The 60,691-nt window shown below is 45.8% G+C and overlaps 5 protein-coding genes and 1 non-coding gene across 10 annotated transcripts; 4 read left to right on the top strand and 2 right to left on the bottom strand.

Moving 5' to 3' along the window:
* Window positions 1-27,328: 27,328 nt before the first annotated feature.
* Window positions 27,329-31,191, bottom strand: creld2 (CRELD disulfide isomerase 2). The gene is made up of 10 exons (XM_076011662.1): window positions 30,874-31,191; window positions 30,280-30,362; window positions 29,809-29,919; window positions 29,482-29,573; window positions 29,210-29,386; window positions 28,868-28,966; window positions 28,392-28,475; window positions 28,118-28,213; window positions 27,892-28,035; window positions 27,329-27,700 (listed from the first exon to the last, which is right to left on the bottom strand). The coding sequence occupies exons 1-10, from the start codon at window positions 31,015-31,017 to the stop codon at window positions 27,645-27,647; spliced, it is 1,086 nt and encodes a 361-aa protein (XP_075867777.1). The 5' UTR covers window positions 31,018-31,191; the 3' UTR covers window positions 27,329-27,644.
* A 329-nt stretch (window positions 31,192-31,520) lies between these two features.
* On the top strand, window positions 31,521-33,091 carry LOC142877215 (dol-P-Man:Man(7)GlcNAc(2)-PP-Dol alpha-1,6-mannosyltransferase-like). The gene is made up of 5 exons (XM_076011663.1): window positions 31,521-31,694; window positions 32,134-32,266; window positions 32,369-32,542; window positions 32,648-32,842; window positions 32,955-33,091. Exons 1-5 carry the CDS (start codon window positions 31,536-31,538, stop codon window positions 33,089-33,091), a joined length of 798 nt encoding a protein of 265 aa, XP_075867778.1. The 5' UTR covers window positions 31,521-31,535.
* A 137-nt stretch (window positions 33,092-33,228) lies between these two features.
* LOC142877216 (dol-P-Man:Man(7)GlcNAc(2)-PP-Dol alpha-1,6-mannosyltransferase-like) lies at window positions 33,229-34,404 on the top strand. The gene is made up of 4 exons (XM_076011664.1): window positions 33,229-33,363; window positions 33,531-33,700; window positions 33,975-34,050; window positions 34,136-34,404. The coding sequence occupies exons 1-4, from the start codon at window positions 33,233-33,235 to the stop codon at window positions 34,380-34,382; spliced, it is 624 nt and encodes a 207-aa protein (XP_075867779.1). The 5' UTR covers window positions 33,229-33,232; the 3' UTR covers window positions 34,383-34,404.
* Window positions 34,405-34,766: 362 nt separating this feature from the next.
* On the bottom strand, window positions 34,767-41,603 carry zbed4 (zinc finger, BED-type containing 4). Of its 2 annotated transcripts, none has more exons than XM_076011644.1 (2): window positions 41,439-41,603; window positions 34,767-39,567 (listed from the first exon to the last, which is right to left on the bottom strand). In XM_076011644.1, exon 2 carries the CDS (start codon window positions 39,377-39,379, stop codon window positions 35,609-35,611), a length of 3,771 nt encoding a protein of 1,256 aa, XP_075867759.1. In that variant the 5' UTR covers window positions 39,380-39,567; window positions 41,439-41,603; the 3' UTR covers window positions 34,767-35,608. The 2 variants fall into 2 exon arrangements, with proteins under 2 accessions (XP_075867759.1, XP_075867760.1); XM_076011645.1 differs by lacking the exon at window positions 41,439-41,603 and adding an exon at window positions 40,885-41,369.
* A 631-nt stretch (window positions 41,604-42,234) lies between these two features.
* Window positions 42,235-56,495, top strand: LOC142877205 (bromodomain-containing protein 1-like). Of its 4 annotated transcripts, none has more exons than XM_076011640.1 (13): window positions 42,242-42,906; window positions 43,671-45,096; window positions 45,596-45,764; window positions 46,314-46,445; window positions 46,551-46,679; window positions 49,231-49,543; window positions 49,631-50,017; window positions 51,939-52,508; window positions 53,505-53,649; window positions 53,747-53,880; window positions 54,723-54,832; window positions 55,270-55,424; window positions 56,295-56,495. In XM_076011640.1, the coding sequence occupies exons 2-13, from the start codon at window positions 43,688-43,690 to the stop codon at window positions 56,476-56,478; spliced, it is 3,837 nt and encodes a 1,278-aa protein (XP_075867755.1). In that variant the 5' UTR covers window positions 42,242-42,906; window positions 43,671-43,687; the 3' UTR covers window positions 56,479-56,495. The 4 variants fall into 4 exon arrangements, with proteins under 4 accessions (XP_075867758.1, XP_075867757.1, XP_075867755.1 ...); XM_076011641.1 differs by having other exon boundaries at window positions 42,243-42,906; window positions 45,596-45,752; XM_076011643.1 differs by lacking the exon at window positions 54,723-54,832 and having other exon boundaries at window positions 42,235-42,906; window positions 45,596-45,752; window positions 56,295-56,461.
* trnak-cuu (transfer RNA lysine (anticodon CUU)) lies at window positions 47,258-47,330 on the top strand. Its single transcript has one exon. It is a non-coding gene; the product is annotated as a tRNA-Lys (tRNA).
* Window positions 56,496-60,691: the final 4,196 nt, after the last annotated feature.

The following is a 60,691-nucleotide window of genomic DNA, read 5'->3' as shown; positions in this document are numbered from 1 at the left end:
TCCGCTCCCCTCGTCAATATAAAAGGTTATGAGTATCGAGTATCCCATCTGCTTTGGTGCCGTCGGAGCTATTTTCGGAGTGTTCCGACGTGCATAAACAATGTAGTCAAACCAGGCTCGCATTTAATCCGTGTTGACAGAGACCTGATCCAGGTGAAATTCAAAGAGGCCGCGTCACTGCCACGCCAATCCCAGAGGGGCTGCGAGCGCGTAACAGAACGCGAAGCCAAGAGTCTAATTTACAGCGAAAAGGTCGCTAAGTAGCTGGGCGTCCTTTTAGAGCGCTGCTCGCGTCAAGTTTTTTTCTGAGCCAGTTGCCCCTGCGCACCTGCATTTTGCATCATTTGGGATCACGATTGCATCAAACATTCCGCATAACCTGCAACCATAGCCGTCGGGATTTGCGAGTGAGAATGGTGTACGCCTCCCTCAAATCCTGTGACGTTGGAAAATCAAGGTTTCCAACACGTATCGCCTTTGTTTTTAAAGGCGAATGCCTTTTTTTTTTTTTTTTTATCAAGAGTGAGTTTTAAAGGACTTGAGAGGGGATAAAGACAGGAGACACTATTGTATCTCTTGTCTTTCTCGGCTTTTAAGTCCACTTACAAGGCTGACACGTCATATTTATATTTGGACACGACTCTAAAGAGCAGAAGTGAAGTTCAGGTAGATTGACCGGAGGCGACACAAAAGTTGCTTTCCTGGCAACTCCACTGCGGCGACGTTCCAGGTTTGAACTGTCTGCGCTTACGGTAATTCACAGTCATCCAAAAAAGTAAGACATCAAACAAGGTCGAGCAGATGTTATGCATCTTCTAGACGACGGGGGGAGGAAGAAAAAAAAGGAAAGCGTAAACAGAGCTGTAATAAAAAAAAAAGATGAATGCTGGATGAAATTGCCATTCGGGTAAACACGGTCTGAGATTGCCGTCTCAAACAGGCTTTCTCAGAGTCTTTGTTTGCGTTGCGGTGCAGCTCGGAGCGAGTGACATCACTCCTGGTCAACCGCTCGCTCACTTTGGTATGCAAATAGCCAGCTGTCACACCTGGAGTCACGGAGCAAACTGATGATGTCATGGAGAGGCAAATGTTGTCGGCGCGTGTGTTGGTAGGTCGGCCAGACATGTCAATATTTTCGCTTTTTCCCAGCATTCCCGCGTCACCACGGAGCGTAAAGTACAGTTTGAAGATGAATGGAGCGTAGACATATGTGGTCACACATTTGCTGATTTCTCGCTTCGACGCGATATTCCACAGAATAAAAATATTAAGAATTTAATTAAACATCTGCATCAGACTACATATAATGGTCATATTGGCAATAGTCATAAGACTATATGACTATAGTCATACTGTATGACTGACAGTCATATGACCATAATCATATATTCCCAGTGTTTAAACTATAATTTTTAACACTGGAAATACGTAAAAAAAAACAAAACAATAACATAAAAACAAAGCGGAAATAAGGAAATATGGTTAGAAATGTCATGACCTGGCTCTTGCCCAAAAACAAAAAGGGAGACGAAACCATGGCAGATAATTTAAATAAGGCTTTATCAAACACAAAATTCCAATTTGACCAAAACAAAGTACAAAGCAAACCGAACAGGTGCCGACGTGGGGTGCCTGGAGAGTCCTGCAGCAGTGGGACAGAGAGAAAGAGAGAGAGTGAGAGTGGCTGCAGTTGCTTAAGTAACCTCAGCACACTATCAACGCCCAGGTGTGCTGAATGAGGTGGGAGGCTGCAAATGATCGCAAGTTGACACGCCCACCAGAACTTTCCTGATGATAGGGTTGCACATCTCTCTGTGGTAAACGATTCGATGTGCATCTAGGTAAACAGGTTACGATTTGATTAAAAAACTACAACCTTTTATTGGAGACTGATTTGATACAAAACGATTCGTTACAAATCGATTTGATACATACAATTTGATGCTATGATAAATATTTGTTGTTGATATTTTATAATTCTACTATGAAAGTGACAGTACAATAGTTTCTTTTTTAAATATGATCAAATTCTTATCAAAAAAAGACCAAATATCCCAAAGCGTTGTGCCTTTATGACTGGCAAAAACACACATACAAAACAGAACAACAAAATGGCATGTCAATGTATTTAGTTTTAATCATTGACCAAAAACAAGTAACAAAAGTGCAAAAGTCCTAGTGACAATGAATAAATGTTTGCATTTAATCTCGCTCTGTAAGGAAGGGCGTGCGCGATTAATTTGCTTCCTGGACAGTGGTTAGGGTCTCTCCTCTCTGAGTGTCTACTGACTGCAGAGTGTTGAGGGTCTCCTCTCTAAGGCCCTGTTTGCACTTGGTCATTTCATGCGTTTTTTTCCGATTGGAATACGAAAAACGCATGAAATGACCAAGTGCAAACAGTCCAAATCCGTTTTGACATCCGAATACCAAAACCACCGGTCGCATCGCATAAAAACGCATTCGTCACGGACGTGCGAACAGAATGCGACTTCAGTCCACATTAAGGACCGCCTACTCCACTCACCTCTCCCGTGTACGTACTTGGTCGGCGCCCCACCTCCCGCCGTCGTCATTATAAAGTTACAAACAAGAAGCCAAAACAAATCATTTTTGTTAGACTCGTTTATTAGCATGCTAATAAATTTCATTCCGCATTAGCGTATTTTGTCAGCGGAGCAGCGGTAGCAGTTTCCCACATATGTGATTAAATGTGCGACGTTGAATCCGAAAATTTGCCAGCCACTGTTGATCCGAAAATAAAGTCGTCACCACTCTGTCCCCCCAGTCGTTACTCCTCGCTCGGATCCATACGAGCTGCAGTTAAAACGACTGACTTGATATAGTCCGCAAACAGGAAGTTGATTCTTATTCGCTGCCATGTAAAACTCGCCGTGGTTTTGCGCTTTACTGCCCCCAGTCGTTAAAAACGGAAATGACGCATGTTGCATTTGCATAGGTTTGGCAGGGGGGGGTGTAATGCGATCACAGATGGCACGCTCGAGACGCATGTTAATGGCTAAGTGCGAACAGATGCTGCGAGATCCGTTCTTGAGATCCAATCACCCAAAACAGTTACAAGTGACCAAGTGAAAACAGGGCCTAAGAGTCCCCTGACTGCAGCTGCCCAACTGCCATGCACAGGTCGAGGCTGTGACCGTCTGTGACTACTTTGGGGCGGGGGAGGGACTCGCAGCAGCATCCGCTGCTCGCTGAAAACAGGAACTGCAGAGGAACGATATGTGCTTTCATGTCAGTCTCCAAAATAGCAGAAACGTCTCCAATAAAACCAGGCAAAGTCGCTAGATTTGTCGCAAGTCGCTTTTGACAAAAAGAAGTCGCAATGGTTAATTGGAAAGTCTCCAGATTTAGCAAGATAGTTGCCAAGTTGGCAACACTGCAGGCACCTGCAGGGTTTCACAGACCAGACAGTACGATTGCAGGAACAATGGCCATCTCATCAGGCGACGGTTTGGACATTTTAATGAACAAAGAAAAGTCAGAGGGTTGTGATCAGTATAAACTACAGCTGACCCAATATAAACCTCAAAGTGTATGAGGGCCCAAACCAAAGCCAGGGCCTCCTTCTCTGTTTGAGTAGTTGAGCTGGTGCGAATTAAACTTCTTCGAGAAGTAACAACTTTGGTCTATCAATGCTCTCCCTCACCTGAAGCAGGACTGTACCAGCCCCCACATATCTTGCATCAACCTCCAACTTGAAAGGGTCATCAAGCCGCGGTGCAACCAAAACAGGAGCAGCACATAGAGGTGTCTTAATGTTTTAAAATGCTAACTGGCACCAGACCATACAAACTTGATGCCTGCTTTCAGCAAATAGGTTAAAAGTGCTATAATGACCAAGACAAGTAACTGTCGCCCTGGCAAACTCACACTTTGCTAGGGTGATGGTGAGGTGCGTCTCGGCCAGGCGGCTGAACAGTGCACCAATAAGTTGGATGTGGTCATCCCATGTGTCGCTGAGCACCACCACATTGTCTAAATATTAAACAGCGCAACCCTCTAGAAATGTAAAGCTGTTTGTCATCGGCATAACAGTGGAAGACTATGGCAGTGGATGAGGACCAAGCACCGAGCCCTGGGGGACGCCTTGTGACAGAGGAACAGTGGAAGAGGTGCAGCTATTGATACTGATGTATTGCTGCCTATTTGTGAGATATGATTTTAACCAGGACAGGGCGGTACCAGTGATGTTGAGGGAGGATTCTAGGCGGGCGAGAGGAATGGTGTGGCTAATGGTGTCGAAGGCTGCAGTGAGGTCAAGGAGGAGAAGGATAGTGAGGTGACCCGAGTCTGCAGAGGGGAGGAGATCGTTGGTGACTTTAAGCAGGGCTGTTTCAGTGCTGTGATGTATTCCAACACCTCACAATAACCTACAAGCCAGAGTGGGAGCATTGTGTTGCGTTGCAGGCTGCTGTACACAAGGATGAAAACTAGCTAAAACACCTCCACCAGCTCCGAAGCAGGTAACATTAGTGTTTTCACATGGTGTCCCATATAGCAAGACAGACGCAAAGTGGAAAAGTATTACGGATACTGTGGCATTTCACATAGCAAGATGTGAAGATATGGTCCCCCTACATACTGTATAAAAGTCTGACTTCCGATACTAGCTGTCTTTTGTAGTTCTACCAAAAAATCTAAATCGAGTTTTCAGATTTAAAAATAAATCTGGATTTTCTTTTTGTCCAAAAATCACCCAGCCCTAGTGTGGGTGGTATAAGTGAGATAGTGAACGGGAAATAAAAGATTCTTTGTCCCTGGGAATTAACCCCCAAAGTGAAACAGGACCAACCGAGGTTGGCATAGAAGCTTGTTTCACTGAGGCACTGAATTGACCGACAGAGTCGTTCACATTCAAACTCACTTGGGAACATTAGTAGAAGAGTTTGCAGTAACAGAAGACAAGAAGCACTGAAGAAATGACATAGACATCATATGTTGTTGAAAATTGGTTCTTCTATCTATCTATCTATCTATCTATCTATCTATCTATCTATCTATCTATCTATCCATCCATCCATCCATCCATCCATCCATCCATCCATCCATCCATCTATCTATCTATCTATCTATCTATCCATTCATCCATCCATCTATCGCATATCTGTACTTGTGGATGTCATTTTTTTTGGCATCAAGCAATCCCACCCTGTCTGCTTGGTAGCTGCGGTTGGTTGGAAGGATGCTTACCCAGCAGGCTTTGCAGGGTTCAAACGTGGAACACGAATAGCTGGAGGGGGGCGATTTTTCATGTTGACCTTACATGTGCCACCGTGCAAATGTATACGTGCATGTGCATTATCTCTCTGTCGCAGCTCTTCTGTTTCCGCTACGGTTTTGATGCAGAGCATTAATGGGCTGGGTGCGAATGAAATTAACAATGCGGTGTTTTCTCCACTTTCTTCTAAAGTCTATCTAAAGTGCACACATAGTTTAAGATATACAAGAGTAGAGAACGAGAAAACTTTTCTTTTTCCTTAAATATGAGGGAGAAAGGAATTTGTGTTAATGTGCATTTACATTTGCACTCTAGGCTAACATGAATGTATGCATGAGTGAGGGAAGAGCTGCTGGTGGATGTTTTTTGGACGGAGCGCAGCAAGCTGTTAGCCCGCAGCCGTGTCTCTGGTGTTGGCTAGGCTAACTACGAGCTGGCTCAGGCTCCACACACCGTATAGATTTGGCAACGAGCTTCCTATCAAGCTGTGACCAAGAAAAACAAATTAGCCTCAGTTCCTCCAAAATGGCTGAATTCCATTTTGCCACACATTGCACATTGCCATACTTTTCATGTCGCACTGCCATAAATTGACATTGGTTACAAATATAAAGGGGAAATTTTTGTTGTTGTTTTTTTTTAACTGACTTTCTCAGCTCTTTAGCATGTCTTTTTGTGTCTTTGGAATCCCTTCTAACACACCAAGTAAAGAAAGCGACAACTTGTGTTTATAGTAGTAGCCGGGGATTCTGGCTCTTTTTAGAGAACCGGTTCTTTTGGCACAGCTCACTAGAAAGAGCTGGCCCTTTTGGCTCCCAAGTCACTCCTTCAATTTTTTTTTTGTTGCTTATATTATTTTATTACCAAATGATGTGCTAAAATTAATGACTAATGTTCATGATATCAAAATATTAAAAGTGTATTATTTATACACTCAAAAATAAATATGAAATACATTATCTTGGATGCTGCTGCAGCGGCCGTTTTAATAGAACGAGGCCACATTTTTGGATGAAATGATTGACGTTGAATCATTGTTTCCTTTTACTTTGGAGATGGAAACCACCTTGGTCGGCAGATGTTTTATACATATTGTGGGACATGTATAAAACGTGCTCAAATGTCTCTTTAAAATTATTTTCTATTCTTTGTGTCTGTATCCATTTTGTGATGGCTGGTTGGTGTATCTGTTTTTCACTCTGTCCTGTCTGCCACCCTGGCTCACTCTGCTCCTTTCTCTCTTTCTCTGTCTCTCCTCTATTATTGTATTTCACCCCAACTACTCATAGGCAGATGATGGCCCTCTGGAGTCTGGTTCTGCCCTAGGTTTCTTCCCACAGGGGAGTTTTTCCCAGCCACTGTTGCATCTTGCTTGCTCCGGGGGCCCGGTTGGTTCTCTCTGATTGTATAAAGCGCTTTGAGACGCCTTTGGCTGTGATTTAGCACTGTACAAATAAAGTTTTATTATTATTATTATTATTATTATTATTATTATTATTATTATTATTATTATTATTAATTATTATAAAATGAAAAAAGCGTTGCAACGATATATGTGTCTTTAAAGTCCCACGGTCTTTATTGAAATGACTCTTGAAGCAGTGAAAAACTGCTTCAGCTATTTTATTACTTACTTGCTATTAATATAATTTCATCAAGTTGGACAGGACGGACTAAAACATTTAACGAGCCGCATATGGCCCCTGGGCCATAGTTTGCCCATGCTAGCTAGCAGGTAGAAGTGTGACACTGACTTTGTTTTGTGCATGATCGCCCGGTTTCAACATCCGTTTTTACAAAATACTTGGTGTGAGCTCTTCTCCGGATGGACGTGGACGACACAGAATGTATCCAACAGATGGCAGCCAATAATATTAGACATTTTGACATTTGGCTCTCGAAGGATGAACACAGGATGAAACGATGAGCTTTATGTCCCTGGAAGTGAAGTGTTTTGTCCTCAGACCTGCTCCCGTCAGCAATTTTGTTGTTTACTTTGGCACGATGGCTTTTGAAAAACAAAAACAAAACCGGCATCCACGTGTAGGCATGTACGCTGCCTTGTACTTCTCCTGGTGAGTCATGACCGGCGAGCGTCGCACCCTGACGACTAAAACGAGGCTTTTATGTTATCTGCTCAGTGAACCGACTGCTCGGCGCGCTTAATTATTCAAGACCTGGAAAAAAAAAGGCTGAGGACCGCCATTTAATCCCCCTTGACGAAGCCCTCGCACTCTCCTTCCCCCCCGTGCCATGTTCCGTTTCTAGGACGTGGAGTGGAAGACGGATGAAAGGACGTGCGTCACCGCAGAGAGAGTGCGCGTCACCGCGTCACTCGCCGCCGCTGCCACAGGGGTTGATCGTAATATGCTCGAGGGTTTTCCAGTGCGTGATCGCTCCGGGGTTCCAGTGCTGTTCATGAATGAGACTTAGCGGCTCTACAGCAGGAGCAGGACGTGTTCACTTCCATGCTTTCCGACAGGAACACGTGCGCTCATCCTGTCCTTTCCTTCTCTAATCTCTTAAAGGTTCAGTGTGTAAAAGTTGGCTTGATACATATTTCTTATTGGTAAAAGCTTTACATATTGCCCATAAATATATTTAATAAAAGTGCATAGTACCATAACAGTAGTGGTGCTACTTTTAGTAGTAAAAGTAGTAAAGATGTAAAAAAAAAAAGAAGAAATTGTGGTTTCTAGACTATACATAGCATGCACCATATTTTTAAGGAAGCTGCAAAGTGGCCTAAATTGGAAACACACTGTCAGGTGGGCTTCCTTAAACACCAGGCTTCCTTAAAGATTTGACACACAGGACCTTTAAACAAGAGCCGATGGATGCGTGCAACATGTTTCCTTTGCAAAAATGAACTGTTTCCAATTAATTAATCAGCATTTTTGAAATCATTCATTCATTCATCTTCCATACCCACTTATTCCCGAGCTCAGGGTCACGGGGGTCTGCTGGAGCCTCTCCCAGCTGTCATGGGGCGAAGGCAGGGTGACACCCTGGACAAGTCGCCAGTTCATCGCAGGGCCATTTTTGAAATCTAAGTGTTTTCAGTTCAAGTAATTGCAGAATGTCTATTTTCTTCCTCTTGCCGTGTGAAAGCAGAGGTACCGCAGATTTAAAGCTCCCACATTATGCGTAACACATGTTCAAGCAGTAATATATGTAATTTTATATAGTAATGCTATATATAACATTTTGAGTTATAATTGCAAATAAAAAAACAGACAATATACAAGCGTGCTTATTTTTGTTTAATTCACACAGTAAATGTAGTAAGTGTGTAATATTGATAATCTCTCTGGTATTGGATTCTGTAAATCATCCCTTTGTGACGTCACAATGGGCTCTAACACCTTTGCCAGGTTGCTTGGCAACACCACCTAGTCAGGTGACCATTTTGACTCAGGCTTCCTTGTATTTGTCTTCTTCAGTGCAACAAAGCTTCAGTTCTTGCAAGAAGCTAAACACAAGATTTTTTTTTTTTTGCAGAGGGCTGCAAACATAAGGCTAAAAAATGTTCCTCTTTTTAGGTTAATAATAGTGTGATGTTGTTCCACTGGAGCCCAGGATGAAAGAAAAATCTGAACTAACTAAAACACTTTATAAAATTTGACCCCTCTTAGAAAAAAAACTTTATCAACTGTGTAAGTTGCTGCACATTGAATGTTGTTCCTCATCTCGTCCTCACCGGCGACAGACATTCAGCTGAGAGGTGCGAGTGAGTGTGGCTCAAGAGCCCGCGCATCACTTCCTCCCTCCTCCGTGACACCTCCTGTTCCCCCGACTGCCGCCCACCGCGAGTCAGACGCCCTGTCTGTGTCCTCCCGCTGCTGGAGCGGCGACACGCTGCTCAGCCCCTGCTCTGAATATCAGTGTCAGAAACTCAGTCTGTTGACTGTCCGTTGCGGTCAATTCACAAAATGCAAGTTGAGCAAGAGATTTTCTCACGACACAAAGAGTCAAATGATCAAACGACAAACTCAGTGTGAGGTCTTTTAATGAGAACACAAACTGGCAATGGCGATTGAACTCTGTTCAACGATTTAGCGTGATTGCACAGTTGGATTTTGAAACAACAAATACGACAAATTTGCGGTGAAACATTTGAAAAGTTGGATTAAGTGAGGAACGCTGTGTTCAGAGCAGTGTTGTACTGGGAACATTCGTGACACAGAGAGTTTTAAAATGTTTTAAACATTCTGAAAATACTTATTAGCTTCTCTTGCTAATTCCATAATATTTAACAGCAAAATAAGATACAGATATAAACTTAATAGATTTGTTTCTGTGTTTTTTTTTGTTTAAAGGTCCAGTGTGTAAAATCTTCAAACAAGCACGTTTCATATTTAGGACACTCTCAGGTGGGCTTCCCTAGAAATATGGTAGTGCAAGATGGCAGCTGTCTGGGAGCAAGACCTTTATTGCTCTATGTATATGTTCTAAGGGTAGGAAAACCAAAGTACTTTTATTGTACTGTGAGTATACACTTCTGATCATCTATTTATGGGCAGTTTGTAAAGCTTTTACCAATTTACACAGTGGACCTTTAAGCAGTTAACAAACTTATCATAGCCTAAAGTCAACTATTCGCGCCCCTGTTGGAATTGATATGTCTTCAGACCTTCTCTCTCTTACATCATTTTCATCCCACTGTTGCCACACCTGCCCTCGGACAACAAACCAACACTGACCACTCACTTTCAAACGGGCCTCTGAAAAACAGAGCCCAGTGTCATAGTCCAAATTTCCCCGTGGCGGCGCCCCCTGCCTGCTTGGACCGTTCATACACAACATTTGCCCTCAGTCACACGGGTGTTAAAAAAAAAGAGTGAACCCCCATGAACCCCGCTGAACCCCTTTCCCCCCAGGGGGCCATATAAACAGGCAGGCACGACAGGAATGCCCACGTGCATTACAGACGTGTTTTGTGTGCCGCTGGTGGCATTTGTTTGGTTAATCGGTCGGAGGCAGTGAGGCAGCGCGGCCCTTTTGTCAGCGGCCCTGGAGCGCAGGGCACGGGCCTGCCAGCTGAAAGAACCCCTGAGCATCAGCAACATCCCGCCTCTTTCAGCCGCAGAGGGATATGCGTGTGTGTTGGGGGGGAGGGGGGTTTGCATTCCTGCTGCATGGCGGCATCGTCGGGCCTCACTTCACGTGAGCAGCCGCAAAACCAGGAAGAGTCCCGCGTCGTCGCCCCATCGAAAGGGGAAATCAGATCCGAATGAAGAGCTTTTGTCCCTGTGAAGGAGAGAGGACAATGGATGAATCACGCAGCAACGGCCGATCAAGAAAAAAAAAAAACAACCCTCAACAACCACCTTGCGCCGGTTCACGCTCTTGATAAAGCAGACAGAACGCAGAGTCGCGCTACAGTCAAGCTGATTAGCATAGCAGCCTTTTTCATTCACACAATACAAGGCGTGTGTGTGTGTCACTCCGACTGGGCAGCAGTCCTGCAGTCCAACTGACAAGAGGACCAAGCAGACAAGACAGTCGGAACTCCTTCTTTATTTGAAGTGGATTTCCAAACACTTTGGATGCTTTGATGGTGTCACATGACGGTCACACGAGTCGTTTGGGGTCAGACGGCGCTCATGTGAGAATCATCGGACTCCTCAGAGGACTCCGCGGGGGAAGGAGAGGGGCACAGGGGTCCAATCTTGAACCTTTGACACGGCCGTTTCGTAACGATGGGGGTGGGGGGGTGGGGGGGGGGGTAATGGATTTATTCCATAATCTGATTAAATTTAAAGCCTTAAACAGGAGCATCGGGTTCGGTGTGTGTGTGTGTGTGGTAGGAGTCTGTTTCACACTCCGCTGCAGCATGAGGGAGGAGCAGCGCGCACTTCCACTTGTGTGTGGAGCGTGTGGGTGCCCCCCCGCCAACCCTCACATCCACTCGGGCTCGTGCTTTGTGCGCAACCTGCAACCCCGCAGCAGCAGCAACAACTCTCCCCATCCAGTTGTTGCTTCCCTGATACGGTCGAGGAGGAGAGAGACCTCCGCGGGGGGGGGTGGTGGGGGTGAGAGCGACCCCACCCCGTCCCCCCACCCCACACCCCCCACACAGGAGACCCACACTGGTGCCTCGACGCCAGACAGGGTGGCCTGTGTGCGTCGCAGGGCCACACTGAGGCGCCGTTGTTAAATTCTGCCCGTCGAGGAGGCCGAAGGGTTAAGACAAGGGTTGGCAGTGTAAAAGACACGGCAACAGCGTTCGGGGAGGGGGAAGGGGAAGGGGGGAGACAGAAAAATAAAAATTAGGGTGGCAAAATAGAGGAAGGCAATATTTTAAACAGGGTCCAGGGTAGGCCTGGGCGATAAAGCAATTACCATAATTTTCACGAATAAAAACTACACGATAACGATGATAAATGCATGAGCTGTTATTTCGATAACCCAACCAATCCCACAGGAGAGAAACAAGCGCGTGCTAAATGAACAGCCAATCCCAGCAGAGAAACAACGGCGTGCCTCCTTCCCTCCACCCGCCTCCTCTGGCTTACAACAACTCAGATGGGAGACACACACAGCCGTCCGCTAAAGCTAGTTATAGGAACATGTAGAAATGAGCAGCGAGGAGCAATCAGAAGTCGAGGGAAGTGAAGAAACTGTCCAAAATGTGCCTGAGAACTGGAAGGAGGAATCTGAAAACGTCCAGCAGGATGAAATAGTGGCGAAGAAAGGAAATACCATTTTGGTGATTACGGATCGGTTCGGCTACCTCAGGTCCGACAAAGTACAGGCCAACGCTAAGTGCAGATTATGTTGGAGAACAGTCCCAAGCAAAACGGGAAACACCACAAACCTCTTTCAACATCTCAAGAAGTACCACGATAAAAAATGGTATGAAAGCCAGAGTTTACGTTTTCATGCTAGCCTCCCCGCAGCTAATGCTAAACAACAACGCACTGCTGGGCCCATTTTTGTTTTTATTTTATTTAATCAGTTCAGTACACTACCCCTATAATGTTTAAGAGATGTTAAAAACAAGGCACATAATCCTCAACATTTAAGTTATTTTATTTCAGTACATCTAAGATGTAAAAAATAATACAAACGTCTTGGTTCTGTCGGGTTGTTGTTGAATGTTTTGTATTGTCATAAATTCTAACAATAAATATATAAAAATAATCCTTCTGGTTTCTTTGGGGTCCAAAGAGAATACTAATATTAGAACTATTATTGATTAAAAAAAAAAAATCATATTGTGATAATTATCAACATCGAGCTATATAAGAAAACATATTGTGATAAAAAAAAAATTGCCATATCGCCCAGGCCTAGTCCGGGGTGGTGTGAATTAGGGGAAGTGATTGGGAAGTGTGTGTGTGTGTGTGTGTGTGTGTGTGTGTGAGGCAAACGTTACATCTGTTCTCAGTTACAAACCTCCCTGTACCCCCCCCCCTCCCCCAACCCCCCACCTGAGTTTGTGCCAGAGAATAGATTCTACCATTTATTTGGGGGCTGCTAAGGGTTAGCTAGTTCATTTTTTTTTGTATAGTTTTGTTTTTTAAACTTGCTACTTTAGTAGCAAGTCAGATGTGTTTGATTAACAGTCAAAAACTTGTCCTCGCACTTGTCTTTTATCGCAAAAGGGCAAAAAAAAGAAAAGAAAAACAAACAAAAATAACACAGGCTCGGACGAAAAAGCGCCTCGATATATGAGGCAGCGTGTAAAAGGTCGGCATTAGTTTAAATAAAATAAAAAATAAACACATTTATTTTGAAGGTTGGCTCCCGTGATCAGTCGTGCCATTTTCCTGTCGCAGATTTAACATTGAGCTAATCCACCCTGGAACAGAAGCAGCAGCAGCACTACACTGCCAGGACAAAATTGCAGGGTTCCAACAGGGGGCTAAATATGTGATTTTTCCGGGAGTTGTTTAAGCATTATTGGTTTTGCAAAAGGTGATTACATCTGGATTCCCTGGTGGAGAAGACAAAGATATGATGCCACTTTCTCTTTACACAGTTTCGCTTGATCTCAGCTTTTTTGATCGATCGAGGTTTTGGAATGATCAATAAAACATCATCCGTCCGTAATAGCTGCGTTTGTCGGACACGTGCTGTATCATGGAGAGGCTCTCCGACTGGGAAGCCAAAATCTCTCCCGGTGCCTTCTTTTTTTATATCAGCTCAAGTATCAAATTTGTAGCTTGCAACAGTCCTTTGTTACGTAACTGGAAGCTCTGATAGTAGTCCATCTGGGAGTACTCTACCGCCGTGTGCAAACGTGTCAGCTCGCACTCGCGTGTGTGTGTGCGTGTTGGTGTGTGTGGGCGAGAACAAGATGGAAAAAAAGTCAAGCGAGTGAGCGATGGAGCTCTTTGAAAGTTCCAATACACAGAATCAAATTCCCGTCAGTCCCCCGCGTTCCACTGAGTGTATGTCGTCTCTATTTCCATACACCTGATGATCATCAGCATGAAAAAGCTCCATTCGATAGTGAAAAAGAGTCTGGGAATGGAGCGTATTTGCACAAATCTGCGTGTATGTGTGTGCGTGTGTGTGCGTGGGCTGGCGGCAGGCTGGTGAGTGGGCCGCCTCGCTAGCTCGCCCCTTCCGTTGTCAGCCGGAGATGCTTCCATGGTGTTCCGCTAGCCGAGCCATTCAACAGCCGTCGGCTGAAGGCTCCCAGAGACAGGACGCGGGCCAAGCTTGGCCGCGGGGGAACCAGCTCGGTTCCAGCGTTACGCAAGCGAAGACCTGCCAGATCAAGCTGTGCAGTCATTTGGTGGCACTCTTCATTTACATTTACAGGGATGGAACGAACTACCGGAAACCTCCCTTCTCCTCTTCTCTCCTCTCCTCTCTTTTCCCCAAAGCAGTGGGAAATACCCCCAAAAAAACTCTTGCGCATCAAAGCCGCATCTGGCATTGTGTCACTGTTATTGTCCCCCTTTTCTCCCCTTAACACGACTCCACGGGGCCCAGACTGACTTATGTAAAATAAGCAAACAGCAGCCAAACAGGGCCAATGGCTTCTAAGTTCGACCCCCCTCTTTCCCTGCCCCCCCGGAAAAAAAGAACGTGCATGAAAGCATGACTCTTTGTTCTGGATGGAGAGCCGTCACTGTTTGAGCAGCTGGAACTTGGTTTTGAGACGTCTTTTTTTCCATTGAAATTTCCGGTGTCTTCTTGTCTCGAAATCAGCAAATCCACTGCTTAAAGGTCCAGTGTGTGAAATATGGCCTGATTTATGATTGTTATATTAGTAAAGGCTTAACACACTGCCCATAAATACATTAATGAGAGTGTGTACTCGCAGTACAATAAAAGTAATTCGGTTTTTCTACCCAAAGAGCGCTTTCTCATGTACACCAGGATATACATAGATCAAGGGTCTTGCTCCCAGTTAGCGTCATCTTCCACCGCTATATTTCTAAGGAAGCCTCATGTGGACAATCCAAATTTTCGTTAAGTTGAACACTTGCATCTTCTTGTAAACCAACGAAGAAGAAGGTGGACGAGGTATTTAGATTTGGGTTGCAGGCCACTGTAGTTCACTGCCAAGCAGGAGGGGGAGGCAGAGTGAAAGACGCTGCAATCTAAAACGTAACCACTTGATGTCGGTGTTTCTTCTTTAAAATCTCTAAATATTCCACACTTAACATTTAACAATTCAACTTTTGTTGAGAATGCGACCCTTTTCGTCAACGTTTTCTTCATCATTGCCCCCAACTTGCGGTCATTCAACCCAAACGCTAGTGCCGGACAGACATGACGCCCACGTAGTTGACCGCTTGCACTTCAGGAAACTCAAACGGATGGATGACTGTGGGTGGGTTCGTGCTAATATCCCTGCTTGTCCTGGGGCTACGTTCTTGCCAGAGGAGGCCATATTAATGGGGGCAGGCATGGTGTTGTTTGCACAGCTCCAAGTAAGAGCAATGTCTTTTAACGTGCAGTCGTAAAGTAAACGATTCGGCCTCCGGGGCGAAGAGGCTCATGCTGGCACCAAGTCGGACCAGTAAAACAAAAGACGAGGCCGCCCGTAGGGGAACACGCTGCTGGATGGGCTCCGTCTACAGCTGTGTCCAGCCTTTGATTTGCCTGCGTGTCCAGATGTTTCTGGCAATTAAAACACAGCGTGTTTGTGTGTGTCTTTGTGTGTTTGCACTGAGGCCGCCACCTGTAGGTGGCAAATGTAGGTACGGGGACAAAAAAAGTGGTGAAAACCCTCCAATTTTGGTAACACAAGAGTGAAAAGTGGCTGCAGTGGCTGTGTTTTATAGCCAGGAGGTAGATCTCTGAATTCCCCACATTCTTAGAAATTTTGGGTATGTTTTGCAAAAGAAATTGAACTATTGTGTTGTGTTGTATGGCACCGAGAATCAGTTTAAGGCCTAAAATGAAACTGAAAGGGATTTTGAAAAGATGCATCAGATGTCTTCAGTGCAATGTGCCCACCATTGTTATTCAACACCATTGTTGAAATACCCGTTTCTTGCTCATTGTAGAAACCAACCTGCAAGTTACGGGACGCCGCAACATTCTTTTTGAAATGTGATGTTTGGCGGGAGCGGCTGTGTCCACAGCCAGCCAGCATGCTGCTGCGGTCAGTTCCGCACCGTCGCAAACGTCCTTGAGCCCGAGTTTGAATGGCTGTGCGAGCCGACGACACGTGGCGCGAGCGGGAGTAGCGGGAGATTTGCGCAGAATGAGTGGCACGCCACCGGCACGGCGGCAGCTCCTCCCACATAGCAGATATACTGTATGTCTGAAAGTGCTGAGCTGGCAAAGAGGGTGACAGGCTTAGCTGAGCCAGCAGCGTTGCCCTCCCTCCCTCACTCTCAGCCCTGCACTGCAGACTTGTCATCACGGCCAAACAGCAATGATTGGTGTTCATTTCGACTTCAAGCTACGGGAGCTGCCGGCGTAGGACAAGCGGATGGGTTTTTTGGGTGGCTGGGGGTGGGGCTTGTTTGCCCTGAAGTTACTGGTTGCCTGACCTCCAATGGCTATGGCCTCTGAAGGGTTGCACAACTAGCCATCGCAGGGCCGTTTAGCCAGCGACTAAAGAGGCCGGCTGAACTCCTCCTGCCACTGCGGTGCCATCCCCCCCACCCTCAACACACACCCCCTTCCTACGGTCCAGGGGAAAACAAAGCAGCACCAGCTGATAGCAGGCAGGAAATGAGCTCCGTGGAGGATGACAAGGGCGGCGCTCGATAACCAGCCCGTTGTCATAATATAAGTATTGGGGTTGATGCGGAGCTGGCGGCGCCTCGCTCTTGCGGAGACACTCCTGCGCTCCCTCATTATTATGTGTGAGACTGTTATAATGACCTGCCGGCGGTGGCAGCAGTGGGAGCAGGCTGTGTTTTGACTCCTGACAAAATACCAAAAATGTCCCCTGCACGCCATTTTAAAAAGGGACAGCGCAGCGAAAAACTCCTGTATTGGTCAGATTTCAGTGGTGAAAACTCATCCCATCCGTCTTGCTCTCATCCCGACTGTAAAGAGCTTTCAGTCGGACTTTTGCTGACAATTAGTTTTCCTTGGAAGGGACCGGCCCCAGCAAGAGATTGATCACATTGCTGCTCGCCATTGGATTTTTCCAATTGATCAGTGGTGGAAAAAAAAAAGAAGAGCTGTGGTAGTGAATGGGGGTGGGGGAGGGAGCAAACGTTTAGTTTAGGAAGCAAATGTGTATGAAACAATGTAACACGTAACTGGTGAATAAGTTGCATGACAAATCTATTCCAGAAATAAAGAGCATTTGACGAACACAGGGACTGATTCACAAGGAGACAGGTCAAAAAAGCACACATACAGCATGTATTACTAGTAATAATTTTAGTAATAATTTTAAGAAAATGTCGATATTTATTTCTGACCACAGCCTCAGCAACTTATTTCCGACTACTGTATCGCGCCAAAGCCCACTGCGGCTGCACAGTGCGCACGCTCAGCACGCAGTGCACGACGTTGCACGCAGCACACAGCACACAGCAGAGAAATAGCGGCGGCCGCAGTCAGACTCGTGTGTGTGTGTTAGGTTCTACTTTTTCCAAGTTGATATAAACAGTGCACGGTGGGATTTATGCAACAAGAGAGTGTCTTTGTTTTTCAGGGAGTTGAAAAAAAAGGTGAAGGGGCTGCTATGTTTTTCTTGGCATTTTAAGTTATACTTATTATTTACAATTTTTTTTTTAAGTTTTTATATTTTAGTATCAGATTTTTTTATTGATTGACATTTATGATTATTTATTATGATTTATCTTTTTAATTTCACAGCACTTTATACTTATTTTTGATTTATATTTAGATTTAATGGCACTTTAAATGATTTCTTTGACTGTTTTTCATTTTTGTAATAATAATTTTTTTTTTTTTTGACATCGATATCGGTATCGCAACATCGACCCCAAAAATATCGATCATCATAATGAATTTGAAAAATATGTTATCGCCCATCGCTATATATTACATCTGTGTCAATACCTGGGTACATTACCTATACCCGTATGTATTTGGTCAAATGCACCATTATGTATCCAATCAAAGTCATTCAAAAAGTGGAAAAACCTCTGAGATTCCTTTAGTCGCGTGTGTCTGTGTGTGTCTTTGTGTGTCTGTGTGTTATAACTCTGTTAAGTCCCACCTGCTGCCCAGATTTTTTTGTGTGCAAATGCGCAAATGGAATCCATGCTTTCGCTGGCTGACTTTTGATAAAAACTTAATTCTATTCATATTGTAAAATTCCACTTCTGACTTCACTTCAGTTCACTTTCTAAAAATAAAAGATCCACACAGGCACAATGCAGCCTCCAGTGCCCCCCTCAAAAAACAAAACAAACAAAAAAAAATCAATCAGAGAACAGTTATTAAATTTCTTCTGTCGAGTCTTTTCTCTTTTGAAGCTCCTCCTCGCTGTCTCCATCCTGCCCCTCCCTCCCCTTTATGCTCCACTGTGTTCATCAGCTGCACGCTGATTAGTTTAATCTGTGCTGCAGTCTGTTTGCAACCTGTGCGCTGCTCTCCTTTAGTTCATCGTGTTGCTATGCCTGCCTTCGTACCACCGTTTCTTCCCTGCCTGCTCAGTGAGCCGTGTTTATCTGTTTGTCTGGACTTGATTGTTTTTCTTTTTTTCTTTCTCTTTTTTCAATTGCAGTTTGCATCCTTGCCTGAATGCTGGCTAGGTGGACTGTCTCTGATATCCATGCTGTGAATACATGTATTTCACATGTTCTGCTCGGAGGCATTCTTTGGATGATGACAGAAAAAGGTGCTTTTAAAACTGTATTATATATATAGAAAATGTATTTTAGATTGATGTGGTTTTCACACCTAGTAGTTGTTTTTCTTGGCACTTCTGGTCTGCTCTATCGGCATTAGTTGGCTTTCCCTTTGATTGTGCCAAGTTCTTTTCGACGTCTTTGTCTTGGGCCTTTTTTTTTTTTTTTTTTTAAAGAAAAGTTGATTGATTGATTGATTGATTGATTGATTGATTGACTTGGAATGCACAGCTCGGTTTCTTTGCAACGTTCCGCTGGTCCGAGTTTCATTTCAAACGAACCAAACTTTTTTCAATATGTATGTATATATACATATACATATATTGGAAACTGACATTTTTTAGCACTCAGGCTGCCCTGCACAGTTTGGTGGACGTCATCACGGGGCCTCTGGATGATGATGCCCTCTAAGCCATAATGGCAGAAGTCTGGGTTGTGACTACATTATCTAATTTGTGGCGTAGCCAGAGGTGGCGCCAGGTGATTCACTTTTCAAACCGCTTTTCCCGAGGGGAATCAGAATGAGCCGGAGTAATTCAAGAGAAGAAGAAGAAGAAGAAGAAGAAGAAGAAGAAGCACCAGACAAGTCAAAGCGAGTGTTTCCATGGTTGCATGGTGGCTTTTGGATTTAGCCAAATTGCTGCATGGCTCCACTGTGAAGGTCAGTCAAACCTGCGACCTTCCGACGCTAATCCCCCCTCGCAGCCCAGACTGTGTTTTCCGTCTGGGCTGCTGTGTGACCTCGTCTATTGCCCCCCTAGCCCCTCCCCTGCTCCAGGTCTGTTTACACCCTCCAGTGTCAACACCGCGGGGACGCCATGGCAACTCGCCGTTACACAGACTCGGCTATGAGGAGGAGCGAACATTTTTTTCCCCCCTCCTTTTACAACTGACTTCAAACAAACCAACTGGAAAACATTTTTGAAGTTGTGTCCAACTGGGAGCGAGGGAAATATGCCTTTGAAGTAGCGAGCCAGCTCGTGGTTAATGTTACTGCAGGTGTTTCAAAAGAGGGCGAACAATGCAAAGTGCTGCCTGTTCTTACCATAAAAACCTTGTTTAACAACCCTGCTGGAAAGTGGGTCACACTGTTACCTACACAATGACTAATGGGGGATTTTTTTAGGAAAATGATAATTTAAACCTTGTAAAGGAAGCGGGATCATGCAAATATTTCGCGGCAGGGATTTACTTTTTCTTTTTTTTAACACTGGCACGAGAGCTTCTCCAACCATGTGCTGCACATTTGCCAGGGTGCGCTGCAAGTTTACTTAGACAAGCCTTTTCTTTTTTCTTTTTTCTTTTTTTAAAGGCTCTTGAAAAGCCCCGGTGTTCTCAGCCTTGACATGCAACTTTTTTTTATTTTTTTTTTAAACATCCCAGAATGTTTGAGCGTCGACATCTGGTTGGTTCGGTGCGATGACCGCGGCTTTGTTGCACGCAGCAGATGTGCGTCCTCACAGCTACGGATAAACAGCAAAAATAATTCCAGTCAGAAGGCTGACAAAAAGGACATTTTGTTGAGAGCGTAAAAAAAGAAAAAGAAAAACAGGTGGTGTCCCAGAAGTGAATGGTTTTATTCAGCAGAAAATAGTAACAACTGGTTGTTGTTTTCTTTTTGGCTAAAATGGATTCTGTTTCAGTGTGCTACACTGAAATTCAGCTTGATTGTGGCAATCTTTCCTATTGGCTCCATGTTGAGCTGCAGTGCAATGCTGTGTTCATCCTAACTTTTGACTCTTCATCATAGGTTTTGAGTCAAGAGAATCTTTTTGTACCGCTCTTTGCTCCTGTGTTAGCAACTACATATCCAGTTTGCTCCTACAAGCTTTTCCTGTTTACAAGAAGCTTCCCGTGTTCTGTCACAACCAAACCTCATCTGCGCCGCCAAAGGGCGATAATTGATCCTGGAATACTCTGCCTGGCTGAAGACAGTCCAGGTTTGATTGTTTTTCTTTGTTTCAACTGAAGTCCTCAACAGCGACCAACTATAAAGGAGGAGCTCCTCTCAGCCCTTCTTTGTCTCACAAAGCTGAGCACTGAGTCATGTTTTTGGTTTCATAATCCCCCTTTTAGAACTGGAGCTCAAAATAATAGCAAAAGCCAGATAAAGACTGCTGCAGTCACATGGAGATGTAGTTCACTTGAAGTGGCTGAACAGAAAAACAGAAGACTGTATTATTTTATTACCTCATTTACCTGAAGTTCCGCCCTGTTTGAAGTGATCATTTTCATTTATTATTTCTCTTTTTGAAGGTGTGTTTTTGGTGCATGAGGTGGAGGACGATCAATCCCAAAACCTATCATCAAAACTCTATAAACAGCATTTTAGCTCCAAGTCAAACAAACGCTGAAGATTGACTCGCTCTGGACTGACTGGGTGAAACTGTCGGCAAAGCTAAACCTGTTTCAAATGAATGGCGGGCGCTCAACTTAAAACGTCAAACCGCAAAGAGATCCGTTCCAGTGTGCTTTTTCTCCTTTGACTTCACCAACCAGGCAGCTAAAAAAAAAAAAAAAGTGTCTTTTTATTTATTTATTTATTTTTTGGAACAAAGAGAGGCCTCTGCATCTCTACAAGGAGATCAAAGTTACCGTCTTCTGCCTTCCTGACGAGAGCGAGAGACCCGAGGCCAGACGATGCAGTCACTGCACAGAGCTGCGCACAACCCAAATACTGAGGCAGCCTATATTTCACCATACTTGTCACGGAGGCATGCAACGCACACGCACACACGCGCACACACACATACACACACACACACACCCACACAGATGCCTTCCCAAAGTCAGATGCGTACAAACACGCCATCCTCAGGATCAAACAGGGGTTGGTAACATCAATCCGTCCTACCTGTCGGCAACACATCGTATCCCTCCGCCTCCTGGCTGGGCGCGTTGTTTCAGCGGTAGCAAACTGGACTGTGTTGGCAAATGGATGGCTCCCATACAGGCGTATACAGAGCCACGAAAGGTGTTTAGGATCTCAAAGCATGCGGCATTCATCTGGATTTATTATACATGTCCATCTGGCAAAGAGTCCATTAGCAGGGGCTGAACAACACAAGGAGGAGAATTTGGAAGGATGAAGCTTCTGTTTGGCTAATTTCAGACAACCAATCAGATTTGTTATCGGGAAAGCAGTGCAACAACAACAACAACAGTGGCAACATAACATGTTGAATAATTAAAAATGTTTAGATTGGTTGCGCTCTTATCGACCACAACAACTCCCAAGTAGAATATCATGGTTTTGGTTTCTGTTTTTTTTTTTACACATGAGCGGGAAAACACAGGCGTTATTGAATGTTGTGCTGTTGTATTATTCCTCAGCCGCTTCAGGCCGGCGCACGCCAGCCGGCAGTGAAAAAGAAAAAGAAGATGGGGAAAAAAAACCTCTCATGACCTCAGGATATGAATAATTCACGTCCGTGTAATGTTTTTCCCATTTGCCCCCATCAAAAGTCAATTGCAAAGGCTCTGAAGTGGCCTTGACCAGCAGTTGAGAACACGCTGTGGGAATGGATCGCTGTGACGTAGCGCCGTATGCTAACAAGTTTTTTCATCTTTAAATTTGATTTACATATCAAAACCCTTCTATTTTACTTGCATTGTTGTTGTTGCTTCTGCTGCTGCTGCTGGTGTTGTTTCTACCATCTTATATGAATATGATTAAGACATGACTGATGATCATCATCATCATGATCATGATGATGAGTAGTACTAGTAATAATGTCAATTGGGAGTCTACCAGATACCACTAGTAGTACTAGTAGTATTTGCAGTAGTACAAAGTACTATTGTTGTTGATCAATAGAATTGTACTACTGCTTTTTCTATTAGAACCGATATTCATGTTGTTGTTGTTGTTGTTGTTGTTGTTAATATTACCACATCATCAGGTAATATTAACAACAAGCAACATAACCTAAACCCCCAGCATCACAGTGGTAACGATGATGAGTTGATATAGTAGTAGCAGAGGTAGCTTTACTATTGGTAGTGACTATCATAGTATAGTAGTAGTAGTAGTAGTAGTAGTAGTCGTCGTAGTAATAGTAGTAGTAGTAGTACCTGTTGTACATCTGGATGCTGCATGAATGCAAGAACAGACGTGTCCTCATGTGTTTCTATTTGCACCATCAGCTACACACTAGAAGGCCTTTCTGATGAGTCTCAGCACTTGTGTTCCCCATTTTCCTGCCGTTCTCACGGACTCTTAAGTCAGTGTGCTGCATCTCTTCTGCACATAAGGCAAATTTCCAATTTCCCCTCCCTAACCGCAGGCAGCGATCCCTCCTCGTGCTGCCCCAGCTGCATTTTTTTTTTCCCTTCCCGCCAAACTCTGCTTCTCACCAAGTGTGTTGTGAGAGCGTGTGAGCGGCCGGTGTCGTTGTGCAGCCGCTGAAGAACACAACAACGCAAACGCAGCCTCGGACAATCTGGATTTAAAGGTCCAGTGTGCAAAATTTGGCTTGATTTATGATTTATATATTTGTAAAAGTTTAACATACTGCCCACTAATGCATTCATTAAAGTATACTCACAGTACAATAAAAGTAATTTGGTTTTCCTACTCTCAGAGCAGTTGTCATATATGTAACAATATACATAGAGCAGTAAGGGTCTGGCTGCAAGTTAGCTGCCATCTTGCAACGCCATGCTTCAAGGAAGCCTGAATGACAGAGCTCTAAATACGAAACACGCTGACGGCTTCCTTAAAAATGTTACACACTGGACCTTTAACTGCCGCTCGGGTCGGAGTCGCCGTGCGAGCTGAGCGAAAGCGCCGCAGACACGACCGCATCCGAGGGGAAGCGAGTTCAAGGAAGCGTCTGACACACGGCTGACTGGGGTCGGCTGAACTAAAAGCACGCGGCCGCCACATCTGGCTTTGAGTTCAGCCCGCAGATTCCCCTCGGCGAACCCAAGTGCCGCGAATCTGTCCGTCCCACCACCTCGCAACAGAGGAGACGGAGGTTTCTCTTTTGCGGCCTGAGCAACAGATAGACGGGCGAGGAGGAGAGGAAGTGGACGGAGGGTGTTGCGAGTTTAGCGCGCGATCAGCTCAGCCCGAGAGCGTTGTTTTTTTTCTTCCTGCCTCACGGATCTCCTCAATAACCCCGGCGGTGTCCTCGCAGTCACCCAGCTACATGTGCGCCGCAGCTGGGCTTTTTACTGGCAGGGGAAAACCACCGGCTAGTTCAAAAGGGGGGTGGTGCCGGCGGGGTGCAGGGTGCCCCTCCAACTGTGCGTGGGCAACGGCGTGCATGCGCAGACAGCGCCATCTGCTTCTTTGGTGTATGTTTTGTGGAACGGCGAAAGCCGGGGCATCGGCCACACCACACAAAAGGAGGAGGCCCGCGGTGCGGCACAAACAATGCTCTAATTTCAACTCCAGGCAGGGACAGCGGTCGGAGGAGCTAGTCATTTTGAAAGAAAAAAGTCAACAGCAAAAAAAACAAAACAGGTCGTAAGTTCAGAGTTTGGAGGATTTCGAGGCGACTTGTATCCCTCGCGTGTGAAAACTTTGAGAATGGCACGACACAAGGAGCTCTTTTCACAGAGACTGTAGAGCTCCTCTGCAACAAATGATGAATGCATGCCAAAATACGTATAATTTTTCAACCTTGGTAAAAAATTCCCCCCTGTCCCCCAAGAAAAACGAAGGGACATCTCCACGTCGCTCATCTCTTTCTGTTCTGGTTTGGAGCGGCGTTCCCAGACGACAGAATGGAAATAAAGTCCTCTTCCACTGCGATGAGAAGAGCCTCAAGCAGCAGACATTGGACGGAAGGACAACTGCAACCAGCCACTAGGGGGCAAAGAAGAAGGCGACACAGTAGTTTCACAATGTTGGTGCGCACTAAAGCATTCTCTTCTCATAGGTATTATCTAAATGAAAACAAACACGAGTCAACTTCCTGCACAACTAGTTCTGTTTTTCAAATCATTCCAAAGTTTGAGTGCAAATCTTTTCTGTTTTGAAACCAAAGCTCACCCAAAGTACTACGATCTCTGTTAGCTACCTTTCCTAGCCTGAAACCTGCTACTCCACATTGTTCCAAACATTTTTTGTGATGTTTACGGTGAGACACCCTAATTGATTTTGCTAATATACCAGAGACCTCCACTGTCTGCAACTTTCTCTTTATCACATTATGGGTTCATTCAATCCCAACTGGAAGAAGGCTTTCTGACACCTAAATCTTACCTCTCGCTTTCACATATCTGTTCACTGATAAGAGTGGCAACACTTACTGATCGCTTACTTACTCACTTAGCGCCATCACTTCAAAAAGTTGAAAGATAAAATAAAAATAACTACCATTGTACACTGCTGTGTTTAAAGATGAATCCATATCGATCAACACGCTGCACTGTAGGTCCTCTTTGCAGTCAATGCTGATAAGGCTCATTGTGTGACTGGAGTCACACCTTCTTGGCTATTGTGCGTGTGTGTGTCGGTGTGTGAGTGTGTTTCAAATAAGAAAACTTCAGATTGAATGCAGAAGCCAGTTAAATGTGCAACAACTGCGTTGATGTTAGCACAATGGAAAGGCCTCTTTGTGCGGTTTGTTCAGCTCAAGCTCGGCTCACAGAGATCTCATCTTCGAAAGATGAGGCATCACATCGAGTCTTTGTCCTGGCACTCGCTGCTCAAATAGAGACTAAATTCACCTACAAGAGTGTTATTGTAGCTTGATGGCAGGTACACTGACTCAAGCATTAGTCAAATGCTGACTCACGGCAATGCCCTCGTGCTGTTTGGGTTCTCATCTGGCCTCACCTTTCCGAAGAAAAACACTTTCTCCTGCCAGCGACTGGTGAGACTTGATTTATTGTAACCAGAGGCTTTTTCTTTCGTTCTTTCATTTCTCCTTGAGGGTATTGTTCCTAGTCACTTTCCCACATTGAACCGTTGCTTTGATAGCAAAGATAACAGTGTTGATTCCCTTTGGGTGATTTTTTATTTTTATTTATTTTTTTGACCACAGGCTAACTGGTGGTTTTCTGTCTTTGTGCCAAGCCAGTGGTTTTCAAAGTGAGGGCCGCCAGGGGGAGCTAGGGGAGCCGCAGAAAATTGAAGAGAAGATGAGGAAAAAATGTTCAATAAAAAATACATAATTGAATTGAATTATCTTTAAATTGTTATTTTCAAACATAATCTCATTTTTATGAGATTATGTTTATTAGATGTATTATTAGATATAATCTATAATAATATATTATGCAATTGTCTGCCAGTCACAAACTAGGTGTGGGTGTGACGTGCTGGTTTGTGCCATTTATCAAGGTGTTTGGCTCCTCAAGGAAGCAATGAGAGACCAAAAGAGACCAAAGGAACAGACAAATAGCCAAGCTGTGGAAGACACAGCTGGGGGGGAAAAAATGGACGAATTGGCCAAGTAAATTAAGAACATATGAGGCAGCATACATTAAGAATGGTTTTACAGCCATACAGAAAGATTTCTTAGTTCATAGTATTCTTATTCTAAAACCAGTGTAACAATTATCCAATAGCAAATAAAAGTAAGGAAAAACATTCTAAGAGTTGATTTTTCTTCACATATTTTGCAGCATTGTCTGTTGGTTTGCGAAGAGGGTCCCTAGCCTGACGCTAATGCTGTTTGGAGCAGGGGCACGACATGGAAACATTTGAGAACCCCTTTGCTAAGCTAGTACCCGATGCCAATGTTAACAACAAAGCATAAACACGCCCACGTCATAATGTCTAGAATTCAATACTTTGGAGTATAAGGTATAGATCAATGAAAAGTACACATCACTAGGATATATATCTAAGCATCTAAGCTGTGATGCTGCCAAGCAGATAATAAGTCATTTTGCTGGTGCAGGCCATTTGTGTTAGTATTACTCATTTCTGGGTTTTTACATCTGCACCAACAAGCTGACGATGCTGCACATCTGGAAAAATATTCCCGTACAGAGTAGTTGCCATCAAGGCTTGGCAGAGTGGAAATGTGGTGTGAAGTGCATGAGCCCCTGCTGCCTCTCCACCAGCTCAGACAGGTCTTGACTGGCTACTCCTGCACCTTGGAGAGAGCAGTGAGTCAAAACAGCTGACATCATCCCGCAGGAAGCCAGGAAGCATTATTGCAAGGTTGAGACTTGGTCCACAAAAAATATGCTTTGATCCAAGCAAAGCCACTAGAAGGTCTTACAGTGTGTGTGTGTGTGTGTGTGTGTGTGTGTGTGTGTGTGTGTGTGTGTGTGTGTGGTGGGGGTGGGGAGATTTATACCTTGACTTCTGGGTTTGCAAAGACAACAGTGTACGCAAAACGTGTGTAAAAATATATATATATATATATGAAATCTAAAGTGTGGTTTTCTTTTAGGCTGGGGGGGGGGGGGGGCGATGAGGTGGGGTAGGAATGCCATAGGAGAGGGGAAAAAAGAATAGAGACATAGAGACAACATTGACACACTATCTGCGCTCATTTCCAGGTCACTTGAGGTAAAACAGCTCAGCAAGTGTCAGTTTGCGAGGCAGCACTACCATCTTGTGGCCATTTGGTGATACTGTAGAGACGTCACCCAAAATGTCCCAAGTCCGGGATTTTATTCAGAAAGAGACGCATGTATTCTCGTCGGTTGATCGGAAATTTAGTTGAACTTCTAAGGAAAAAAACACAACACTGAGACATCGTCGGCGCTGCTCTCTTGTTCACTTTTGGTAGCAGCCGAGCAAGTGTCATTTTGCTATGCAATGCTGCCATCCTGTGGCCATTTTGTGGTAGTACAGAGACGTCACCCCAAATTGTGATTTCATTCAAAAAGACGGAAAGAGACGCATTATTCTCGTGAGATGGACTTAAATTTTTAACACAATTCAACTTTATTATACACTTTTTTAAATTTTAAAACCACACACACACACAACAAGTCATCGAGTGGCAATTTAAGAACACACAATGCAAGACACAGCAGCACTCGGAGCTGAAAGTCTATTTTTCTTCCCATTCCTTGGCCATCCCATGATGCATTGCTGCTGCAGCTTTAGTTTCCTAGAAGTGCAGCTGTCATGATAAGTGCATGTTGTTGACAGTGTTCAAAGGAGCATCTTTGGATGTGTAAATCCGAATGATCCGTTGGATTAGCTCCCAGGGCTGTCTGTCTCACTTTTTGCATCAAAGCTCCTTGTGTGGACTTGTGGTCGAATCAGACTCCTCCGACTGTTTTTCTTCTGTAGGAGAAAAAAATGTTGATCATTACCTCAAATATGCGTTTCAGAAAAATTGTGACTTGCATTTCTGTTCGTCCCTGCAATTCATTTCCTCAAGGAAGTCCAATCAAGGATTGCTTATTCTTAAGAAAGGGGCGAATCTCACTGAATTAAATTGACAATTTAGCATGCAAACAATGACGTGTACCAACCTGGCTGCGAGACTTGCACACACTTGCCGTCTTCGTCCTCTTTGTAGCCGACAGAGCAGACACACATGTAGCTGCCTTTGCTGTTGACGCACTCCTGGTGCTCCTGGGTGCATACAGGCTCAGGCTGCGAGCACTCGTTGATATCTGGTGGGAGAAATACCAACATGACTCTTTTTGAAAACCTTTCCCGGAAATGAATGCTTAGTCAGCAATCTCAACATCATACCTGTGCAGGTGCCCTCTGAGAATTGGTAACCGCTACCACAGGCCTTACACTGCTCAGGGCCGGCTCCCATGCAGCCGGAACACACACTGTCGCAGGCTGTGGAGGGAATAAAGCAAAACCTTGACTTGATAAAAAAAATCAAGTCAACTAATTCAAATAAAGCAATCTGCCTCAGATAAAGGAATTTCAACATGAAATTAAGTCTTTATAGAGAAATGGTGCGATCATGTTTTTGCAATAGATTAAGTTCTACTGGACATGATGTCAAAGTTACCCTTGCAGGAATAGGAGCCGTCAGTGTTGAGGCAGTACTGATAGTCTTCACATGGAGACAGATCTCTGGAACACTCGTTCACATCTGGAACACATGGCAAAGAGCACGGCACCGAGATGAAAACCGTGATGGTTTCAGACTGTCTTAATATGGCGGGACTGGTCCTTTAATGCAGTCCTGGGTTTGTCTTTGGCAGTTTAACGTGACTTATCCCTCATTGCAGTAAGTTGATGATTCTATTATTGCATTCATGTAGATAAAGAGCAGGCCCACTTATTACAAAGTTGGTAAGGAAGTTGGTAAGGAAGTCAAGAGATCAAATCGACCAGCAGGCATTAACACTGCTTGCAATAATCATTTCCGACCACTAGATGCTCCTGAATTGTACACACTGGGCCCTTTAAATTTCCTCACATTTGTTAATTTTACTGCATCGGAATGCTGCAACAGAATTCTCAGTGGTGTACTCCTCTCACCGACACAGGTTTCCTGGTCGTCCTCTTCCCAGCCTTCTTTGCACTCATCGCAGTCCTGGTTTGTCGCTCCGGAGCAAGTTTTGCAGGAAGTGTGGCACTCTGTCGGCGGTAACAAAGCACCAAATCAAACACGCTTAACCTGCTCTCGATTTGCTGCATCATGCCTGTTAAGTTAATGCTTCAGTCCTGTAACATAGTTTATCTCATTGTCCATTTTTTTGATTCACTCTCATTGCACATGTTCCACACAAGTTCACCAAGGGAGTTGCTTATCTAATCTCACAAAACGGACTGCCAGATTAAATGACAGTGAAAGCAAGCAGCGTCTGCCTTTAAGCACACCTGTGCACAGAGAGAAGGTGTCGTTCCTCACGTCGCTGAAGAAGCCGTCGATGCAGTCCAGACAGAACTCCCCGCTGTAGCCGTGGCTGCAGGTGCACTTGCCGTTTCCGCCACGAGTCCCGTCGCCGTCACACATTCCATTTCCGTTACAGGGTCTGTCGGAGCCTCCCACACAATCTTTGATGGACACGATCAGGCAGACGGCACAAGCACTTCAGACAACAGCCACTTTGTCACAGGTTCTTGGCAATATTTCCTTGAGTCGACGTTACCGTTGCAGTCTGGCCCAAACGTTCCCTTTGGACAGCACACTTTGATGGTGTCTACACAGAACCATTTGTGCAGATCAGGATACTTTGTTTTCCTGCAATGCAATGACAAACAAATCAGAACAGTTGAAAATTCTGTCATTAAATTGAGTGAAACGACCCTCCAGCAGGCATAACTCTGTGATACATGAAAGTGAACAGGCTGCATGAAATGCTTTTCATTCAGTCCGTTATTATGCCCTTTTTTACATCTTTTTTTAGGATCAGACAGCAGGGAAGTTGCACCGGCTTGCCAATGAGGTCCGTTGGACTGAATCAACCACCGCCCACCTCTTGAACCACCAGGTTTCAAAATGGTCTTCGTGCTCCTCCACCATGCGGTTGCACTCAAAGCTGCTGCTTTCACACAACCCCTCCACGATCTCCATCAGCCGGATCTCGCTGCGGACAGAGGAAATAAGGTGCCGAAACAAACTTGTGAAAGGGGCGCGTGTATGCGCATGAGTACACAAAACCCCGCGACAAAGAAAAAGGATGTTAGAGAAAAACTTTCGTCAAGACTGAAAATGCCTGCAAAGCTGTGACTGCTCCCAAGGGTGGAAATCAAACATCCTGCGCCGACGAAGCGGCCGCCGTACTCGGCCATGAGATCAAATGCACAAGCCCTACCTAAACATGGATCCACCTGTGGGCTGGGCACACGACAACGCCGTGCTGCTTAGTGCAAAGCAAACGCAGCCCTGACAAGCAACAGGGTCTGGTTGACCTGTAGTTTGGACTGACTTGGCAGCACCATCTCACCTTGTCTCATATTTGGACAGTTTTCTCTCCTCCCAGGCGGTGTTGCCTCCACCAAAGTTCTGCTTTGCTGTTCTTTCAAAGCCCTTAGCAAAAAAAAAGAAGAAGAAGCATAGATTCAGCATTTAGGGCAGACATTGGCAAACCATGGCCCGTAGCCCATATGTGGTCCACTAAGCTTTCTAATCCGGCCCGTTGAACTTGAAGAAATGAAATTAATAGTAAGTAAATCATAAAACAGCTGTATTTCATCCATTGTTGTAGTGTTTTAAGAGTCGTTTCAATAAAGAGCTAAATACCGCGGGGCTTCAAAGACACATTTTGTTGTAATGCTTCATTTTCAATTGAAATTAAACCACATGTTGTCAACATATCACATGATATATGTTTTTTCTCTTATGAGGTGGGTCACCAAAACACTCCATCCATGTGCTCCTGCTCCGGCCCTTCCGTCAAACTTCAGAACCCATTGTGGCCCACAAGTCAAAAAGTTTACCCTCCCCTGCTTTAGGGCATCATAAGACATTCAATACATGAGGAAAAAGTCGCATTTTGCAAACAAAACGAGAGACACGATAGCTTGAGATGTACTGTTACCTTGTTGAAGTTTTCAGTGATTTCTCTGCAGGTGGAGCAGGCACTCTTTAAATCTCTCTTGGCGTCAGACACTTGGCAAATTATAACAAGAACAATACAAGATAACAGCAGCAGTAGCCGCAGCTTGGCACCGACAGACGGCATCTTCAGTCCAGCCAGAGTTTCATACCAGGACACCCACTACCGGCCAATCACAAGCAGGCTTTTTATTAGCGTGAAAGGGCTGAACGGTCTGCACACATCTAAACGCGCTGTTCTTAGCATTCGATCTAAGATAACGCTGTCGATGCAAAGCATAACAGGACAGTATTTACATGCCGGGTGTAGGGGGGAAAACGGTGTTTTCAGATTTCCGCGTCAGCCTCTTGGAAGAATTGTGGCTTGCCGTGACTCGCTCCCAGCGCCTGTCAATCAAATTTAAAACCAATCACAGGGCGCCACGCGCGGGACAAAGAGCGCCGTTCCCACGTGGAAAATTCAAGAAATTAAGCAACCGTATTCATTTTGTCGTTATTATAGAGTTTTATATTTGTGAGATGTTATTGGCAAAAATTGGAATATTATCTGAGTAAAAAAACCGAACAAATAATTAACTTCCGTTTTACATAAACAAGTTGACGCTCACTTCCTGTGTCAACCGGAAGTTATGTCTTTCAGCCGTCATGGCAGAGAAAGGCAACGCTTGGGAGCTGCCTCTGTTGTTTTTGTTGATTGCCGTCGCTCTCTTGCATTTAACGGTTTGCCCGTTTACGAAAGTCGAGGAGAGCTTTAATCTGCAAGCGACGCACGACATTCTGTACCACAGGCTGAACCTTGACAAGGTAAGCGCGTGTCAAATATGCAGCTTGTGCTGACAGAGTAAGTGTGCACACTAAGAGGTGTTCAAAAAATTACTTTTGGGGTTTTTGGGGAGGTACGTAACAGTGCATTGATAAACTAACAGACAGTAATCCCAATGCAAACTGAAAGCAGCGCGTAATAATGTTTCCTAAATGTTGACATTTTTTAAAAATTATTTTAAAGAAGATAGTTTTTAAGAAAACTATTTTTTTCTTTTTTCTTTTTTTCTTTTTTTTTTTTTTAAAGAGATGTACATGGTAGAGGAAAGCTGCAGTGATGTCATAAATTTGTCTTATAACCTCTGAGTTATGGCCATTTGACCAGAATTCTGATGGTGACGATACAGTACAGACAATACAGCTGTTATTCTGTCACAGCATAGAAGCATTTTATTGACGAGTTGCTCTTTTCTCTTTCTAGTACGACCACCATGAGTTCCCTGGCGTTGTGCCTCGGACATTCCTTGGCCCTGTGTTTCTGTCTTTGCTCTGCTCACCTGTTGTCTTCCTGTCCTCTCTGCTCGATGCTCCAAAATTCTACACGCAGCTGACAGGTAAACGCTCAATTTCTCAATAAAGTTTTCAGTGTCAGATCTGTTTGGAACACGACAGTGTCTTAAGACTGCTCTCACCAAATTGTCTCCCGATGTGCGCAGTCCGAGCGTCCCTGGGACTGTGTGTGGTTGGTGCGCTGTGGCACATGCAGCGGGAGGTGAGAAGGCAGTTTGGCTCCACCGTTGCAGGACTCTTCTGTCTGACCTGCGCCTCACACTTCCACCTCATGTTCTACAGCACCAGGACGCTGCCCAATGTATTTGCATTACCCTTAGGTAAGAAGCAATGATGCTGATTAATGACGTCTGGCATAATTATGACAGCCTGTGCTTAATTAGATGAATGTGCTGGTGAGCTTATCAGTCAATTTCCTCTTTCAGTTCTGTTGGCGTTCACATCTTGGATGGCTCAAAAACACGGCCGCTTCATCTGCCTCTCAGCCTTTGTCATCGTTGTGTTCCGAGCCGAGCTCTGCATCTTCCTCGGACTCATGCTGCTGATATTGCTGATCAGCAGGAAACTGGGACTCCTGCAACTGCTTTATTATGCTGTTCCTGCTGGCATCTTGTCCCTCGGTAAAGACTAAGTGTCTCTTTTGACTCATACATTTTTCCATACTGCACTTCTAATGATACTTTTTTGATGTTTTTTTTTTTGTTTTTTTATGATCCTCTTGGAATTCCACAGCTCTGACAGTGTCTGTTGACACTTTTTTCTGGAGGCAACTCTTGTGGCCTGAAGGTCAAGTGCTGTGGTACAACACTGTTCTCAACAAAAGCTCAAACTGGGGAATATCCTTTCAAATCGCTGAAATCTCCTTGTGAACTTTCTTTCCACTGTGTGGTTCTCCTTGACCCGTTTCCCCCCAGTAAACCGCACCCTTTCTGTGGTACTTTTACTCTGCGCTGCCCCGAGCCCTGGGCTGCACGCTCCTCTTTGTCCCCTTCGGCCTTCTCGACAGGCGCATGAGGCTTCTGCTGCTGCCCACCGTGGGTTTCATTCTCACCTACTCCCTGCTGCCCCACAAAGAGTTGCGCTTCATCATTTACACTTTCCCAGTTCTCAGCTTGGTGGCTGCCCGAGGCTGCTCTTTCATGTAGGTTGAATCTTACTCACGCACCTTTAACTTAAATTGTAGGGAAATTGGTATATTTTACTGTATTACCACTTGGGTTAAATTGCAAAAAAAAAAAAATAATAATAATAATTGTGTATTTGTATCTATTTGTGGATTTGACTTGACTATTTGCCTCTTTGTTGTAGTTTGTCCAACTACCAGAAATCCTTTGTGTATAAACTGGGATCTCTTATCGTGATTGGCCAGCTGCTGATGAATGCAGCCTACTCCAGTTTTTGTCTCTACATTTCCCACCACAACTACCCAGGGGGAAAAGGCTTGCTGGCACTCCACACGCTGTTGCCCGCCACAGCAGGTTAAAATCCCACTTAAATATGATGCATAAACACAACAGTTTTGTGTCCTCTTTTTCAGTAAACTGAGATTAATGTTTTGGATTTACTTTTTTCTAAAATGTGGAATTGTTTTAAGGGTCCTCGAACATGAAGTGTCTGAAATTCTTGATTCTACTTTATTTGCATGTGCATTAACCAAGCTGATATAGTTTTGGTGCATTAGGTTTAAATAATCATTTTTGTTATGGCATTGTTAAGGAGAAGCCATGTGTTCTAATCTAATTGTCTTCTTAGAGGTATCAGTCCATATCGATGCTTACGCTGCTGAAACTGGAGTTTCTCGTTTCTTGGAGCAGAACAGAAACTGGAGGTTTGTCTATTTACTTGTTGTCCACAAAAAAGAACTTCTCACCACTGTAGTACCAACCTGTTGTTTTTTTCTTATTTCCAAATAGATATGACAAACGTGAAGACCTGAGTGTCACAAGTCCTGAAGTCAGAGCATACTCACACCTACTGATGGAGGCCAATGTGACCAAGATGGAGCTACTGAAGGACTCTCATCATCCTCTGGCTTTTATAGAAGGTTACAGCACCATCGTCCTCAACCTGTCTGACTTCCCTCCTGTCACAGTGAGACTGAGGAGAAAAACTGTTCTATTGGAGAGAAAAGCTCAAACGAGAGTAACAAAAGTACACTAATGGAAAAGTTTTGATTTACAAATTCAACGACCAAAACATGTCTTCAGTGTTTACATGAGATAGAATTCTTTCAGGTGTGATAAATGTGAATCATCGTTCAACATTCATTTTGGATGTGGAATATTTTTATATATTGTAAATGTTACAAAACACTGAAACTGTAAAGCTGTTTCCAATAAATGGAAATAATTTTTTATCTATTAGCAGACAGTTTTTATAATATAAAGATGATTTTGTATTTTTTTTTTCAACTCAGCTGTAGCTTTCTCCAGTTAATAAAAATTAAATGAAATATTGTGCTGAAATCTGTGTTTGCAGCTTGTGTTTGATTGTTTAAACATGGCATACAGGATATGTAAAATATACACAAATAAGACTCCTATCTGTGGTATTGCATAAGGAAAACCTTTATTTACAAATGACCACAAAATTTGCATGGTTCCAGTCTTTATGTTAAAACATTTACCAAATTAAGTTCAGAAGTAATTTAATATAAAAAATTTACAGTACATTGTATCACTAAATAATAAACCCATAATTTAATTCCCCTGGACATAAACTTAAAATTGTGCTTAAGAGACAAATTTGTATCCTCCAAACAAACTGCTCCTTCTGAAAATACAGCAATATTATACATCTTATTCAAAACATTGAAGCAAGTTTAAAAAAAAAACTATTTCTAAAAAGGACAGTACCATAAGCCACAAATTCACAATGAAAATTAAATAACATTAACTTAAAACATCTTTCAGTCACAGCATTTATTTTTGGGCCAAGTTTTCATTCAGAAAACATCTATCGATCTTACTCAACACGTATTCATCAAAAAGCATCTCAAAATCATCTGAGCAATTTAAACAAAAAATATTTACAGCATTTTGACCTGAAGTAGTTTTTGGATAAGGCACAAGGAGAGAGTAGACACAAAAAAACGACAACATTGATTTACAAGCAAACACATTTATCACCAACCCCTACAGCTAGAAAAAAAACCCTCCCTCCCTGATACACTTTTGACTGAGACTTGTCATCACAACAGCTTCAAAGTGTTTAACAGTAGTACACAGAATACAATAAACCTCAAAATCAGGCTTTTGCATTGAAAAATTGATCAGTGTATAAATTGATATCTTACATTTTGCTTAAGAGGAGATCCCTCCCCCCCGATTCACAGCAATGCAACTTGGTCCTTGACAAAGGGCTTTCAAGTTAATCAACAGCAATTATCAGTACTGGAAATAAATCAACGGAAGGTTGACCTTGAGGAACAGCAGGCCCTCTAAATTCTCCAGCACTTGCCTGGACTGGTTTAGAGTACAGTTCATGCTCAATGTGCTAAACATTGTCTCTGCTGGGACGATGCTGGGAGGGCAGCCCACGTAACGGGCAGCTACTTTGGCAAGTTCGGGCCACAGGAACTTTTTGAGGTTCCAATAGTCAAGCGGGTCACAGCTTTGATCCAGAATGTCTTCCTCAAGGTACTCCAGCACTGCCAGCTCGGATGATTTTGGCTTCTCTTCTTGCTTTATCTTTTGCCGAATGTCATCCATCAGGGACCAGAGGTTGTCCTTGCTTGAGGGGGAGGTTTTGGATGCGACGGCAGCTTCACTGCAGCCATTGGTGAGGGAGGGGTTCTGTGCCACTGAGGTAGAGGAGGACAAGTCAAGCTCCAGGATAAGATCTTGTTTACATCGCTCGGCTTCTTCCTCTGTAAATAATGAAGTCTTGTATCGTGGGTCCAGCATGGTTGCCCACGCATATCGTGGGTCGTGAAGGACTGAGGACATTCTGCTCACCATGGCTTCCTTTAAAGACCTGAGCATGTTGTCTATGCCCACAGTTTCATCGAACAGCAGGTCTATCTTTCTGTTGAGGATGTGGATGAGTGGTATGACTTGTCCCAGCGTGGCAGTACGGTTGCTCATCTCTCTGTAGGCCACGTCGAAAGGCTTCAGTGCATTGCAGACAGACAGCATCACCTCCCACTGATCACAACTTATAATTTCCCTGAAATTGCACTCAATCGACAACTCGTCGATCGCTTTTTTCTGTTCGACCAGCCGCTCCAGCATACAAAAGGAAGTCCTCCATTTGGACGGAACGTCCTGAATCAGTTGGTTCTCGGGCAGCTCATGGGCTCTCTGCAGCTCAGCAAGCTTCTCCTTGGCCGGCGCCGAGCGATGCACACGCTCACAGATCTTTCGGGCAATACTCAGAAGGTTCTGAACCATTCTCTGGCTCTTTATGGCTTCACTAACTATGAGGTCAATGATGTGCCCAAAACACTGCATGGTGACGTGGCCATGGTCCTCCAAAGTGTTTATGATGGTGTTGTTATCAGTTACCGTGAACCCCTTCTTCAGCCCTGATGAGGTGATCCAAGAATCCCACAGAAACTCAAGCTGCTTTGGGATATCATGCATATCTTGATCACAGTCTATCTGTGAGACACTTAAAAGAGCGGAGCAATGGAAGTCCTGGCCCTGGGGTCGGATGTTTGACTCGTATGTTGCCCAGTGAGCACTTAGGGTCAGGTATTCCCTCGTCTGGCTACTAACCCAAATACTAGTTGTGAAGTGGACCACACCACCCTCAGCCTCCTTCAGGTGGGTCAGTACAACATCCTTCACCCTTTCGTACATGTCTGGTATGGCAGTGCTGGTAAAGTAGGAAGCGGGTGGTAGAGAATACTGAGGCTGGAGGTACTCAAGAAGTCTGTTTAGTCCAGCATTCTCCACCATAGCTGATGGCTGAAGATCCAACGCGAGCATTTCTGCGATAAGTTTGGTTATTTTTTTGGCAACTGGGTGCTGTTCATCAAACCTTTCACAACTCTGTTCTGTTTCATAAACAGTTGTGTCCATGAGCTCTTGTTTAACATTAACATCAGCAGACGGCACATCACCTGAGATAGTATTGTTACTTTCAAGACAATGTCCATGAAACCTCTGCATGTGCCTGAAGAGGCAGCTTGTGCCAAGGTTTGTAGTCTTTTTGCCTCTACTAATTGTGCGGCTACAGTGCAAACATACCACCTTTGTGGGATCAGCAGGTGAGATTGAGAAATGGTTCCACAGTTTTGAAGTCTTTTTGCTGAAAACTGGCATGCTTTGTGGCTTTTTCTCACTCGCAGGGCTCTCAATTTCCCTGGTTGAAATTGACTCCAGAGGGGTGAGATCGGTGAAGGGATGAGGGGGGGAATCCTTCTCATCTGTGCTTTTTGGGGTTCTGAGGACATCTGGGTGGCGTCTCATTAGATGTCTCATCAGACAGCTTGTACCAAAGTCACCCCGTTTCCCCCGACTGATGACGCACGGGCAGTAACGGCACAGTGCTTTCAACTGGTCTCCAGGTGACACTATAAAGTGGTGCCAGACCTCAGATTTGACCCGTTTCATGATTTTCTTGTTTTGCTGGAAAACTGAATGATCCTGAATTAGACTGGGGCCCTCAGAGAGGTCACATGGTGAGGAAGCTAAAGGTGTATCCTCCCCCTGAGTTTTAAAGGACAGTAGAGATGCTTCTTGCCCTGAAAAATGCATTAATTCATCAGATTCCTCTTTAATATCTATCCCTTCCTCTATGTTCTGGGGCAATTCATCTGAAAACGTCTCTGGTGAGGATGGAAGAAGGGGTGACTCCTTTTTTAATTCCAGTGGATCCTGAAGTTGTGCGCGGGAGAGAAGTGAGGGCGGATTTGTATATGGAGGGGGAATGTGATTGCCCTGTCCGTTTTCCTCGATGACAACCTCTTTGTGGGCCCTCCACATGTGACGGATAAGACAGCTCGTACCCAGATCCTTCCCATTTTTACCCCTACTAAATTCATTCATGCAGTGGATGCACACCGCTTTGGAACTGTCCGCAGGTGACAGGTAGAAGTGCTTCCACACAGCAGACCTCCGGCGAGAACTCGAACTTTTTGGGGTCCCGGGAAGGCGCTCGGGCACGCTGTCCGACGTGTCGTCCAGGTTGTTTTCGCTGGGTTGTGAGGATAACAGGGTGCTGCCCACAGACTCGCTCTTGGCAAACAGATCCAGGTTTGGTTCAACTTTGGGCAACACTTCTTTGGATGACAGGTCTGAATTTTCAGCTGAGGAGGTGGACGGTGAAGTGTTCTTTGAGGCAGACGGAGTAATGCTATTTGACAAGTCTCCATTTTTTGGTGAGTTTGGTATTGGAGGTATTAGAGTTGAGACGAGAGAGCTCGCCAGGTTATTTGAGGACACATCTGCTCCGTCTTGTAATAACACAGTGGGGTGAGCCCTTCGTACATGCCTCATTAAGCAACTTGTGCTGAGGTCTTTCTCGTTCTTGCCCCGGCTGAACTCTTTCATGCAGTATAAACAGATTGCTTTGGTACTGTCTCTTGGCGATATGCAAAAATGATTCCATGCTGGAGATTTTTTACGTGGATTGGCGTTGCTTCTCATAGACGACAAAAGGCTCTGAGTGACAGCATCCATGGCAACGTCATAAAGAGTACTTGTGTACCCACTGAGTAAATTGCTATACTCGTCACCATCCCTGCTTCCAAAGGGGCCAAGTGAGCCACCGAAAGCGAGCCTTTCATCATCCTGGCTTTCCTCCTCCATTCCATTTTCATCCCCAGCCTCGCTGACATGTTGGCTTTCTTCGTTGCCATTTTCAAACTTTTCCGTCTCCATGTCGTCCGCTATGTTTAGGCATTTGCTTGAAAGACTGGGAGAAGCTGGATCAGTCTCGCTCGCTAGATCCGACTCCAGCTGTTTTTCATCCTGAGTAGATATATGAAAGGAAGGGGGGGAGTCTTTATCCAGTGTTGTCGACGAACAAGCCGGTGACTTTGCATCCGCGGCCTCATGAGGATTAATGCTGTAGGATTTGAAAACGTATCCATCCTGCCCCTCAATTTTTAGGCAGGTCCCTTTTGCCTCTCTCCTTCTGCTTTCTAATGAGTCAGCGGGTTCACTGATCATGTCCTCGTTCATGTACGAAACCTCTTCCTCTCCGTCCATGGCAGCAGACTTAGGTTTCCTTGCGAATAGTCAGGTCTGCGTTGTCAAATCTAATTGGTTTTTCAGGTGTGCTCATCGACACTGCAGTTCTCAAGCAGGCGTGGTAATATGCGTGTGGCTGTCTGGGACACAGGCTTTCTGCGTGTCCCTCTCCATTGATGACTGGAGTGTAGACACCTTCACGCAACCTGCAGGCACAGAGGGAGAGAGGAAGAGAGAAAAATAGAAGTATATTAAAGAGAATTCAAGACAAACAAGGTCCTACTGCTTGCATTTTCTAAAACTGTGAGAGCGCTCTAAATGTAAATGCCAGATTGTGTTTCAAATCTCTGTTAATTGCAGTAATATAAAATGTTATGGATGTGTAATCTGGTTTAGCACACACAGGAGGGGCACTGAATTTGGGGATTGTGACACAAGTCTCATCTATTGAAGTAGGACCGGTTCAGCCTGTCCCGCCGGTCATCTGGTTGGACCTGCATCTGTAGCCCCTCAATTAACATAGTTCAACAGACAGAAGGAAAAGTGTAGTGTTCTACCTAAATCCATGAAAGATCTTGTCCCCCAGAGATCTGCTGCTAAATACTGCTGGGGTTCATGTCCAAATGAAAGACTTCTTTCCCTCTAATCCTATTGTAAAGTGTATACTACATGTAGGTTTTAATGCTTGCTGGAGACCATGTTCTGATTTACAGAGTGAACAGAAAACCTGGCGTTATTGGCCTGAAAAAAGGAGAAAGGTTTACAAAACCCTTTGCAGTGACAGTTTAGCTGCATCACATGCTTAATTCCTAGAAAACAAAATGACAAACACTAACAACCATACTTGCAAATAGAATAAGCATTTAGACTTGTGTTAGGGTGAAAAAACAGGGAAAATGATCAGAATCCCCACAACTGCAGTAGTAGTTTGGAATGTCTTTGCCTTCACATAAACACAATGCTTGGATTTGATGTGAATCCAGCGTTGCTCTCCTGTGGACGGCTCATTGCAAGACAGAGGATGCTTCACATTGGATGGCTTGTATTTAAGTGACAGAATGTTACATGGTGGCGGGAGTGCTTTCACGTGCGTGGTTATATGTAAATATTAAGACAGATAGACCTGGAGGACTTTAATAAATTACTCATTCACGAGAGAGGAGTCCGCGAAGACAACGCAACCGACACCAAGCAAACACGAGGACGCCTTGGTCCGACAATACCTGCCTGCGTAGCAGGGACAGGAACCCCACTGCAGGACTACTTCACGCCATCTCCATCGAAATGTCACCAAAACAAACGATCCTTCATCCGAATTATAGGCTGGCGAGTGTAAAATTCCTTTATCGTTATCACACGGCGTTGAATTGAGTTGTTCACCAACAAACAAATGAGAATCGATGTGTAAAGTTGGCAGTGAACAGGCTTGTTCCGGGTTTGGCTCAAGAGCTATTCAGGAAGATGAGAGGGACAGCAGAAAAAACTGCCTACGCCGACGAGCTTTTCGCCTTCACATGACTCACCGACTTTCAAACGGCTTCCTTCGAACAAGCTCCCGACTTTGTTCGACAGCTGCTAAAGCAATTCCTCAAACAAACTCTGCGCGTTGCCCCGCGCCCCGTCCATTGGACACACACCGTCACAATGAAACATCTCTGGCAGTTTAGCGACATCATTCGTAAACACCACTACGGTGGCTATCCTGGCGTTAGCTCGGTTAGCCGCAAGGCTAATAAACAGACAAAAACCAACACACGGGCAGACCTCCTCTGCCACCTGCATTTACAGTCCGCACGTAACAGACGACACTACTTTATTAACTACAGCAGTGAGGCTGTAGTGGTCTTAAACCGGACTAGTAATTTTCGGACAACGCCGTGACTGCTAGCTGGTTAGCTGCCAAGCTAGGCCACACACACACACACAGGACACACTACTAGCTAACCTGGCGAGGCAGAACCCAGCCGTGGAGACACACGAACCACACGGGATCCGAATCACACCGACAGTCCGTCGCAAAGTCCCGGCGACGTTAAAAATCATATTTAAACGCGTAAACGCTTTACAGGATACTTACTGCCAAATCTGATGTTAGGTCCCTTGGCTTTCGGCTCTCAAACAGTTAAATATGACACATTTGATTGATCCGGAGGGGGGGATCACTTTGTTGCTTTTGTCTCCTGTTTTTTTTCGCTAGCAGTTCACGTTCGGCCGGAGCAGCTCCACACAGCGTCGGACGGAAGGAACATGTTTAATGATGTCACAGGGTCCTCAACCCCGACGATGGGGGAGAAATATGTCACAGAAATCTATGGGTTTCTTTTATTTTTCTTTTGGCAAAATTAAGCATTCTGGTGAGACTATCCATGAAATGAAAATACGCGCGTGGTCTGTTTTGATATGCCAGTTTATTTATAGCACGTTATGACAGGATACATGGGTGTACATAAACACGTAATAATAATGATGACGATGACGACCATCTTAATAAAGATAATACTAATAATGTGCACATCTCATGAACCTGGTTTAATTACAGCGTTTATGAATTATCCACATCTGCCCGATTAGCGTATCATTAAAGGTTTTTGTTTGTTTGTTTGTTTGTTTTTTAAATTATAAATAAATAAGTAAGTAAGTAAATATTTTTCTGGTGCGTCCGTGTTGCATTCATGGACCACAGTTGTACCTTGGACATTACACAGGCAAACAACAGTACTTGTGTGGCCACGGCGTTATTACACCGTAATGGGTATTACTGGTACTGGTGCTGGTGCTGGTGCTGTTGTTGTTGTTGTTGTTGTTGTTGTTGTTCGTTCGGCGATAAGGAACCACATTCGGACGAACTGGTTACCAGGGTGGGGCATTTTTCTCACCATGCTCTGGTTGAAAAAGTGCTTATTAATCAATGGCCAACGTAAACAAGCAGACTCCCAGAAGGAGCTTTAAAGTCATTTAAAAGCATACACACTCGTTGATGACGTTACACTGTGGCTCGGGGGAGCTAGACGAGAACCTGGGTAGCAGACAGTACTTCGCCCCCCCTGTCCCTTCGGTTCGTGCTTTGTTTAGAGGGGAGCTTGGAGCTTTGTGCCCAGTTGCTCGACAAAAAAGGGGGACGAGCGCGTCGATTGTGTGACAGATGGGCTTTTGTGTGAAACCTACGACTCAACACGAACATGACCTCCAGCGTCACACGTAGAGTAGTGCGTGCGGGTGGGAGTTGTCTGCTTGAAACGCATTGTTGTGTTGGGGGGGATGAGCCGTTTCAGTGCCTCAGCTCTCTGCTGCTTCGACCGCGGCTAGCCTGGCGAGCGACTCAATGAATGGTCCACCAAAGCAAATATACGTGTGCTCGCTCGGGATATTAATGCAGGAACCTTTCAGTTTTTTACCCGCAGCCGAATTGAAATTAACATCGCCCGTTGGATGAAAACACTGTGTGCGGAATTAAAGCCACTTAGCAGGCCGTGTCGCCGTTGCTTTGTAAGGCTTCTGGCTAGCAGCGCTCCTCCTCCGCTAGCAAAACTGTTGGTGAAACAGAGGTATGTGATTTGTGTGGGTTTTCTTTTTTTTAACGCTTGGTTGTTTACCGCACGAAGACAGGTAGGCATGTCGTTTCAACGTAAAACTGTGCGTTATAAGGCTGCGCATTGAATACGAACGGCGATGTTGTTGTTGTTTAAGAGCTCCCGTCCTGTTTGACGCCATTTGCCCCGTTTACGGGGTGGCTAACCCCTTTTGCTAGTTAGCTAGGTGGCTAATGTTATTGTTAGCAACTTGGCCACTGTTGACTGTGAAGTCGTGAATGGAAGGGCACTTGGGCAAGTGACCCAAATGGGCAAGTGTTAACTCCTGCGCAGTGTGATATAAGGTGAACCTTGTGCCCTCCCCCCTCCCACGGAACTTAAATGACTCATCTCATTGAATAAACTGTAACGTGTGGCTGGGCACCTCACAGGTCGTATTTATGTTCTAATGTCATTCAGATCTGCACAGTTGTTACTGAAAGCAGCTGGTGTAAGGAATACCCTCTTAGAGTTAACACTTCTGAACGCATTGAAAGCACGTTTGATTCAATTGGACTGCCGTATATATGTATATATATATATATATATATATATATATTTTTTTTTTAAATATTTATATATGTATATATATTTTCTTTAGCACTGTCAATTGTTTTTCGTAGTCATTCTTCAAACATGTTCTTGGTTTAAGAATTTGTATTTCAAAGTCGAGTGGTTTGGACCCCGTAGATCTTGTTCAAAATCGCTAATGCCAATCCACAATCAATGTGCCTCCACAGCAACACGGAGCGTCAAGATGAAGAAGAAAACTCGGCAGCACCGGAGCCCGGTGCCGCAGAGGCCTTCGTCCCCCATCAAGCCCTCCCCCAACAAGCAGATCTTGACCTACGCTCAGGCACAGCGCATGGTCGAGTTGGACATCGACGGCCGTGTCCATCGGATCAGCATATTTGACCAGCTGGACGTGATATCGGACGACGATCCGATGGTGCAGGAGATGATGGAGTGCACCAGCAACAAGGAGAACGCAGAGAAACCGCAGCAGCAGGTTCTCCTCCGCTCCGTCCGACTTAAGAACAACCAGGAAAAGAGGAACGCTGCGTTGGGCATCACGGGCCACGGGGACGGAGGGCCGCATCAGACCAACGTTAGCGCCGGCCCAAAGCTTCCGGAGCCTAAGTTTCGGACCGTGGAATACAACCTTCCAGCAGTTCCCAAACGCCCAGCCGCCTATTACAAGTTCGCCGAGAAGACGGAAGAAGAGCTGGACGAGGAAACGGAGTACGACATGGACGAAGAAGATTACGCCTGGCTGGATTTGGTCAACGAGAAGCGCAGGAACGAAGGCGTCAGCCAGGTCTCCTATAACGTCTTTGAGTTCCTGGTGGACCGCTTTGAGAAAGAGCTCTACCTGGAGAGCCTGGACCAGTGCAGCGAGAAGCAGGCGTCGGTGGACGAGGACGCCGTCTGCTGCATCTGCATGGACGGCGAGTGTCACGACAGCAACGCCATCCTGTTCTGCGACGTGTGCAACGTGGCCGTGCACCAGGAGTGCTACGGTGTGCCCTACGTCCCCGAGGGCCAGTGGCTCTGCAGACACTGCCTCCAGTCATTCGGCCAGCTCGCCAACTGCGTCCTTTGCCCCAACAAGGGCGGAGCGGTGAAGAAGACGGACGACGACCGTTGGGGCCACGTGGTGTGCGCGCTGTGGGTGCCCGAGGTGGGCTTCTCCAACACCACCTTCATCGAGCCCATCAACGGCGTGCGCAACATCCCCCCGGCACGCTGGAAGCTCACCTGCTACCTGTGCAAGGAGCGCGGCGTGGGCGCGTGCATCCAGTGCCACAAGGCCAACTGCTACACGGCGTTCCACGTGAGCTGCGCGCAGAAGGCGGGCCTCTTCATGCGGATGGAGCCCGTGAAAGACGTGAAGGAGGACGGCGAGCCGGCGATCTTCGTGAAGAAGACGGCCTACTGCGGGGCCCACACGCCCAAGGGCTGCGTGCGGAGGCCCCTCGCCATCTACGACGAGGCCCGGCCCCGCAACGGACTGCGCTCCAGGGCGGAGAGGGCGAGGTGCGCGGGCAGAGGGCAGTCCAAGGGGAAGCAGAAGAGGAAGAGCAAGAGCAGGAAGGCCGAGCCCGACCCCGACCCCGGCAGCGGAGACCTCACCCCGACCACTGTGCCTTCATTTCCTGCTCACAGGTACGCCTGCAGGATTTAGTCATGTGGTCGTTGCTGATGCTTTCCCTCTGTCATCTGTTTGAGTGCATTGTCATGAATGACGAGCAGGATCCCAAATCAATTTTTTGACTGGCCAGCCAACCAGTAGATAGGAAAAAGTCTGCCAGCCACGCTGAATAGTACATTTCCTTTTTAGTTGTTCTATATACATTTCATTATTCATATTCATTCCATTGAGATATTATTGATTAACGTTGGAAACAAACTTCAAAAGAGTCCAGCAAAGTTGAAGCCAATTACTTTTAATATACTGATGATTGAATGAATGAAATAACACTGCTGCTGCTGCTGCTGCTGCTGCTGCTGCTGCTACTGCTACTACTGCTGCTGCTGTGTATGTGTGTGTGTGTGTTTAAAGGATAAAAGGTTTAAAGTCTGCGTTCTGAACCAATTATCCTGCTCACGCCTTCTAAACCACGCTAGCGGTCAACCCCTGACTCCGCCCCCCTGTCCCCTTCAGGTTGCAAACCATTCTGAACCAGGTGTCGATCCAGAAGAAGAAAGCATTTGTGGAGCTGGTCCTAAATTACTGGAAGCTCAAGAGGCAATCCCGGAATGGCCTTCCGCTCGTCAGGCGCCTTCAGACAAGCCTGCAGTCTCAGAAGAATGCGCAGCCGGTTTGTTCATCTGTCAGTCACCCCACGGAGGCTTTCAGTCTTCGTTTTACTGTTTTTCTGTAGCAAAGTAGATTTTTTTTTGACTTTTATGTTGCTCCGTATCTCGAGGTTGATTTTAAGAATATGAAGCGTTCCTCTTAAAGGTCCCATCTTGTGCTAAAACAATGACACACGTTTAGTGTCAGTGACCTTTCAAACAGTGGGGGTAAAAAAGCCATCCTTGCTTACACCACCTGTTGGAAAGTGTGTGCTAAAACATTCAAATCAGTGATGTCACAGACTTCTGTTCAGGTTTGCGACCTGTGTTTTGCCTCTGACCACCCTGTAGCCACCAGGTCTTTTCTCTGTGTGATATGCGAGACGAGCAATCGTGCAAGACTCCTGCGCCGAGTTTGACCAGAAAAGATTAGAATTCACGAACCCATTCTCAGGATGAAAATGTCCTTTGATTTTGAAATGTCCCTTTTTGTTAGCTCGTGAAGTTGTTTGTGCAGAACATAAACAGCAGGGGGCTTTGTCTTGCATTCCGTTCATTTTCCACCTTGGCTTTCCCCCCCGAAGGGCCAAAACGAGGAGGAAAGCCGGGCGCTCAAGGAGCAGCTGAAGGAATGGCATCGCCTCCGCCACGACCTGGAGCGGGCCCGGCTGCTGCTGGAGCTCATCCGCAAGCGGGAGAAGCTCAAGAGGGAGGAGGTAGCGGTCGCAGCGCAGCCGTCGCACCCCTTCTGCCAGTCTGCGGGACGAGCGGGCGGGCGGGCGAGGGTTAACCTTGAAATTTAATTTTGTGTCTGGCCGCAGATCAAACAGCAGGAAGCTCTCCTGGAAATGCAGCTGACCCCCTTCAGCATTTTGCTCAGAGCCCTCCTGGACCAGCTGCAAGCCAAAGACCAGGCCAGGATCTTCACCCAGCCGGTGGACGTCAGCGAGGTGAAACGCACTTTACTCACTAACCTCACTTTGTCATTGCTGCTGCAATTCTTATGCACTTTTTACTGGGTGTTTTTTTTTACTTCTCAGGGTTTATTGACGTTGACCACACAACCGGGTCTTGTGTCACTCATTGTCACAAGCGCTTGAGATTGCTTAACTACCCCTGTGAGCTCCGCTTAGAAAGACCGTGCGCTGACTTCCTGATTGGGGCGTCAGACTGGACTTGCCGGTTCCACAGAGTCACAGAGTCACAGAGTCAAACAAGCTGCAGTGCATTTTAATAATTGAGCGATCACGGTTGAGCGGAGCTGATGAATGCCAAAAGAGCCGGCAGATGCAGAAGCGTAATTATAGCGTTTGCTCTCCGTTCAGCACTTATCTGTGAAGGCTCACGCCGCCCTGCCCCCCCCCCTGTTTGTCAGTGTTGAGTAACGTGACTTCCTGGCAAGCTGTGTGTGTGTGTGTGTGTGTGTGTGTGTGTGTGTGTGTGTGTGTGTGTGTGTGTGTGTGTGTGTAACCCGAGACACCGGCAGTTGGGTGAGAGCTTTGCAATGCGGGAGGAAGTGCAGTGGTACGCCCGGCTAGCTCAGTCGGTAGAGCATGAGACTCTTAATCTCAGGGTCGTGGGTTCGAGCCCCACGTTGGGCGTTGGCTTTTTGAGCCCATTAGTTGATTGTGAGGAGCTCTTGGGTGAGAGACAGTGTTGCTTTTTTTTTTTCTAGCAATATTTGCTGATGTGAGTGCCAGTATGCCACCCGACTGACGCTGTTTCCTGTTGAAGCTGCATGTTTCATTCAAATCCTCTGAGCTGAAAGGAGGATTTAAAATCCCATATACAAGTTTTCTTTTCTTTCTTCTATTTTTAAATGTAGCTTTGCAGATACAATCTTTAGTAATTACATTCAGTGAACCTATCACTAGGGATGCCCCAATCACATTTTTTTTTGGTCCCCATTTTTTTATGATGAGAAATTGGCAATCTCGATTTTTTTCTTCCCTTGAATAAACTGAATCCAGACTTTTCTCTTGGTGCAAAATAAATTGGATTGTTTGCTTCAATGATCAATCCATGCTTAGCATTTCCTCACCGCTTCGTTTATTTTACAAATTGAAGAACACAGTGAGCATGCGGACATAAGACATAAATAAAGTATGGAATAATGATGTCAAGTTGTGCCTATAAAGTGAGTACATTCACTTTGAAAGTGCATTTGAAGCTTGGTGCTGACTTCACTCTTTGCTCAGTAAATGCAGCGTAGACCTTGTAAAGATAATGTAAGCTTCACTGAATCAGTAACTTCCGTTACAGTAAACCTCTGATACAAAATGAGCTTGTAAAAATGTAGCGGCTGAAGTTTAACACTGCTCAGTAACAAAAGACTAGAGCCAAATATAGATCAAATAAAATAAACAATTATTATGTTCATGTAACTTATCAAGTAAGTCCATGTGTGTTCAGAGATTGGGGACGGCTGCACTCTTTGCTCAGTAAATAAAATCCATCAGTAACTTCAGTTACAGTAAACCACCAAAGCAAAATGAACTGAAATCAGTGTAGCAGTTCATGGCTATCACAGCTAACTCATGGCTAGCACAGCTAACTTGTCTTGTCTTAAACTAGCGAGCAGCGTTTGCTGCTTCCAACCAGCTCAGTAGCAGCGCTGTATTCCTTGTAGTTTCTTGAGATGTTGAATTACATTAGTTGTGTTACAGGAAGCCCTGTAGCTTCCACCACGTGAAACCATCAGCTTGCAGACTTTGTATTTTGCTGCAGGTCTGCATTGTTCTTCCAACTCGTAGAATCGCCACACGGCCAACACTGTTGTTTTGTTTTCGAATGCGGAGACGTGCGGCCGGGCGGAAACCTTCGATCTCAACACGTCTCGTCTGTTCGGAGCACCGCACTGAAGACTGCTAGAGGGCAGAAATGCGCCTCTTATTTATACATTGCGAACTATAAATGCATATCGTAATTGATATATTTCAAGATCGGATCGGGGATTTTTATCGCAGATTGGCCGATCACCGATCTAACGAATGCTAAATTTGCATGGCGGATCGGATCGGATCGGGACATCCCTACCTATCACTGATCTGCAGCTACTCCCAAGTCCAAAAGAAATCACTGATTCTCAGTATAAAAAGTGTCTTTGAGCAGCGGGAGATTGCAGTCTCATGTCGAGCAGGTGTTTGTTGAGCCTCTTTTTGAAGGCGTGACCTTTAAGGTTTAAGGCTCTTTAAAGTTTTCTAGCAACAGGGTGTCTGACTGCCCTGGAAGGGTCAAATGTTTGTCCTTCACTCCTTTCACTCCATCCATTTCCTTCCTTAGCAAGATGGCAGTGCAAGATGCTAGAGAGCAGCGAGCTGGGAGCAAGACCCTTGCTGTGTATTCTGATAGCGAACTAAGAATTGTTCTGTTCTCTTATTGTACTGCCAGTTTACACATTTGTGTATGTATTTCTTGGCTGCATGTTAAACTTTTGCTGATGTAAAAATCATAAATGAAGCCAAATTTTACACACGCTCCTCCGCTTCTCCGGCCCCGAAGGTCCCCGACTACTTTGACCACATCAAGCACCCGATGGACTTCACCACCATGCGGCAGCGCATCGACGCGCAGGACTACAGCAACCTGGAGCAGTTTGAGAGCGACTTCAACCTCATCGTGGACAACTGCATGACCTACAACTCCAAGGACACCTACTTCTACCGGGCCGCCGTGCGCCTCAGGGACCAGGGCGGCGCCCTGCTCCGCAGGGCCCGGCGGGACGTGGAGAAGATCGGCTTGGACCGGGACAGCGCCATGCACCTGGACGAGGCGCCCGAGATGAAGGTGCAGCCGTCCTTCTCCTGGGAGGACGGTAAGTGCGGCCACGTTGGTGCGTCCGCCTCGGTGGTCGACTCCCACCTCACTCACACCGCCCTTCTCCCCCCCCCCCACCCCCCAGTGGACCGCCTGCTGCTGCCGGCCAACCGCGAGCACCTGCCGCTGGACAGGCAGCTGCTGCAGCTCCTGGAGAAGTTCGACCTGACGTGCGGCATGAAGTCCAGCCCCTCCCGCAGCAAGCGGCTCAAGCTGCTCAAGAAGACCATCAACGACGTGCGCAACGAGATGAGCCTCCGCAGGGTCCGCCCCTCCCACCACCACCACCACCATCACCATCACCACCACCACCACCACCACCACCCCTCCTCCTCCTCCTCCTCCTCCTCTTCCTCCACCTTGATAGCCGCCTCTGTGGACCCACCGTCGTCTTGGCCGGGGGCCGCGTGTCCGGAGCTGGAGATTCCCAAGGAGATTCCCAAGCCCAACGGACTTTTCCCAGAGGACGAGGGTACGTACGGACCGAACACACAAAGTTCAGAGGCCGGAGTGAAGAGCGCAGTCACACGGTTGAGCAGCAGCCAGTCACATTTGCGCCTTATTATTGCTTTCAGCTCGACACTCATCTGTGGTGATTAATCTATGAGATCCCGCTGACCGCATGCGTATTTTTGCGGCTTTGAAAGAGAAGCTTATAAAAAAAAAAAAATCAAGTGTTGTTTTTATGACTGACAATCAATTTATTTTTTTCCCCTTGCTGAGGTGGAACTCAGCTCTTGCAACAACCCTCTGCTCACTTCCTCACTTCCTCATAGAGCGTTCGGAACCTCCTTTAAGACCACAGCTTGTGGAAATGTGTGAAAAATGTGAGCACAGTTTAATGACAGCTGAAGATGAATGTATTTTAACTGGTTAATATAGTATAGAAAAATTCAACCTGTTTTATTTCCCCCCCAAAAACATAATTCTCCAGTGCGCCACTAGAGGGAGCTCTAGTCTCACCATTAAGCCTGGGTATATCACTGCCACAGAAAAAAAATCCTTTCTCGTTCTCAACACAGTTATATATCTGCCACAGCTGGATTCAGAAATTCCACAGCAGCTGGAATGATGTTTCTGAATGCCAGTGAAGAATATTCTCTCTGCAAAAACAGCTAACCTGTTGGACAACATTGCGTTTCCGACTTCATGGGAACAACGGCCTACTCTGTGTCTCAGCTTGAGAGGCTGTTGGAGCGTGGCCTCGAGGGAGCCGGGTGTTGAGCTACGAAGCGCCTCCAAAGTGACACCAACAGACAGGAACGTGTTGAGGGAGGCTTGAACGCAGCGGCTGTGCGCTGCAGCGGCGGCAGCGGCGGTGAACCCGGCCAGTGACTCTGCGGTGCTGAGCTCTCAACAGACAGTCACACTGAGGCTGGGAGGAGGAGAGGAGGGGGGAAGAGAAAAGGGAAAAGTCATTTTGCTCTCATTTCTTATTTATACGGGCGCCCGGGTGTTATGCTAAACAGCACCTGGCTTTAAATTTTATGACTGAAGCCCCACAGCGATGCGCTGGCTCAGCGCTCCTGCAGGTACAGAGTGTAGACGCTGCAACTCATTGGGAAAACAAAACAAAAAAACAGTCAGAGTGTAAGACCGTAAATGTGTTCCTCTTCTTGTCATCTTTATGTTGCATCTTTTTCTTTTCTTTTTTTTTCTTTTATTGAAACCCTTTTTCTTCCACGTAAGAACGCGCTGCACTTCATTCGTCCCTGGCGTTGTGTTAAGCGCCCGCCGGAGCCGCGGGATCGATGTTTTCAAACGGTCTGTCTGTCAGTAGCTACGGGCGAAACAGATGCGCAGTCTGCGCCGCCTGCATTAATCATCCGCACTCTCAGGTGTGTTTGCCCTGCGCCTGAATTTTCATATCTTCATTTGTGTTCACGTTCATTTTGAGTTCCAGTTTGCTGTGTGTGTGTGTTTGAAAAAAGAAAACACCTTTATTCAAGGTTAACTTTCAGAAATAAAAGGAGAAATGCAAGTGTACTTCTAATAATAATAGTATCTAAACACAATATGTCAGTGTAAAGGTCTCATGCAATGCAAGTCTTACTTTAAAGTCCAGCCTTTGCAACATTGTCCTGCTCCCCTTGTGACCAGGGCCTTCAAATCAGACCTTTGTGATGTCAGAAAGGGGTAATGAACCTTTTCCCTGGTTTGTGGTAGTGCCCACATCCAGGAGTTGGCCCCGCCCTCTGAAACCTCCTCCTTTCTGCCTCCTTGCAAACATGTGGAAGGTCCACTTGTGATGCTAAAAGCAGGTCTTCTTTTGCCACCGGGTGCAAACACCGGGCTAAATACGCAGTTTTTCCTGTCGGCTTGCTTCTGTCGGGGACTCGTCGAGGCTGAATGATGAAAGTCAGAGCTTTTTTCTCTTCTTCTCTTGCCCACAGGAGACAAGTCCCTCCCCCCGAAGCTGGAGCTCTCCGACTCCATCCCCCCCCTCATCCATTCGGAAGCGGACCCCGAGCCGCCCACCCTCAGGCCAATTGACGCCGCCCCCGACTGCGACGACAAGGCGGCCGACCGGAGCCCCGCCTCCGACAGCGAGCTGCCGGAGCTGCTGTCCTCGGCCGCGCCGCGCCTCAACGGCTACGCCCGCGACCCCCTGCTGGAGGGCGACGTGAGTGTGGTAGCCACGTCGACCCTTGCCGAGGCCGCCGCCGGCCCCGTTGGCCGCCGCACCGCCGTGCTCTTCCGCAAGTCCAAGTCGGCCGCTGCCGCCGCCGCCGCCGCCGTGCTCCACAAGCCCGAGGCGGCGGACGGCGAGGACGTGGAGCAGGAGGACGAGGACGCCGCGGGCGGCCTGGGCTCCAAGTCCTTCCTGTCGGTGGTCATCCCCCGGCTGGAGACCCTGCTGCACAAGAGGAAGAGGAAGCACAGCGGCAGCCAGGAGAGCGAGGAGGAGGGGGCGGGGCACGAGGAGGAGGAGGGCGAGTCGCCGGTGAAGCAGCTCAACACGGGTGAGTCGCCAGGTCTGCACGAGAAGCACAAAGCATTTTTGTGGTAAAATGAAATTGGAAAAAAGATCAGTTTGATTTTTCAGTTTTTCCCTTAACTCTGGGTTTCCACGGTCACGGAAGACCTGGAAAAGTCATGGAATTTACAAATGCCATTTTCCAGAACAGGAAAAGTCATAGAACTTTGTAAAATCACTAAATGTTTTGGAAAAGTCATGAAATTGGCCAGTTCCCCTTTCAAACCAGTCTGAGAGTCTTTTGTTGTTCTGTCCTAACGGATGCTGTCCGTGGCCCCGGCAGCTCAACCATCAATCCATGAACAGAATGATCCCAGTCGACTGGCTCCGTCTATGTAGTTCAGTCCAATTATCATTATTATTGTCCAGAACATGAAAAACGGCCAGCAGTTCATCTCATTCATTTTCTCTTCATCGTTGGGATGGAATTGCCCGGGCCTTGCACCGCTGTGGTTTTTATTAACGTTCTTATTTGAGTGTGAGTTGCTGAAGCAATTATGTTGAAGTATGTGAATTCAATGCTAGGTGGAAAAGTGACGGAAAAGTTTTGAGATTTTGTTCCGTCAGTAGGGGGCAGTGTGCTGGAGCGTTTCTTTTCTCTCCGCTGCTGTTGCCTCCAAAAGGTGTTGCGGTTGAAATCTCACAGGGCCGATGTTCCCTGCTTACCTTTTCCTCTTGAGGAAAAAGGTTTGCGGCTTGGCTTTGCATTGTCACTGTGCAGCCGGCGGGGTCGGTTTCCATTCATCCACATTGATCCCCATCACTCTAGCATTAAAAACCCCTCGTGATGCTCTTTCATTGGATTGTTTCTATCAAACCTTGACGTTTTGCATGGAATTCAACAGTTCCCGGCGTGATCGCTCACTGTAGTGTTGCAAAACGCTCATCGTGTAGTCTGCCGTTGACGAAGGAACCCGGAGCCGCCGTCCGGGCCTCAGTCGGCCCATTTGCGTTGTTGTTGATTTCTTGCGTCTCCGTGCAGGTCTGTCCAGCGGCTTCCTGGAGGAGGAAGAGGAGAAGGAGCTCGTCGACTCCTCCGGCGCCCCCCGCAGGGCGGCCGAGCCGCGGAGACGCTGCGCCTCCGAGTCGTCCATCTCCTCCTGCAGCAGCCTGCCGGGCAGCACCAGGTGAGGGAGCCCAGGCCTCCGCCCGTCCACGCTCAGCCGCTGTTTATTGTTTCGTCCTGAATGCCAACTCTCTGCCGTGTCTCCCCCCACCCCCCAGCACCACCCTCAGCCTCCCAAAGTGCGGCAAGGGGAAACCCGCCCTGGTCCGGAGGAACACGGTGGACGACAAGAGCGAGTTGATCGCCTGCATCGAAACTGGGAATTTCGCCAGAGCGGCTCGGATCGCAGCAGGTACGTTGGCCGCTTTAGAAGGATGCTTTGCCCGGCCCTGGCTTCTGCTCACCTGCTTCTCCTCTTCTCTCTGATTCCTCTTTTTTTGCTTGAAAGAAATTGAACAATTTGGCTCATGCAAAGGTTCCTTTTTGCTCAAGTTCAGTTTCAACTTGTAATGAATCCCTGCAAGTATGCAAAAGGTTTCCTCAGCTTGGAGGCGCATAAAAGTAAATAGGCCTTATTTATCAAACGGCGCTGCAGCTTCCTGAGACTCTCAACAATGTTCAACGTTGCTTTTCGTGATTGACTTAAAAATGCAACCACCCTGTTGCTCTCTGGCGCTGCCTGCCGTGTGTCATTTCCAGGTGTCTGTCACTCTCCCACCCAGCGCCTTGTAATCGTCTTAAATGATTCTAAATTCGAGGAGGATGACAGATTTTACCTGGTGGCGCTGGCAGACACCTGGCATTTGGACACCCAAAGCTGGGTTGGGAGTTGGTAGCGGGCGAACCAGCCAGTTTCCTGTGAACTCTGGCGGTGGGTCTGAACCCCCGTGTTTGCCACCGTGGAGTGAAGCCAGCCTGAATGCAGGGACTCGTGCAAAGGCTTCAAGTTTACGTTTGGCCAACAAAAACACCAGAAATCCTGGCAAATTTAAATATCTGTCATTTACTGACGGCCCCCCCCCTCCCTCCCAGAGCAGCAAAAGTTCATTTCCAGCCCTGACGCCCCCCTGCGCCCCTGCCTCTGCACCCGAAGCTCGCCTTTCTGGAAATGTCTTTCTGTGTGTGTGTGTGCGTGTGTTGGACGACCCCCCCCCAACGTAACTTGTTTGGTTGTTGTTGTTCCCGCTTCCCTAGAGGTTGGCAACAGCAATATTTGGATGCCCGCTAGCGCTGCAACAGTTGCATTGGAACCCCTAAAGCTAGTTTGGGCCAAATGTAGTGGATACCCTTCCTACCCTGCCTTGGTGAGTGTTTTCTTTGGTCGGGATCGAGAGCATGACAATCGCCGGCTGAATGTGATGTGACTCTTGTCGTCTCTTCACGCTGAGCTTTGGCCACATTGGGGCAAAGTCTGTCACTCTGTCGCGCTCCAGCGTGAAGAGATCGCTCTGACCCCTCAGCTGTCCTTGGTGTCGGAGGGGGGACAGTTCCAACTTATTAATAAAAACAAAACAAAAAAATCCCCCTTTTATCCTCTAGGTGGCAGCATTTGACCGCCAACAGCAACTAATGGTTTCACAAAAGGACAAATGAGGCAAAGGGATGAAGTGTGCATGTGTTTTGCATGTTTGATTGCCTATGCTGGGGTTTTTTTGGGCGTTTTTTTTTTTTTTTTTTTAAGCGTCCTAACATTCCACCCCCCCACCCCCCGCCCCCATCTCCCCCGCCCCGCTGTGTGCAGATCATCGACCCCCACATGCCTCGGGTGGGCTGCCAGCACAACGGCGTGTCCATCCCCATGCCCCCCATGGACGTGCTGCGCATCGGCGAGCAGATGCAGTACAAGACGGAGGAGAAGCTCTACCTCGTGCTCTTCTTCGACAACAAGCGCAGCTGGTGAGCGCCGCTTCCTCGCTAACGCAGCCTTTTTTCTTTTTTTTTCCCATTCCCCCGCCTGTAGCCGCCCGACACCTCACGTCAAGAGACGACAAATAGCTCCTGGAATTGTATTCTCCTGTTGCACCCCTTGTGTTTTTCGGCCCTTTTTTCCCCTGTCAACCCCAGCTGTCGCCTTTTGTCTCTGCTTCCTCGAGGGGGGAAAAAAAAATTACAACCGAAATGTAAAATATGTACTCTTAATACATCTGGGATTTCTTTTTTTTTTTTTTACAACCGGCGGTTAATGAAAATGTTTGTTTTTTTCCAATAGTGGTGCTCAGTTGAATCCTCCTTGATCTGCGGGGCTTAAGGCACTTATTAACAATGTATTTATTCACTTTTCAAGAGGGACTACCGCACGCAAGAGCCGTCAATATATAGGGTATCAGTTTGTGGATAAAGTAGCATTTGAGTGCATAAATGATTTTCTTTGCAGTTGTTTCCTCTTTTTCTCTCTCTTGTTTCAATGTTACATATTTTCCATCGTCTTGAACAAATGAAAAAAAAAATCACAATCTTTGCAGTTATCTATTGGATTTAGACTAAAGCTGCATTGTAGTGATTTGGTTTTGATTATGAAAATATGTAAAAAAAAAAAAAAAAAAAAGAAAAAATTCACACAGTAAGCAGAAAACCTTCACCACTCAATACACTTTGCAGTTGTTTCTTGCCAATACATTTCAGTCAAAATGTCCACTGCACACAAAAAAATAACAGAAAAAAAAAATCCATCATTTATTGACATTGAGGCCTAAAAATGATTCTTCCAGGCTTGTTAATCGCTCCGTTGTTGACATGGATGTCGTCTCCCCTGCGCCGACCTTTCAGGCAGTGGCTTCCTAGATCCAAGATGGTGCCGCTGGGCATGGACAAGACCATCGACAAGATCAAACTGATGGAGGGCCGCACGTCCAGCATCCGCAAGGCCGTCCAGTTGGCCTTCAGCCGCGCCATGAACCACCTGAGCATCGTGCAGGACGAGCCAGTCAGCGACCTCAGCGACGTGGACTGACGACCTCAGTCACTCTCTCCCTCACACACACACACACACACACATACACGCACGCACGCACGCACGCACGCACACACACACACACACACACACACACACAACGCCCTCTCCCGGTACCAAATACTTCCTCCTCTACCCGCTCCTCATCTCCGAAGGAGACTCAGATGTTTACTGGGCGGCCGCCCTGACAGGTGCCCCCCCACCACTCCACCCCGACCCCCACTCCCCACACACACACACACACACACACACACACACTTTCGCACACACTCCCACAACGTGCCGACGTGACGGCTGCTGCTCAAAATGAATGTGTCCACCCTCTCGTCTCGCCGGGCAGGTGACTTGTGTCCCCAGAGACTGCTTTTTTTTTCCATTTGTCACTCCAAACATTTCCAGTCATCGTGTCCAGGCCCAGATGGAGGCTTCCATCAAAGGGCCCGAGGTGGTTGTTGTTGTTTTTTTTTTGTATGAGTACAGCCAGGTTTTGACTGTGAAATCATGTCAGATTGGTCTGAAATCATCAACGAGCGAAAGGTCCCACATTATGCAAAGTTCACTTTTTTCTGAAGCACAGCGACACGTTTGTGTCTGGGCTGTCGCTGAACTCCCAGGAAATGAAAAGGGTCCATCCTTCCATTCTTTCAGTTGCTTGCTTCAATTTTTCACACAAGGGCACTGTCAAGTGTTGACTCCACCCCTGAGACCATGTTTTGAGACCAAATAGGCCGAATAATTTGACAAAGCATCGGTTTGAGTTTTTTTTTTTTTTGTTTTTAATTTGTTTTAAAGGAGAATATAAACATAGGGCTAAATATGCTGTTTTTGGAACATCCTGGCAATTTTATCATACAAGGCTGCTAAACTGGAATCTTGGATTTAAAAATAAAAGGAGTGAGGTCTGAGAATGGGTAAAAAACACATACCATGTTTGGAAAAACAAAGCATTTATTCCCTCGCACATTCGCTAAAGTGGACAATAAAAAAGGTTTCCTGTTCATCGGCTGTAGCAAACTGTACGCACCAGTCATCTTCATTTCCTCCGTTGTGTTAAAGCTGTATATAACCTGTAGAGTCGACCACACTAACTTATTTTGTAGTTTTGACAAAAAAAGGATACTGTACAGGGGTTTTTCTTAGTATTTATACTTGATGCATTCTGGGCAGCAGGAGCGAGTGACAGCCCTGCGCCATGGACGCAAGTTACAAGCAGAAGCCTTAGTGTTGAGATTAGGGCTAAGACCTTTGTGTTTCTGAGAGGTGTGAAAGTATTCCCTTTGTTGTCCTCTTTTTTTTTCCTTAAGTTATTCGAAGCCTATTACTATGCTTCCATTTGACATTAACCCTTTTTGTATTAAAACAAATATTTTTTTTCATATATATTTATATTATTTGAATAAATCATGATAAAAAAAAAAGCAAAATTAGAAAAGGTTTCTGGAGCTCTGATGTTATGAACGGTCGTTCTCAAGAAACCAAAAATGTCGCTACCCAGAAGTTTTCTCTCCTTTTTTTTTCCCAACCGTATTTTTTATTTTCTCATCCGTTTCATGTGAAACTTGCCAAAATTAAAAAAAAATGAAGAAATTAGTGTATTTTCTTATGTGAAACATTTGACTGTTACATGTTTTTTTTGTGTGAGAGCGTGTGTTGTAGGGAGGTGTGCCTGCATTAACTTATTGTAAAGTATTTGCGTTACTTTATACTGGAGGAACGGAAAAGCGAAGTGATTGTGGTAAAGTGGCACATTCTGTGTTGGGTATTTGCCTTCTTTCTAAGTAACCTTTTCCAGTTTCTTCTTCTGTTGTTCCTTGTAGTTAACTGAACGGATGTTCTGTTTTGTTTCATTTGACACTGTTGCCTTCTGTTCCTGGGTAGCGTTGGGTAGATTTGGCATTTTTAATTTTGTACTTTGCTGTCATAGTTTTTTTTTTTTTTTTTTTTTTTAATCATTTTATTAAAATCTGCTGGGACTGTTTTTCCCCCTCTTTTTGTAACAAAAAATAAAATCAATTAAAAAACCTAGTTTTCCAAGATGAATTCTCCCCACACGCCATCATTTTGTTCTGTCTCTGAATGACCCTGTTGTTGCTTCAGGTTTACACCTGCTTCTTAATCAGATTGAATTTTTCACTCCTGGGCTTCCTAATGGATTTCCACTTGCTTGCAACTGCACTCGTACATGCACACATACTTGTATGAATTAGTGGGTTCTATGAGCTTCACAGACATTTGTTTGTTTACCATAAAACACCAATCCTGACTTTTTCCTTCCTTTTTTTGCATAGTCTATCTTCCAGCGGCAACAGCGGCTCAGTGGCTTGAATCACTCTTTGCATTTAGGCCTCTGTGTGTAGTCTGATCTTGTCTCAAGAGTAGTTTCAACACATTCCCCGCCAGGAGTTTGTCTGAGGTTGCAAACTTACAAAACAATTGAGCCAATTTCAGTCCAAAAAAAAGTTGAGCGAAAAGTTCTCGTCCGAGTTCTGTCTCATTTAGTTGTTGGAGTGTCAGGATGCCGGCGCTGTGGAAAAGGCTCTGTCACACTAAATGGAACTGGACCCTTGTGCCAGTGCGTGCGAGCCAGTTCCTGTCAACGCCGACGCTCTGATGAATGCCTGTCGTTTGAGCAGCCGTCAAGCGGCGTGTTGTCTGCAGGAGGGGCCTCACGAGGTTCGCTCGCTTGGCTCGGGGCGTCCACTTCCCCGCAGCGTCAGCAAACAGGACTCTTCTTTCATTATGTGCGAGCGTCTGCGAGCCTCTCCTGGTGGTCTTCCAGCTGATAGGTTCACTGGACTGAAGTTCAGAAATCCGGGGTTTGCTCCAGCAACGCAACGCTCATCACATTAAGGTGAGGAGTAATGGATCAAGATCCGAGTTGGGCTTAATGGTCTGTTCACTTGGAAGGCAGCGGTGGCTACCTTCATGCTAATAACTCAAATAAATTGAGGCGAAGAGGTGCCTGATCATGAATCTTGTAAACAGGACGAGGTAAGAAGTGAGGCTGATTTCCTTTCACCCGGCCCGACTCCCACTCCCTCCTGAGTTGTAATGAGACCTGCACCCTTGGGAGCCTTACGCAGCCTCAGGAGGTTTATTAATGACATCATTACACCTCTTCCTGTCTACTCTCCAGGTTAGACTCGCTGCAGGATGTATTCCAATAACAACTGTGCAGAAGCTTTCCCGCAGTGGAAGGTCAGGTCCATCCTTTGGCCTGCTAGTGAAAAACCAAGAGCAGGTGCGCTCTCTCCTCAACACGTGTTTCGCTAACTGTGCAAGATGTAGAAGTAAGGATACAAAATACTCCAAAAGAATAAATGATCTATTATTTGACACAAAACTACGTCTCTTTATGAAAACATGTTTTATTTAAATAAAGAATTGCTGAAACACGTTTAACATAATGAGAGTAGTTTTGAACAATATGAGAATAATAACTTTTATCTGGCACTTTAATGAAATAATGAACTTTTAAGTGATTGATTGTTTTGGTTAACATGCGTCTACTGTATTGTGACTCATGTCTGTCGATTTTATATGAGTCAGATTTTCCAATCAGTTATCTCATCAGTGATTAGACCCCCTTGCTTTTCCTCGTTATTTTACGACAGTCCCACCTGCGCGACGCTTGTTTAAACGGTAACTACAGCGCTCAAATACTACTTTTTGTCAAACAAGTTACACTTTCAGAGCTTGATTACACATTAAGATGAGGCTACGGGTAGGTGCCACTGTTCCAAGACGAGGAAAAGACGAGGAAAATAAAGGGTCTAGAAAGGCGGAACCAGAACAGCAGGTCTGAATCTGCAGGACTCATATTTCTCCTCGGACGGACCTGGAGGGGCTGTCATTCTTAATCTTTCCACAGAGGGGCGCTGTGACTCCACACCACCAACTTCTGCAGGAGTTTATGGGCCCGGGTGGGATTTTCACCTGCTCCCCGCGGCTCTCAGGTAAGCATCAGTATTCAGCGTGGCCCGGGTTTCCATCATGTTTCAAGTGGCGAATGCAACGATTAGAGAGAATGTCAATTAAAGCCAAATCAGTCTGAAGACACGGCTGCTGCCCATGCTGCTGCCCATGCTGCTGCCCATGCTGCTGCCTCAGGTGTCTCTTCTCTCTCCAGCTCTGCTCCGTCTTCAAGCTGCATGCGTGTTGCTAAAAAAATATATCTGAAAAAAAAAAAAAAAAAAAAAAATCACTTTGTACC

Source organism: Nelusetta ayraudi, unplaced genomic scaffold (genome assembly GCF_046127955.1).
Source record: "Nelusetta ayraudi isolate G7.1 ecotype Tasmania unplaced genomic scaffold, CSIRO-AGI_Nayr_v1 ptg000135l, whole genome shotgun sequence".
NCBI lineage: Eukaryota > Metazoa > Chordata > Actinopteri > Tetraodontiformes > Monacanthidae > Nelusetta > Nelusetta ayraudi.
The sequence above is the reverse complement of the archived record's forward strand: the minus strand, read 5'-3'. Positions and strand labels throughout refer to the sequence as shown.

Bases quoted from the DNA above. Each gene is read 5' to 3' on its own strand.
- LOC142877216 (XM_076011664.1), top strand. From the start codon at position 33,233: ATGAGGCTTCTGCTGCTGCCCACCGTGGGTTTCATTCTCACCTACTCC. The intron at 33,364-33,530 runs GTAGGTTGAATC...TCTTTGTTGTAG, and splicing joins GCCCGAGGCTGCTCTTTCAT to TTTGTCCAACTACCAGAAAT. The intron at 34,051-34,135 runs GTTTGTCTATTT...ATTTCCAAATAG, and splicing joins GAGCAGAACAGAAACTGGAG to ATATGACAAACGTGAAGACC.
- LOC142877205 (XM_076011640.1), top strand. From the start codon at position 43,688: ATGAAGAAGAAAACTCGGCAGCACCGGAGCCCGGTGCCGCAGAGGCCT. The intron at 45,097-45,595 runs GTACGCCTGCAG...TGTCCCCTTCAG, and splicing joins CCTTCATTTCCTGCTCACAG to GTTGCAAACCATTCTGAACC. The intron at 46,680-49,230 runs GTGAAACGCACT...CCGGCCCCGAAG, and splicing joins AGCCGGTGGACGTCAGCGAG to GTCCCCGACTACTTTGACCA.
- creld2 (XM_076011662.1), bottom strand. From the start codon at position 31,017: ATGCCGTCTGTCGGTGCCAAGCTGCGGCTACTGCTGCTGTTATCTTGT. The intron at 30,363-30,873 runs GTAACAGTACAT...TTTTTTGCTAAG, and splicing joins TCACTGAAAACTTCAACAAG to GGCTTTGAAAGAACAGCAAA. The intron at 28,967-29,209 runs GTGTGCTTAAAG...TACCGCCGACAG, and splicing joins CACCTTCTCTCTGTGCACAG to AGTGCCACACTTCCTGCAAA.
- LOC142877215 (XM_076011663.1), top strand. From the start codon at position 31,536: ATGGCAGAGAAAGGCAACGCTTGGGAGCTGCCTCTGTTGTTTTTGTTG. The intron at 32,267-32,368 runs GTAAACGCTCAA...CGATGTGCGCAG, and splicing joins ATTCTACACGCAGCTGACAG to TCCGAGCGTCCCTGGGACTG. The intron at 32,543-32,647 runs GTAAGAAGCAAT...TTCCTCTTTCAG, and splicing joins TGTATTTGCATTACCCTTAG to TTCTGTTGGCGTTCACATCT.
- zbed4 (XM_076011644.1), bottom strand. From the start codon at position 39,379: ATGGACGGAGAGGAAGAGGTTTCGTACATGAACGAGGACATGATCAGT.